The sequence below is a fragment of the Macrosteles quadrilineatus genome, unplaced genomic scaffold, assembly GCF_028750875.1.
Source record: "Macrosteles quadrilineatus isolate MER2022 unplaced genomic scaffold, UCM_ALF_1.0 Scaffold_2__2_contigs__length_208266976, whole genome shotgun sequence".
NCBI lineage: Eukaryota > Metazoa > Arthropoda > Insecta > Hemiptera > Cicadellidae > Macrosteles > Macrosteles quadrilineatus.
This window is the reverse complement of record NW_026542595.1, coordinates 29836304-29897251: the sequence shown is the minus strand read 5'-3', so window position 1 is coordinate 29897251 and position 60948 is coordinate 29836304. Positions and strand designations below refer to the sequence as shown.

Sequence of the window (60948 nt, the reverse complement as noted above, 5' to 3'; positions counted from 1 at the left end):
GTAGTAGAGAGCACTTTGGCAATGAAGGTTTACTAATCGCAAAAATAGTCCTGTTCTTAAAATAACATTATAAATGCCTCAAATTCAATTTTATTATTTTTTAATTATAAAATTAAACTATCATAACCTAACCGAACTAACCAAACTTGCTGATAAAGAAATAATATAACAAAAGTTTAGTAATCGGAAAAATAATTCTGTTTATTAAATAAAACTAGAAATTGCTCGATTAAAATTTTATAATGACTTAATAATAAAATTAAACTGTAATAACCGAACCAAACCAACCAAACTTGATGATAATAAAAAAATCTTGGACAAAAATTTATTGCAATCAGTAGGATTCGAACCCGGGACGTTCAACTTATCAGCCCGGCACGCTAACCATTAGACCACCGAGGCCGATGGCTAATGGCTACTGTCAGTTTTGTTACGGTAAATGGGTAAAGGCGTTCCCTCAGCTAATAAGAAGCCCACAGCTGTCATCGTAGCCTCTTCTATACCTCCCCTGAGTAAATACCAGCCACAGTCGTACTTAATTAACGAACGACAACAATGTAAAAGTCAACTAGGCCTAGTGTTAAGTTAAACATCGGCAAATATTTATTTTAACTTATTACTTTGGTTATGATTTATTAGGACTAGGCCTAAGTACTTAAAAAATTTAAAACGAGTTATCTTTTTATCTCATGTCAATTGTTAGAATAGGAGATCCAGTAAATAATATTTTAAAGTATTAGCTTAGGTATAACATTATTTATTTCCCAATATGTTGATTGGTAAAGCTACTGGAGTGTGTGTTAGGAATCTAGGATGGAAAGCTGGAATATTGTCTCCAAGAATTGTAAGTATCCAATAGACGCTTATTATATATAGGGCCTAACTTGCATTTATTTGTGAATCAAGAGACTATTTATTATTTACTTGGTATTGTAAGTGACTTAGCCTATTGCATTTGCTTAGTGGCCAAATAAATCATTGAATCATAAGGCTTTTTAACACATTTTTGTTTGCCTATCTAGCCTAGATATTTGTTGTTTCATTGGGGTACAGTTTCTTAACTGGACTAAGTTAGGCTAATATAGATTGAAGCTCTATTATACCTGAAATGCAACTGTCATAACCAAACCTAACCTAACTAACTAAGTTAAACTTGTTGATGATGAAAAAATCGAATGAAGGTTTAAGTTTCCAATCGAAAAAGATAAGGGCCCGGACAATGAACCCTGTGGAACCCCAGAGGGGTGGACTTCCGTGTCTGTTGGCATAAGCAACCGAATGAAAATATCGATTGATAGCCTAAGTTAACTTATATCGAATGAAACAATCGAATAATCAATATTTTCATTCCATTGTTTGTGCCAACAGATACGGAAATCTACCCCCTCAAGAGTAAGTTAAGAGATAAACTCAGATGTGTTTGCAGATGCAAATTTTACATACACACTTCGGTTTTGGGAGGTAGCTGGTTTTACCACTTTACTTATTTCTCCGTTTCCGAATCCCTGGACAAGCAGCTTCCACAAGAGGAGAGTGTGATCCACCGTGTCAAACACCTTAGAGAAGTCTAAGTACCTATGACAGCATCCAACTGACTGTTCGTGACAAAGGCTTACTTAAATTGTTGACTGAAGGAGTGTTAAGTTGGTAACAGTACCTAGACCTTCCTGTTGTAAAACTATGCTGCTGTGGACAACTTATTCTAGCCAGTTTGAGCTTGATATGGTCAAGAAAGATGTCTTCTAACATTTTGGATATATGGCAGGCAGGATTGAGATAGGCCTATACAGTAGACCCCCTCTTAACCGACCTCGTATTAACCGATAATCAAATTATCCGCCTTCGATCGTAAAATAATACAGTTTGTTTTAACCGACCTTGCTGTGAGAGCAGCTCGGTTTAACCGCCGCTTTCTAGGAATCTGGGCATTTCCGCTCCCACGCTTTGCGATGATAACTGAACCATACGCTTATCTCCACAGGATATGACTAACAATAGGCTAAGTTATTTTGTGTTGATCACAAAAAATATAGCATAGCCTAGCCTATTTTTAGTTTGCCATCATCGTTCGTAGCTCGAGCACATCTGATCTGATTTGTTATCTGTGCGGAAAATGTATAACATCATAAAGTGCGTTACGATTTTGATAACTGATTACTGATTATCTTGTCGCCGGAGTAAACAAACAACGCAACTTGTAGGGAAGGCAGGGAAGGGGGGTTAACAACTCCAAGGTCAAGATAGTTTTTGTGCCTCGAGCCTCCAGTGAGAGGCTATAAATAAACGTCCTGTTTTGTAACAAAATGGTCGCTTATAGACAAAAGGTTCTGTACTGAATTACGATGTTTTTGGAAAGCATCCATTACAGTACTAAAGTTATTAAAATAGGAATTTTATTGACTCTTGTCTAGTATTATAATATATTCCACTGAAAGTAGGCATATTTGACTTACCGTAACCGTGTTTTGTGTTTATTTGTGACTTTTCTATCAATATGAAAAAGGAGATAAGAGTAGTTTATTTTATAAATAATGCAAGTATGACTTCAAAATAATGATTATACGAGGTGTTAGCCCGTCCTACGTACGGGTGTAGTCAGTTAAAACTGTGTATAAATCAGAACAGCTAGCTTACACGTATAAAGACAAATTGTAGGCTATAGCAGCCTACAGTAGAAAGAGTAATTATCAATTGAGAAAGTGTATAGGCCAAGTCAACGATATCACCTTCCAATTCCATCGCATACCTGCCTCTTCCATAATCAATATCAACACAATTCAATTACTCATACTATACACAATTTCCAGTAGGTCTGAATAGAAACTCCCTAAAATAAAACAAAAACATCCAATAAAATTCACAGTACACATAATTATAACGTTGGCGTCCTGACATCACTAAACGAATCGTCCACACATATCCTTTATATCAATTTCACTGCATCAATTGCTAAATAAATAAGTGTAAACAAAGAAAAGTAAAAACAACAACATATAGTTTGTTTTGGTAAACAGCTGAGTCAAAAATAAAATAATATTCATTTGAACAAAAGAACTGGTCACATGTTGATGGAATTTAAAACGTAAAACACGCTAGTAAAGCTAGTGACGTAATTAATTGTCTATGTTTATTATCCATTCCGTTATCAGTTCTAATATCCTTAATAATTAAACCACTCTCATTGAATCAATGTACACCGTAATTCCCCATATTCATTTATTATTATAACTATAAAATATTCAGCGCCTCCAAACGTAACCACAACTAAACACACGCCAAACAACCTTTTAGATTTCATAAAAGGATGGTTAGTCTAATTGCAGTATCCTAGGTCAATGATGACGTTGTGCTCAATCCATATCATTCATATATGTATATCTTTGGATAAAACCCGTCTGGATTGTGGTGGTAATTTAAAATTGTATTCCTGAGATTTCTTGATCTCCTTCTTTATGACATCAATATTTCCGGGCCTAATCCAAACAAAGTTTAATCATTCAAAACATTGATTGTAAACAAACCAAGATGAATTAAAACGTGTACAAAATGGATTTTCCTACCCTTCCTAAAAAAGTTGAGCAGTATAATAATTTGTAGCCTATATCTTTTTTTAAGACTCGTGTACAGAGCCTCGACTTGTATACATTGATGGCGTTACTTTTCTCGGTGGTCTACTAATCTTACTTATTATTGAATTAGTGTGTACGGAGGGACCTCAAAATCAAATCTTAATCAAATACTTCTGTTACAAAAGAAAGCTATTAGATTAATGCTAAGTTTAAATTGGATTGAAAGTGTAAAGTATCATTTTTCTAATTTGGAAATCCTAACAGTGTTTGGAATTTATATATACGAGACAATAAAATATACTAAGCAGCACCATTTACCAAAAATACAGTTAGAACTAAGTAGGCCTACCAGTAATAGATATAATACCAGAAATGCACAATATGTTATACAAAACAGACATAATTTAGAATTTTATAAAAAAAACACAGTGTATAGAGGCCTTAGATATATAAGTTTTTTACCAAAAGATATAAAAAATGAATGTAATAGTAGGAAATTTTACTTTAAACTAAAAAAATACCTAGTAGAAAAAGCAATTTACTCCTTTGAGGAATTTTACAATTTAAAATATTGTGAATAGACAATAAGTACTCACTGACTCTATTCTTTGTACTTGTACATTCATGAATAAAGGAGATTTTGATTTGATTTGATTTGATTCCTAAAAGTCAATGACAAATCAGAGTAAATAAAATAATCTCATAGTTCTACAGAGCATTTTTATATCTAACCAGTTGTTACTTAAAAGAAAATTATATTGCACTAAAACAAACCGAAGATTACAAAGATTTATTTAAAAAATCCTTTGAACATCCTAGTATTTTACCTATGTATATTTAAATAATCTGTCATCTTCTTATCGAAGGATTGAACCATATTGAACGTATCAATGATTAGCATTACACATAGTATAAATAAGTCAACCCTTAGTATGTCTTTTAATTTTATCCAAATGCTGAATTTGTATTACAAACTCTGAATGTTTACATCTGTTATGTTAAACAAATTATATTACACCAAAAGCTAGTTTATAATCTTAGCGTCGGCTGCTAGACTTTTTAAAAACTAAAACTTAATTTCTAGAAAACTGGGACCCTAAACTAAAATTATGGCTTCAACATTCCCTAGTTCTCAAAATTATCTTTCTTTCAACACAAAAATCATGAAAATCCGTCGAGTGGTTGATTCAGAATCGTGAAATAAAAAAACACTGTTTCGTTTTAATATTATAGATAATTCCAAATGAATAGCACTTCATTATGTTATGATTTTAGGGATTGCCCGTTTTATCCGACCTTTTGAGTTATCCGACCTAGGTCCGGTCCCATTATGGTCGGTTAAGAGGGGGTCTACTGTAGTTGGTAACATCATAAACAGGTCCTGATTTGTGGATAACTTAGGAACAACATAGGCCGATTTAAATGCTTCAGGGAAGATACCAGTTCCCAGTGAAGCATTAAATATGCCGCAGATTGGTTCATCCAACAAACTGTGACAAAACAATAGGGGGAATTTTGTCTGGACCTCAGCCTTTGGTCTCATCAATCTTCTTCAATTTGTTCGAAAATTCTAGTGGGGTGTGTCTTAGCATTGAAGAGTTTTCAAGACCAATGCTAGAGGCGTGAAGGCTGGGAATGTGATCTAGTAGGTAGGCCTATAAACTGAGGAGAAGAAGCTCCTAAACAGTTCACACATCCCTTGAGGTTTATTAGACACCTTGGCGTTGAAGAACATTAATAAGGTATTGAGGAAGTGTTTTTGATAGCATTTACGTGGCTCCAGAAGAATGGAAATTTGACTGGTACGCCTTGTTTTACTCTCCTCAAATGTTGGTGGTAGTCAATATTGGTAGAGATCTTGCATGGTTGCATTTTAGAAACGAAGGTAGTTAATGGTTGTTGGATTATCTTAGTATCCTTGTACTGTTTCTAGAGAACTTTTTAGTGATCACTACATTCTTTGAAGCCGGAGAGAGAACCATCTGGGAAAAGGTGATTTTCCAACTCTTCTCATTGGTGAGTTAAGTTTCACCGCAGCAGCCAATCGCTGAGAGAATATTATCACTTGCTTCATTGGGATTAGGAGTATTTAAGTTAGAATAGAAGAGAAGTCAACTGCTAAGAGAGAGCTATAAGTATTTTGTAGAATGTATCTCCTGAGATCAGGCCTTTATTGTTAGGAGCAACCTTCTAATACAGGGTGTGGCATAAAAACCAATATATTTTCTTCAGCGCACTGTAGGCTAAATTGACATGTCGTCTGAGGGTGGTGGGGGTAGGCTCGTTAGAAAGCCTTCACTCTGCCGTTTTGTGTAGTCAGAGAGCAGAGGTCACCCGAGCTATGTGGGTTTGTTATAGAGTTGTTTAAAAAAATTAAATCAGTAGCAGTTCCGTGCATTCTTTCAATTAAGTTGACATGGTGAGGTTCTGTCGCGATTATCTGTTTGAATAGTAAAAAAATTTAATTAGATTAATTAAAATTTATCTGTAGGGATGAAAATTAAGATCAAATCTCAAAATTTGTGTATCCGAGCGGTCAGACATGTTCAAACAGCCGCTTTTTTTTTGCACGGGCCTACGTGGACTGTTTTCTACAGCAGCACTAAACTCTATTGAATATTAGTTGTCTGGCGTCCAATCTGACTTTGGATGGCATATCAGCTTCTTTTTGAACGCAGAAACCGTTGTTCTAAAGCTAGTAGCACACCCCATGATTGTGCTATGCGATGGAACCTCTCCATGTCGACCTAATTGGAAGAGTTGCTGCTGAGTTGTAAAGACTGAATCATTACTTTTTAAATAGGCCTACAACATACTTTAACACACGCTTTTACAAAACTTTTTAAAAACAAACACGCGTTGATCAGGAGACCACTGTTCAATGACTACAGAAAATGGCAGTGTGTAGGCTTTCCAACGAGCCTAACCCCACCACCCTCAGACGACCAGTCATTGCAGAAAATATATCGGTTTTTTTGGTGCACTCTGTATTTTTCTATTGCAGGGTAAATATATAGAAACGGCGAGATGATGCCTCTCTTCTACGGTATCATATCCCTTAATCTGTCTTGACAACATGTGTCATTTCAAATAATGGTCAAGACGGATGTTTATTGTTTATGTTTACACTTTTACATTCTTCTAGTTAGTTGTTCGTTACAAATTATTATACAAGGCAGTTCACTTTTTAGTTATTCAATAAAAATAGTTTACATCTTATCCAGTGCGTGAAATACTAACAGGCTACCAGTTCGGGTCACAACATACGGGTAGAAAAGAAAATGATGGTTTGTAACAATCTGTCACATCGAAAAATTGTATACTTGCCAGAACATATTTCAGCATCATTTACATCACCTGAGAGATTGGTTTCAGTAATGATTATCACATCAAAGCTTGACAAGGTTAGATAGTTTAAGCTCATCCAGTTTGTTGTCAATGGCATTTTGGTAGTAGACTGAGAGATGTCCGTTGGTCGAAGCTAGTTTTTAGCGAATTTCCCATAAAGGGAATTTTTGAATAAGCTATTACCATAGGTCTCATTGTAAGACCTTGACCCGGGATGGATTTACTTTTTAATTTTGAGGTCTCCACAGGCCTAAAAAAACCATCCGTTCAAATTCATATACCCTATACAGAAAAAGGACACAAAGTTAGTTTTAACAATTTGTATGTGTTAAACTACTAAGTGTTACTGACAGAATAGCACCAGTTTAAGTTTCCATACCCTCAAAGGTAGGCGGTAACAGACAAAAAAGACTTAATCAAAATATTTGTATTTGATTAGATCAAATGTGCACTAAAGATTGCTTTTATTTCAACGTCATTGTCATTTTCAGAATCCTCATTTAACTTCCAATAATTATAGTACAATATAATTGAGATCAAAACTCCGTATAAGCCCTTGTTCTGCAATGAAGTTTGAATTTATGATTTTTCAGAAAACATCATTAACTTTCATGTAGGCATCTCTATGCCACTCTGAACTATAGAGAGTGTCAAATAGTACTAAAGGGGTTTGGGTTTTACGGGGTAAAAATTGGTTTTTCCCATTTTTTACCCTAAAACACAAAATTTCACAATTTCCTTTCCAACCATATTGTAGAGCTTAAACAAAGAAATAATTTTGTATATTGCAGCGTTTTTGTATGCCTAACGGTTACGGAGATAATTAAAAAAAATGTAAATTTAAAATTCCCATGTTATTCTTATGGAGAATAAATAAACTGTTGTAGTTTGCTTGTTTATGGATATATTTTAATCAAATTTTTTCCATTTTATTTATTTTACACTAAGCTATCAATAATTCAATAAAAAAACACACCTCATTACCTCAATACATTCCCTGTAGCAGCAAACCTAAGTACTCATTAAAATTAATGTTACCTATTTAAATAGGAAATAAATCTTACAATTTTAAGGGAATATTTTAGTAGAAATCCAGCCAGGTAAATGGAAATTCGCTTAGTCTGTAGTTTGCTGCGGCGGGGGTACTTTGTTCTTCAATCTAACAGTTTTTCTAAAAAAAAAACAAAAAAAACAGAACAATTAAAGTGGCATTTTCTTAAAAGTAACATGCATTTGATTAATTAATATGGCAATAAATAGCTGCATTTTTAAATGGGGTTTATTGTAATGTTTACGATCCTTGTGAAATTCCTCACAAGAATATTAACTATTAGGATTAACATCCATATAAATGTAGGTTCTGCGATAAAATCTTTAAAATCATGATTTACAAAAAAAAATTGGATATCGTTTACGGTGTTAGTTACATGGTCCATTCTTACAACTAATTACTTTTATCCAATCATAAACAAATATTTCCAATAGAATAACCTCTAAAATGATGTAGACATTATACCTTATTATTAATATCTTCACCGAAAACCCAAAACTAGCTTTAAGTAGAGTTTACCAACTGATTGTAGTGCTCAAACTCATGCTAATGAAAAATACTTCAGCCACGTGATCTTTCCTCACTAACATAATTTAACAATGAATAAATGAATGTATTGAATGAATGAATGAATGAATGAATTATGAATGAATGAATTATGAATTTATTCCCCCACATATATAAAATTACACAACCAAATGTACAAAAGAAAAAAGGGCTTTATGCAAAACTAAACTAATTAACTATAACTAATTAACTATATACATGTGTAAAAGGTTGTTCCTATCTAATTAGTCCTGGAAATAGCAGACATAGGCTGTGCCTGTGCGTCTGCTAAGTTGCTATAAAGGCACCAACAGTAGCATTAAAAGACAACGTCTTTCATACAAGCGCACATCTGATTATCCCCTTGTGAATTTTCTGTTCATTATCCCCTGGAGATGAATAGTCCAAGCTCTTTATATAGCCGATAAAACAGGTCCAGCGACCTGTCTGGCCAACAATCCACACCATTACGACTTATCCAAGTTGTCAAGTTGTGTATTTACCATCGTTATATACCGAGTTAATTTCATACATCGTTTGAATGAACCATAAAACTAACACCATTAACGATATTTAATTTTTTTCTAAAGATAAATAAAAAACAGTATTTTAAAGATTTTATCACAGAACATACGTTTATATAGCACGACGAATAAAACAATACAGTAGAGAGTCAAAAATCCGAACCAATTGTAGGTAGTTCAGTACCGATTTGTTCGGATTTTCAAACATAGCCTAGAAATGTCTATTGGACACAAAATTAGGTCTACAGTATTAAAAATACAGTTCTAGGATACAGTGAATGAAATAAAAATACCCCCGCCGCAGCAAACCTGCAGACTAAGCGAATTTCCACTTGTCTGATTACATTTTTACTAAAATATTTCCATAAATAACACATATTTATTCCCAATTTAAATAGAATTACATTTAACGAGTGCTTAGGTTTGCTGCTACGGGGAAGGTAAAAAGTGTTTTTTGACCAAACGTCAATAGTGTAGTATGAAATAAATAAATTTGCCAAATTTTATTAAAATCTGTAAAAACAGTTTTCATTTTCTCCTTAAGAATAACATGGGAATTTTAAATTACACTTTTTTTTAATTTTCTCCGTGACCGTTAGGCATACAACAATGCTTCAATATACTAAATTATTTCTTTTTTTAAGCTCTACAAAATGGTTGGGAAAGATATTCCAAAATTTTATGTTTTTAGGGTCAAAAATGGGAAAAACCCATTTTTACCCCGTAAAACCCCCCATAAACCCCCGTTCCCATGGTCCGATCATGCTGGTTTGCGAACTCGTTCAAATAAATGTAGGTTTTCACGTTTATACCAAATTTCATCAAAATCAGATTATTTTTGTTCGAGTTATCGTGCTAACGGACACATATATAAAAATATATATAAATAAGAATTTGAACGGATAGTGTTTTTGGCCTCTAAGTTAGGGACCTCAAAAGGAAAAAGTAAATCGGTCTCAGGTCCAAGTCTTACCATGAGACCTACGGTAATAGCTTATTCCCTATATGGGAAATTCGCTAATAATGATTTTTGTACCTACTTAGGTATTTTTGATACATAACTGTAATTCGTTTCTTGAAAAAAATATGTAGAGCTTATACATTGGAAACGAACAAAACACAGACTAGCTCGGCACGTTCACTCATTTCCCTGCCAGGCACCGACTGTTAGGCCCGCGAAATTGTAAAACATCCCTTGTCTCTGTGCTAATTCATTATTTTCAAACACTCAGGAGTCTTGAGCGGTTTGGATTTTTGACGTTCGGATTTTCGAGTCTCTACTGTATTACGCTATGGAAAGTTGTACGCATCATCCAATTTTTACAGCAGTCAGCCGCTAGGGCAAAGGCGAGCGCGACATTGAGGACGGGGAAACACAGGCATCAGCCATCATCAGTTGCACCAGTAGCCTATTACCATTAACTATATAAACACTAGTGAGTTTTTTGGTCAGTTGAGCACTTCTAGACATTAAAAATGGCTCTATAAAGTCACCAAAGGGCTTTTAAGAGACATGGCTTCGCATTTAGGCCTATGTTTTGAAATTCATGAATGAAAGTTTGTCTTAGTTTAATTTTTTAAATGTCTACTTGCTCATGACAAATAACAGGTGAAATGGGAGGTTTTTGGACAGTTGGACACATATATAGACATTAATAATGGCTTTAGAAAGTCACCAAACGGCTTTGGAAATTACAATTTTTTTCTGGGAGGGCCCCCGGACCCCCCTACTACATTGGGGGTGCTCCACACCCCCCAAGCCCCCCGGTAGCCCCCTCCTTGACAAGGTCCTAGAACCGCCACTGATTATCAGTGTCTAGCCGACTAGTGTTAAATGTTGTTTTTTACAGTTTCCAATTAAAATTTCTTGCAAACTCAACCATTGAACATGTGCTCAATTTTTTGCAGCCTGAAACAGATGTAGGCCTAGTAACGATCCTATCATAAATTATGATTGTAACAGCCTAGTTGAATATATAATAGCAGATTTTTTACGGCAACACTGTAAGTCAACATAAACTTTTATTTGTCAATTCTGACAGTACGCCCCATAAACAGAAATTGAATGAAATTTATCATGAAACCGTATAGGGACTTCATGTTTCTATCAATATTTTTTTTTAATTTCAGATACGTTCCGAAAGGTTTACAGATACTACACCTTTACCACTTTTCACTCTTCAACAGAGATACAAGACTACGAGTTCAAATGAAAATGATTCATGTAAAGATGAGCCTCAAAAGTAAGTTTCAGTAAAATAATGTATCCAATTAAAATCATTGGACCTAGTACTTGATGTGATATAATGTCAAGATTCGCTAAATCTATGTCTGATAAAAACCCAAAATAAAAGGCTTCAAACATGAGAAAGAATTTAATACCTCCACAACAAGATGTTACCTTTGTACACTGAAGTGGTAGAGTCATTAAGTTTAGCCGGTTGTCCATTGTCTGAAACTAAGTTTTGTTAGTTATAAAACTACCAAAACAATCGGTGTAAAAATTACTGAAAGTATTACTTACTTTCACAACATAAGTTATGGCATACTCTTGTCCTTAGGCTATACCCATTGAATGTATGGGTACAATGTTTTGAGGTAGAGATTTAGGAATTTGCATAGGGTAAATATTGATTGGTCAGAAAACAGGCAGAAAACCTGCAATGTGAACATTTCCACTGTTACCATTTAACTTTCCTTTGTTTAAACTTTGAGATTTAAATTTATTAACTTCATCTTATAACATAGTTGACTGAATTTCCTTCCCCAAAGTTTATAATTAAAACTAAGCTATTCTGTTACGTATTTCTTAAGTCTAGTCGCCAGTTGAAGCATCTAACTAAACTGTGTTTAAATGTAGAAAATGTGCGTAACTGGTGAAGGGAGATAGAAGATTGACGTAAAAAATTTATATCAAGTAAGCAATGTTTTGCATGGTGTAAGTGGCTTATACTGACTAAGTCCTTAACTTATACTATCAGTAAAATGTTGTGAATACTTCCTAAATCTACCTAGTATTAACATAATAATATTAGCCTAATTCATTTGTATTAAAAATATTTTTACAGGTCTAGAAAAATCAGGAAACTAGCAGCCATAGCTCTTTTTGGAACTACAGTTGCTATCGTAACTGCAAAGCATGACAATGACTTCCGAGATTGGTCTAAAGAGCATATTCCTGCTCTAGACAACATGGTCAAAATTATATTTCAAGAGGAACAAACATATTTAGAATCTCTTGATAAAGCTCATAAGGCTGTCAGTGCTAGGTAAGTATGCTATAGGTTTGGTATAAGTTTTAAATTTTCATGTTAATAGCAAAGGAACTGGTTTTTTTAGCGAATTTCCCATATAGGAAATTAAGCTATTACGGGGTGACCCAAAAAAACAGGGACAATTTTAAAATGTTATTACTCAGCTGTTATAAAGGCTGGAGAGTTCATTGATGCGGCAAAAGAAAGTTTATTTGATGCCATTTAGTGTATAGTTACTATGGATCATCAATGGTTACCGCAACATCGTGCCTTTGTCATAGAGACTTTTTTGAAGAATAATTTGACTTTCATTTCTACTCAACGTCAATTTCGTTTTCACTTCAACATTGGCCGTAATGGTCCAGCCCCAAACCGAATGAACTACTCAAAGATGGGTAAACAATGTCCTAAACACGGCTTTTGTACTCAAAATTAAACCTATGCAAATTTAAATTTCAATGCAATGTTTTGCAAACGGTTGGCTTTGGACGTTCGACGCAGGACACTCGCGCGAACCATTTCAATGTTTTCCGGCGTCCGAACAGTCCGAGGTATCCCACTAGGTTTGAGTTTGAGTGCAGAAGACGTGTTCTGGAAATTACTTACCCAACTTTAAATAGTTTTTGGCTTTGGGGTTGCACCATTACGGCCAATGTTGAAGTGAAAACGAAATTGACGTTGAGTAGAAATGAAAGTCAAATTATTCTTCAAAAAAGTCTCTATGACAAAGGCACGATGTTGCGGTAACCATTGATGATCCATAGTAACTATACACTAAATGGCATCAAATAAACTTTCTTTTGCCATATCAATGAACTCTCCAGCCTTTATAACAGCTGAATAATAACATTTTAAAATTGTCCCTGTTTTTTTGGTCCACCCTATATATAGTATGGTACCCAAATAATGCTCCTGCAGTTAACCATTTTAATGACACCATAGAACCTTGATTGCATAAGGGTGGCCGGGGGTGGGGTACGGAATAAACCCCAGTAAAAAGGGTGGCCTTAAGGTTAGTCCTGAAATATTATTAAAGTATTTGGTACATTCCACTTTTTTTAAGCTAAATTTGCCTTGTCAATTTATTTTTGTTGCATTGCTTTCAAAATTTGAATACATACTACTGTGGCCACTGACATAGTGTGAATTGTTCAACTTTTATGTTTTACTCCACTATCTGTATAAATACGGTTATTTTGGGCAGATCTTCTAGACAACATTCACTAATTTTTCCAAATTTACTGACAGAACAATCTGGTTTTCCCGATTCCAGAGCATTTGGGTGTGTTGCTTTCAAATTTTTTATGCAGTTTCAATTCAGCCTTTCAGCAGGTTGAATGAAAAAAGTACAGGTTTTCAGCGCTTTTATAACAACGGGCGACTTTTTATAACAAAAATACTACCTACTGATGTAATTGTCATGAAATTTTGATAGCTTTTAGAACATATACTTTTTAAGCATATTTATAAGTTTTAGAATTTTCCATCAATTAAAAAAATCTGTTATGGTTTTTGTAAAGGCATTTTATTTCAGCGACGGAACAAGTTAGAAACTACGATGGAAGCTTGAATTAAAGCTCATAAAAAGATACAAATGAACAGTTAAACCACACATTAGCTAAGTGGTCTTTAATAATTAAAATGTACGTATAATCAAAGCTGTACTGAAACGCTGTTCCTTTTATTTTATCAATAACCCCTGAGAAATTTATTTTCTCAAGATACATTATTGTAGCCTCTCTCTCTGTTCATATATTATTATTACAAATAAATAATGTATTTGAAATTTTGTTGGTTTGGTTTTGCCAAATAGCAACATATGCATTTCTTATAGATCTTATTGATTGCTCAAAGTTAATTTTACTGGCTGTGAATTTTATATAAAGTTAAACCTTAAATTAATATACTTTTTTCAGGATAAAAAATGCTTTATACTACCTTTTTAAGGAAAACAGTGGAAGTAAACATGACAACTCCAATTTTAGAACTCTCGGAGACCAGTCTGGGAAGTTGCCAGCTTTGGAGCCTTGTGATGCAAAACCTTACAAGCGTGAGTATTAAAAATGAGATTTTGCAAAATGTCGACAAGCAACATCCAATAGTAATCAACTGTTGTGTCCTACCTTTACACTAAGGGTCCTTTCACACAAGGCCACTAGACAGCCACCGGCTACTGGTCGGGCAACTGCAGTTGATGGTACAGGCAACTGGCAAGCCACTGTCCAACTAGTTGAGAAAATGCTGACTAATAATGAACATCTCCTTCTTTTTGCGTTACTAATCAAGAAAAGAAGGCAGAGACACAGGCGTATATGTTCCATGTTTATCCCATGGCCGTCCATCTATATTTCATCAAGGGGGGGCTGGGGAGTACGGAATAACTCCTAGAGTAAAGAGGGCGGGGATCCAGGAAATGTTTAAAATTGAGGTAAAATATTTATGATTTTATTGTAAAGCATTTGTAGTTAATTTATATATTTTGTCCCCAGTACAAAATCAAATATGTTAAAACAGTTTAAAAACCGATAAATACGATATTCCTGGATTCAAGCGTGAACTGATGACTGTTTGCCCCGAAACAGTTGGTGCTTACTCTTCCACAGTTGAGGCTACTAGTGGCCCCCAAAGCAGAATGGTTCCTACGTGTCTGCAACGGCCTGTGAAAACCTCAAAATGTGTCCGCAAGCGCTAAAACTAAAAAGCTAAATAATGACTTATATACCGATATATATATATATATATTCACTCTTTAGGGCTACTAGTAATATAGTTAAATAAAATAAGTAAATTTCAATAACTTGTATAGCCTACTTTTAAAACAAAAAACTAAAAAACTATTAAGGGGTAGGCATAATCAGGTTATTTAAATTTACTTTTTTTTAAATACGTATACACATACCTTAACAAGTGTTAACAAGGTCTTCAGAAGTAAAACTTTAACTATAGTTTCTTTATATAAACACACTAGGGATGGACGGGATTGAAATTTTAGTTCGGGACGGGATTTTTATTTCCTTCCCGATTTTCGGGACGGGATGGGACAGGATTTTTTTTTGTGCATAAAAAAATGTACTGTATTGCAGTTACCAAAAAAGACATACGAAATCAATTTTTACCATTTGTGGCACTGATCTATAAAAACCAAAAAATGGGTAACAATTTACAGGTACCTATAGAAACTTGTGACTCGCGGGTCACGGGGTGATCGTCTGTAGAACTCACGGTCACAGCGCGATCGTCGTCATGACTCGCGGTCACGGCGCGATCGTCGGTATGACTCCGCGGTCACGGGGTTATCGTCGGTATGACTCCACGGTCACGGCGCGATCGTCGGTATGACTCCGCGGTCACGGGGTTATCGTCGGTATGACTCGCGGTCACGGCTTGATCGTCAGTATGACTCCGCGGTCACGGCGCGATCGTCGGTAGGACTCTGCGGTCACGGCGCGATCGTCGGTATGACTCCACGGTCACGGTGCGATCGTCGTCATGACTCGCGGTCACGGCGCGATCGTCGGTATGACTCGCGGTCACGGCTCGATCGTCAGCATGACTCCGCCATCACGGCATGATCGTCAGTATGACTCCGCGGTCACGGCGCGATCGTCGGTAGGACTCTGCGGTCACGGCGCGATCGTCGGTAGGACTCCGCGGTCACGGGGTTATCGTCGGTATGACTCCACGGTCACGGTGCGATCGTCGTCATGACTCGCGGTCACGGCGCGATCGTCGGTATGACTCGCGGTCACGGCTCGATCGTCGGCATGACTCCGCCATCACGGCATGATCGTCAGTATGACTCCGCGGTCACGGCACGATCGTCGGTAGGACTCTGCGGTCACGGCGCGATCGTCGGTAGGACTCCGCGGTCACGGCGCGATCGTCGGTATGACTCGCGGTCACGGCGCGATCGTCGGTAGGACTCCGCGATCGTCGTTATGACTCCGCGGTCACGGCGTGACTGTCGGGGTCGGTATGACTCCGCGGTCACGGTGCGATCGTCGGTCCAATAATCGCGGCCACGGCGCGATCGTCGTTATGACTCCGTAAATGTGTCCGCAGGCCCGCGTTTCTCGGCGTTTCGTGTCCGCGACAATGTCGCAGCGTCGTTCGTTGTTCTGCTTTGGGGCTAGTGGCTTGGTCTTAAGACTTGATTTTCTCTCTTTTGAGCTCCAGCCTGTATCTCTTGGGGTGCGCCGAGACATGGCTGACTACATGCTTCTGCTCTAAATGATCAGAGGTCTTCTATTTTGTCCGGACATCCTGTCAAAAATAGATTTTAAGGTACCGTCTGGCACTAAGAATAGGGAACTCTTCGTCCGAAGACTGTTGCTCCAGACTATCACCTGTTCTGTGACACATTCTCTCACATCAGAAGATGTGTATCAAAAATCTTCACCCATTGAACCTGCACCTGAACTTGAAGGCCTACCACCTGACGCTAGATTTTCACCAATATTTATTTATGTTGTCTCTGATGTATGCAAAATTTGTAGAACTGTATTATTAATGTTTGTTCCTGCATCCATCTTATGTTCTTATTTCTCTTTTTTATTCTCTTATTTAAATTATTCTCTTATTTATTGTATAATAATTTCACACTGTATTTTTTTATCTCACTCATGCACTTTATACCTGTTGCCATCTATAACTTTCTATTAATAGTTTGTAAATATTTATATTGTTACTACTTATTTGTTACTGTTCACTACAACTCATTACAATTTATTTCTGTTTATTTCAAGTTGTAAATGTATTTTCATTGTAAAGTGGCTATGCCGTTGGGAAATAAATAAATAAAAGGCTTCCATTAAATTCAGTGACGAGTTGCCTCCACTGCATTTGCCTAAAATAAAAAATGTTTTTCGAAACACAAATACAAAAATGTTAGAATATGACTTTTTATTATTTTCACGACTTTAAGCATCTCTACTAGCGTAAGAAATGTTTAAAAAATTTATAAAATATGTAACAATGATCCAGTAATTCAGGTCCAAAGTTTGCAATTTTCAACATTTAAAAACTGGGTAACAATTTATTTTGGAATTTTCGAACCGTGTATTACCACACTTGAAGCAATATCTGACTCAATTTCGGTAAAAAACGTAAAAGCCCAAGCAACATTTATAAGCTGTGGCGGCCCTCCAGGAAAAAACTTAAAAGCAGTTGCTATCCTGAATGTTTCCTAGTGAAACTTTGTACAGTAGTTCATAGTTACTTATTGTTTTTATCACTTGACTGTAAATGGTGGATGGATGCATTAAAATTTTAACCTAGTTGATAACTAAGATTTTGTTGTTATTTTTAATTTATACATTGTAGAATGTTTGTGTACTTTCTAAATATATCTGGCAGGACTTTCTTGTTCCTAACAACCATACAAATCTGATCTAAATCATGATAATTTCTACTGTAGTATGTGAGAATGCCTTAGGTTATTCAATATAATTTGTTTGCTTGTTTTGTTTCAGCCCCTGAATCTGCATTTCTCCCAAAAATTGAAAATGAAAAAACAGGTTAGTCATTACATATGAATACTTATTCTTGAAAAATGGTTTCTTTTTACTTCCTCCGATACAGTCAGTGTATATCAAAATAACCCCGCCGCAGCAAACCTGCAGACTAAGCGAATTTCCATTTGCCTGAATGGATTTACATTAAAATGTCTCCTTAAAATATCACATTATTATTCACTATCTAAATAGCACTAGTTTAACGAGTACTTAGGTTTGCTGCAACAGGGAGGGTAAAGAAGTTTTTTTTTTTTTTTTTTTTTTTTTTTTTTAATGTTAATAGTTTAGTATGAAATAAATGCATTTTCCAAATTTGATCAAAATATGTTCATAAACAAGCAAACTACAACAGTTTATTTATTTTCCATAAGAATAACATGGGAATTTAAAATTAACAATATTTTGGAATTTTCTCCGTAACCATTAGGTGCATAATAACGCTTCAATATACTAAATTATTTGTTTTTTTTAAGCTATACAAATTATTTTGGAAAGAAATTGCTAAATTTTATAAAGTTTTTTGGGTCTAAAATAGCAAAAACCAATTTTTACCCCATAAAACCCCCGTTCCCATAGTCTGATCATGCTGGTTTGTGAACTCATTTGAATAAATGTAGGTTTACACGTGTATACCAAACTTCATCAAAATCGGATCAATTTTGCTCGAGTTATCGTGCTAACGGACACATATATAAATGTGAAATAAAAACCAGAGTACCCTGAAATTCATTGTTATTAAAATTAATATGATAAATATGAATTTCAGGGTACTCTGGTTTTTATTTCGCTTGAGTTATGTATTGAAAAAGTAGCCCTAAAAAAAGTGAACAGAACCATAAAATATATATATATATATGTATATGTAGATGAATTTGAACAAATGGTATTTTTGGCCACTAGGGACCTTTAAAACAAAAAAGTAAATTTATCCCGGGTCCAGGTCTTACCATGAGTACTACAGTAATAGCTTATTCCCTCTACGGGAAATTCGCTAAAAGTATTGTTTTTGTCAAGATTTTTTATTTCGAGTTTTGGGTGAAAATTTGGCTGACAACGAACTACACTCACGGTCAAAGGAATTTACAAGGGTTAGAAGGGTAGCCTGCCTAAGCCATATGGAATTGCACTCACGGTCAAAAATCGGTCTTTCACGGCTGAACGCTTTGCTAGCCCCTTAGTAATCTGTTTATTCCGTTCTCTGTCTTACTTTATCCAATACTTTATTTAATACACGTTTTAGTGTCTGTCCCAATAAATACAACAATAAATAACCTAACCTAACCTAACCTTTACAAAAGAAGCTTCGTTATAATAAGAATATAGCCTATCATGTTATCGTAAATACTATGCTAGAATTTTCTGTGCGCATATATATGTGTATTTTTTACAATGTCAGTAGTAAGTTTATTTTTTGACGTTTAGATTCATTTAATCAAAACTTTTTAATATATTTCAACTAATTTAATAAGTTTTAATCAATTCAATCATGGTGTTGCACAATGTGATAAAGGCTAATTAAAAACTGACCGTGAGTGCAGTTCTGGTACCCCCAGAAAGGCTCAAAGTGACCGTGAGTGCAGTTCCGTAGTTGGATTAGGACCAGGGACTGACCTTGAGTGCAGTTCCAGCCCTCCCGAAAATTTAAGTACCAGTTCTCATAATTAGATTTTTCTCTTGTAACTTTTGATACAAAACTCATTTCCCCAAAGTACAACTAAATAAATTAGCTGAGTAAACTAGAGGTTTATTAATTATTACCATAAATTTGAAAAAAAAATATGTTAGCCTATAACTCTATTGGAATTTGAGACGGCTTGTTATCTGCAATTTTGTTCTGGGTTTTAAAGTCTAATGTAACTCAATCCAGCCAGTACAAAATAGACCTATAGCTTGTGTTTGTTTTTTGTGTTTTTTTTTTTCAAAAATATAAAACTTAGTTGATGGGCTGCTTAGTTAGCTTCAGGTCACCAATTTTGTCCAAAAAAGGTAAAACTGATATTTTGCTCGCAAGTTTTTTGAAATACAGGGAGGTCCAAAGAGAACTGACTCATTTTAACATACATTTTTATTTACAAAATTGTAACTAGGCCTACATGGTAATATTTTCATATAATCTATATGTTGGATATTTTAAGTTTCTTGATTTTAAAACCAAACAATTCCTTATTTATATTTTTCTGTTTCAAACAAAACCTAGCCCAAGTAATTTTCCGCTATTCAGCCGCTCTTCGCGATAACGAAGGTATGCAGCCTTTGCCCTCAACGCTGATATCCTTCAAACGAGGCAGTCCACTGTCGTCTGCCGCTGAATTATCATCATATTTTCTATTGTCTATCCGCATCATCTTTTCATCATCCCGCAATTTTTACCTTTTTACTTTTTAAATTAATCAGTCTGTACAGTGCTAAGCTAATAGAAGTGACAATAGTTTTGTTTTTATCCCAAAAAGAAATTATTTTTTGTTCATTTAACGGATAATTGTAATAGTGCAAGTAGTTCAACGTGTACATGGACTGTCCTCGTCGACGCCGCCATTGCCCAGTGCTTCAAGTCAGGTGGGGTACCCCAAACCAAACATCTCTTCAGCTTCACTAAGGTCTGTGACAGTAATTCAACATTATTTAGCACTTTAAAAATTAGCCTAATTAAGACTGATTAATTTCATTCTAAGTACATATATTTTTCTTATTATACCAAACACTATACATATGAAAATATTACCATGTAGTTAAAATTTTAGATAAAATGTTTTAGATAAAAATTTTGTTAGATAAAATCAAAAGTTGTTGGTGATATTCAATAAATCTCAATATGACCACTGTTTAAGGCTTTGCAAATCAAAATTCAACCTCAAATTTAAAAATGTATGTTTAATAAATCTGATGAATTGTTACGAATCAATCTAAACAACAATAAACTACCAAGGAACAACCGTTTTATCCCTATTTTAAAAACAGCAGATTGAACAATTTAATTTAAGTGAAAATAACAGCCGGCACTAAAAAAAATACCCCCGCCGCAGCAAACCTGCAGACTAAGCGAATTTCCATTTGCCTGATTGGATTTACACTAAAATGTCTCCTTAAAAATATCAACATTTATTCCCTATTTAAATAGAATCAGTTTAACACATACTTAGGTTTGCTGCAACAGGGAGGGTAAAAGTGTTTTTTATGTAAAATGTTAATAGATAGTAAGAAATAAAAACATTTTCCAAATTTGGGCAAAAAATGTTAATAAACAAGCAAACTACAACACTTTACTTATTCTCCATAAGAATAACATGGGAATTTTAAATTTACAATTTTTTGGAATTTTCTCCGTAACCATTAGGTGCATTATAACGCTTCAATATACTAAATTATTTGTTTTTTTAAGCTCTACAAAATAGTTTGGAAAGAAATTGCAAAATTTTATGTTTTTTGAGTCAAAAGTGGGAAAAACCCATTTTTACCCCATAAAACCCCCCATAAACCCCTGTTCCCATGGTCCGATCATGCTGGTTCGCGAATTCGTTCGAATAAACGTAGGTTTACACGTTTGTACCAAATTTCATCAAAATCGGATCGTTTTTGCTCGAGTTATCGCGCTAACGGACACATATATAAATATATATATATATATACCAGCTGACCCGGCGAACTTCGTATCGCCTAAGTTATAGGTTTCCCCTAAGACAGACCGATGGAAAGAAAGTACCGTTACGTTTAATTTTCAAGATGATCTCGTTCGCATCGCTCAATCACGTCCTGGTTGAAGTTCGTTCGCTACGCTCACTCACCTTTGGGTTGGAGCTCGTTCGCTACGCTCACTCACCTTTAGGTTGGAGCTCGTTCGCTGCGCTCACTTGCCTTCAGGTTAGCTCGTTCGCTACGCTAACTCGCCTCCAGGTTGAAGTTCGTTCGCTACGCTCACTCACCTTTGGGTTGGAGCTCGTTCGCTACGCTCACTCACCTTTAGGTTGGAGCTCGTTCGCTGCGCTCACTTGCCTTCAGGTTAGCTCGTTCGCTACGCTAACTCGCCTCCAGGTTGAAGTTCGTTCGCTACGCTCACTCACCTTTTGGTTGCAAATTAGCTGTTGTCATAAATGTAAAAGAAATAATAGTGCTGAACCCTGTTGGTAATCCTTGTAACTTTAATGCTATTGAACATCATAGAACAGAACCAACTTGTTTAATTGAAACAGCTGTTAAGATTCATTAATTCCGTTTCTCATAAGGTTAACATGGGAAACTCCAGAGCCACTGGGGCGGAGCCCTTTTAAGAATTTCGAAACGGGAAATAGTTTACGTCCGATTCGCATACCTACAGAATTTACACACCAAATTTCATAACGATCGGTGAAGTCGTTCCGGAGGAGTTTGCAGACAAACACTGTGACACGAGAATTTTATATATTAGATATGAATTTGAACGGATGGTGTTTTTGGCCTCTAGGGACCTCAAAGCGAAAAAAAAAATCGGTCCTGGGTCCAGGTCTTACCATGAGTACTACGGTAATAGCTTATTCCCTATATGGGAAATTCGCTAAAAACCCATGCAATGTTAATTCCATCCCCGAGAAATTCAGCAAAGATGTGCAATGTGCTAAATTTTGATTTAACACCGGCAAAGCCTCTAACAGTGGCCATATTGATATTTATTGAATATCACCAAAAACATTTAGACTTTTCCTATCTGTACATAATATGTAAATGTTACCATGTAGTTAAAATTTTGTAAATAGAAATTTATGTTACAATGTGTCAGTTATTTTTGAACCACCCTGTATATTTAAGGTGTCTTACTATTATGAACAGAGCTGAGCCAGCTCTACTGTGATTGATTCTAAACACTATTTTGAACTGTCATTGAATTTTTTTGCCACTAGGCCTTTGTTTATATATTATGTTTTCAGAAGACATTACCAAGTCAGCCCAGGTGCCTAAAGAGCTTCAGGAAATGCAGCTGCTTGAAGATAAATTGAGTAAAACTGCTCAGGACACGATTCAAAGTTTAGAAACTACAGTTTGTGCTTTAAGAGGCAAGTTTTAACTTCAACTTCACCTTAAAAGTTTGCAAGGATTGTTAATCATTATTAAGTTAGATACAGTACTTACGAAATTGTCCACTTTTGAAATGGTAAATAGATGCTGTTTTTAATGGTAGGCCTATACAAGGCTACTTTCTTTTAACTAGGTCGTGTGAATACTACTATTTCCTTTCAAATTGAATACTGACCCTTAAATAGTAAACATTTTAAAGTTCAATTCAATTTAAAATCTTTATTTCATACAACATCATGCTGAGAGTCCCAAGAGCTACCTTAAATAATGGAAAAGGGGAGGACTAATAATTTTAATTTCATTTTAAGACCCTAAAATTACAATACACGATGGATGTAAGACAAAAAGTAGGCTTTTGTAGATCTTTGTAATAATTATTTAACCAGCCTAGTGAAAAATATCTTCATCTTCATTTACATTAACAGTGCAAGGTAATAGGGATGTAGGCCTACAACTTACTGTTAGCCCTATGTCTGCCCCCTTTATAAAGGACATAAACTTAAATATCATCAAGCTTGTTGTACTTAACATAACTTCATGTCTTGGACATAGGCTACTGGACAACTAGGTTTGAAGGCACAAGAACCTAGGCCTTGAACGTTGGTAAGAACCTAGGTTATTACCATGTAAACTAGTTTAAATTTTCAATTAAAATATTAAAACCCCTTTTAGCCTAAATATAATTATTTTTAGCCTGAGTTAACACATAAATAAATGCCTAAATTGTTAGCTTTTAACCTACGATTACTAATGCTGAAAAATAATAATAAACAATGTGGCCAAGTAAGTAAACAATGCATTAAAGTGAATATTTTCAATTCTAAAAATTAAATTGAAAAGGCTAGTGAAAAACGGCTAGTGAAAAACGGCCATGTAGGTAAAGTATTTTAATGTACAGTAGACTCTCAGTAATCTGGTAGATATAGGACCGTGATACTGTCGTATTAGTGAAAATGCCGGATTACTGGAATGTTATCAATAAAAACACTTAAAATGCACTTAAAACATGTCTCTGGAGATTGCGCGATCGGAAACAACTATTGCCGCAATCGGACATGACGACGATGACGTTTCCGTAATCTTGGGAGGCGGTGATAATATATAAACAGCCGCGGGAGAACAATGACGTTTTTGTTACCGCGAAAGGTGACGTAAACGTCTAAACAAACGCGAGAGATGTTCATGATTTTTCCATGATCGTGCAAGACGATGGCATTTCCATGACTGCGGGAGGGGATGATAATGTATAACGGCCGTGGGAGATGTTCCTTTAAAAAATATAATTTTGTTATGAGTGATCATTAATATATTTACAGATTATTCAAAGATGGTTGAATACTTGGATCAAATAATTAGTTCGAGCAGCACTACAACATGGGACAAAATTAGGAGGCTACAGTCCGATGCGGTGAAGGGAATGGAGAAATCTCGATCTCAACTCCTTAATTTCAAGTAAGACTTATCATATGAACCACATATTATTAGGTTGGAGGTTTTATTAACCCTCGGTTATATGTATATTTCATGTTTAGTAAGTCCCTACTGGCTTAAAAGTTTAAATCAGCTACTTAGCCAATATTGGTTAGTTTGGTGGAATGTTGTACCATTTACAACATTTATTTTAAACCTGTAAAACTTCCTAGATTGATATATTGCATTTTTATGATGCATGCTCATGTTAAAGAACCTCAAATACATTAACAGCCTTAATAGTGATTTGTGATAGAGCAGAGTCACTGTCTAGATGAAAATTGAGTCCTAGCAGAAAATTATGTTAAAATATTAAACCAACCTAATTGTTTTATTTTAAAATGATTTTTCCTCAGTGTTATTTAGAAAATTAGGGATATTAATGAAAATTTTCTTTGTATTTTCTTTTCTTTGAATAGTTCCTGTCAAATCAAATTAATACATTCTAAAAATAAAATTAAACCACTATGGTATTTTGATTCAATAGGTTTGCTGCTAAGAGCTTTTTGTTGTTATTTGTTGTAATTAATATATTACAGAGCACTTGAAAAACAATTGACAGCAAGGTTAAAAGATGATACATACATATCTGATGACATTAAAGCAAAGGCGCAAAATAATGTAAATACAGTTTCAAAGGATGTTAAGGATGCAATCGCAAAGTTGGAAAAGACAAAAGAAAACACAGTGCTAGCGAGACGTTCATGGGATAAAGTCAAAAGAGCAAGGCTCCATTTCTCGGTAAATATATCTTTTTTTTATTTATTTGAAAACAAGCTTTTTACATTTTTTTACAACAGGAAAATCCTAAATAGAAGATTGTAGTTCAAGATAATATGTTTATTGCAATATAAACACTTTACTTTACATTACTTTTTTTTGTGTTTACTTTTTTTTCATACTTTTACCTTAAATATGTTATACAGTAGAACTCCAACTATCCAAACTCCAACTAATCCGAATTGCTTGCAGAAATTATAAAAAAAATAAACTTTAAACCCCAGTAATAAGAATCATTTTAAAGAAAGCAGAAGACTTGATCGCTGCATAATCTAAAACCTCTCTCCCGGTTGTGTTGAAATCATCATCGTCTCCCGCGGTCAGGGAAACATTGTCATCGTTTTCCACAACTGCGGCAAAATAATTAATATATCCCACGGTTGTGTAGACATCATCTTTGTCTCCCGCGGTCACGGAAACATTGCCATCATTTTCCATGATCAAGGCAAAATCTTGAACATTTTCTGCGGTCTTGTGCCGTCACGTAAAGCCATACTTGTACTCTGCAATCGTGGTTGAAAGCGTAAATGTTCTGATGGCGAAATTTTCAAAGCTGCCTGCTGCGATCGCAATAATAAAAGATTGAGCATGACTCAGCCTATTTTTTTTTTAAATACCCTGAATTTGGTAAAAATCCAATTATCCTAATTTTTTAACATCCGAATGTGGTTCGGTCCCAATTGATTCGGATAGTTGGAGTTTAATACTTCTCTAGCATGGGTGTCCATCATAATGTGGGAGGAGGGGGTTAAAAATAACCTTTAAAATGAGGGATGACCAAGGGGTCCTGCCTGCCCCAGAAAATGTTTAAAATTTAGTTACAAAAAGGTTGGTTAACACATTTTTGAATCTGAATTTGCTTTGGCATTTAATCTTTTTTTTATTTACTGCACAAGCTGAAATTGAAGTTAACATTGAATCTCATCTGAGGAGCTCAAGCACCCTAGCTTATATCGGAGTAAATGATCTGCAGTATCCTCGTACTGCCCACATTTCCTACATGCAGTATCTCCATTATAGATTCTCGGGGAGCAAACTGGTCTAGTGGTTAGAGCGCAGGCTTCGGTCCCTGAGGTCCCGGGCTCAAATCCTGCCAAATCACCAATGGATTTCATTTAAGTAATAATGTTGTAACCCCTAGGTCTAGCCTGAAGTAATGTGAAAAACAATCCCAGGCTCGTGCCTAGCGTCCTAGGACAAAAAATAAATAAATTAATAAATTAAAAAAATTATAGACTCTCAATCAATTTAGGTGCAGTTTCAGGAAGCCATGGTCCATGGCCATTCTTGTGATCTGTCTTAGTTGCCTCCTGTCTAATCTAAGAGATTTGGAGTAAAAAATCTGGAAAAGGGAGAAGAGGAAAACCTTGCTTACCCTATGGTTTTGAGGCCTAACCCATCTTTTCCTGTGGAGTTCCGCTGAAAGACTGTGATCCTACAAAGTCTGAGGCTGACACCTTGTTTGCCAACTTTTCAGCCACCTCGTTCCCTTCAGGAACCCAACAGATTATTACCGTCAACCTGACCAGGGCACATACTGCGGCAGACCCAGACCACCTTAGTTTTGAACCCGCAGGAGTCGAGCACCTTGAGCGCAGCCTGGCTGTCTGTGAAAATGGAAATTTTCATGTCCCCGAGGCCCTGCCCCAGATTCTCCCTGGCCCACTCCAATGTTCGCAGTTATCTCAGCCTGGAACACAGTGGGATGTGTTCCCGTGGGAAGACATAAGTCCACCCCATTCTTCACTCTGTGAATTCTAGACCTTGTCACACTTCTTATCTTAGAACCATGAGTACCATTCAAGGTCGCTCTGTGAAAAAAGATTCCCTCCCGAACTCCACTCATCCCTGGATAGAAGAAGGATTGTGAATGGCCTGGCAAAGAAGAATGGAATCGGCATTATGGTCCGAGGGCATGTCCAGTATTTCCCCTCTTATCGTCTGAGTGATCCGAGAGTGACCTCGGGATCCTACTACGTTCAACCAAAGGTTTTCACACTGGAGTCTGTAGGTAGTCTTCCTCGCAGTGACCTTGACATGCAGGTCAATTGGAGTGAGGTTGAGAAGGCAGTCCAGTGAAGCTTCCGGACAGCTTCTCATCAGGCCAGTGATGATGAAACAGGTGAGTCTTTGGACGTCAGCCAAATCTCTCACCATCAACACCGAGTCCCTTTTGGGCCACCACACAAGTGATCCGTGTGTCATGGCAGGCTTTACCACAGAGACGAACAGCCAGAGCACAAGGTCTTGAGCCCCCAGGTCCCTCCCACCATTCGCCTGCATGCCATGAGTGACCACTTACCTCGGTCAATGACCTTTTGGAGTTGTGGGCATTGCAGCTTTCGGTCTAGTAGCACTCCAGGTACTTAACATGATGCTGCAGTGCAAACACTGAGCCTTGCCGTCTCAAAGGTCCGATGCCGTTAAGATCCCACATCCTGGTGAAGGGGATCACCGCCGCTTTCAAGGGTTTAATTGAAAGGCCTACCCCTGTGCTTCACTGGCCAACTGACCTCAAAGCCGTATTAATGGGATCGGAGACTGTTTTTTTGAATACACCCACTACCAGAATCGCAATGTCGTCAGCATGTTCTTGAACAAATTACCACTCAGTTTTCAAAATAAAAATTAAAAAACCCACATTTAAATTGTTTTTACTAAAACATGTCATTACAATCTAAATCACATGTTTACAATTAATTAATTATTGAGTTAATAATTTGTTATTGTTGTTAAATCATATTCTTAGGTTTATTCATCTATATCTTTAATATAAAATTATCAATTAAATGTCATTTTGCTTTCAGGAAGAACTTGAAATACTTTTTCCGAATATTTGGTTGAATGATGAAAAACTGAATGTACCTGCTGATCAATTCGACTCTTTTATTGAATATGTCATAAGTATGATGGCTTTTTGGGGTAAACAGAGTTTGATTTGCACTAATGAAGAGGTAGATATACAATTGATTATAATTATTCTAATTAAAAAAATGTTTTATGTATGGCAAGTGGCTTGCATGCATACACTGCTGCTGTTATACTCCTGGCTGAGTAAATGTTTTATTTGTAAATTTAATTTGCTCAACAAGTTAAATAGTTTGTATTACATATTTGGTCCTGAGAATTAATTGTTTCTCACTTTATATTATGCTGCATGTATAAAATTGAGCTGGTAGCATATTGAACATCTTAAGAATTATAAAAGAAAAATCAAATGCAACAGTATAGTATCTTTGTTAGATTAAGAAACCATATTTGACTTAACATTCAATAGTCAATGTCAACCAATCAGTTACTGCTAAAAAATGCAATAAAAATAATAGTTTTATGATGACTGTTAAATTTTATCTCTAACTCAGGCAGTATTTTTGTGAATAATCAATTTGCGCTGTCCATTGCCTACTGCCATAAAACTGTTTATGGCTTTATGTTCATAGGCTTCATGTTCATAGTAAACTTGTAACTAATCTATAATCTTATTTTATAAGTTAAAATATTTTTTATAGAATCTATAACATAGATCTAAAATAGATTTCTAAGCCTATTTATTACCCACTAAACAATGATAAATGCTCAAAATTTGTATGATTTCACTTTATTTATCGCAGTTAGGTAAAGCCTTGAAAGTTACCATCGATTTCGGCGGGTTTCACCTAGTTTATAATATTAGTGTGATTTATACTCAAATAATCAACAATATAAATTTTTATCTCTATCTGGTAATATTATTTTAACATATGTATAAAACTGAATCTCAGGTCATATTATCCACGTTAAGTATATTCTCTGATTTTTAGCCAGAGAGTAAAGAAAATTTCAATTCCCTGATTGAGGACTACAAAAACAATAATCCTGAAGCTATACAAAAAATTGCAGATGATCTCGCCACCCATATGCTAAGATTTGAGAAGGCAAAATATGGAGCAGAATTGCAGAAAAATGTGGGTATTTTAATTTATGCATTTTGATTTATTCATAGTTTCATAGTAAAATGAATTGGTTAATGTTAGCTAGGTTAATAATTAGCTATCTATATTAAGTTAACGATGATTGTTTGGCAAACTTCTAACACCAGCCAAGAGAATAATGTTAAGTCTCAAAGAGAATGTAGCTGATCGTCTCTTTGATAAAGTATGGATACACATTTGTCTTATAACAAATCTATCTATATCTGTAATACGTGAAGCCTTTTTTGTGAACACTACTCCTCACTTATTTGTGGACCAATTTAAACGTTTAAGATGTCAACAAATTATTCTCAATTTAATGTTTTGCAATAAGGTTTTAGAATTTTAAAATTCTCACCTTTAAGGGCGCCAGAGGCTCTCAAAGGTTTTTCCTCATAATAATTACATAGAACAAGTAAAAAAATAGCTGTTTATAAAAAGAAACTCAAAGAAAGCTTTTTTTGGGAGTAAATATTGATGTTTGTGATACTTATTCAGGAGGTTATAGACCAATGTAAACAGTTAATCAGTTTCGTTGGAAGAACAAAAAATGCCTTTAGTTCAAAGAATAAATATTGAAAACAGGACGAGGAGACAATTAATAAGATGTCTTATGTGTAAAAATAGATAGGCCTGGTCTAACAGTAAGGAATCTACAGTATGGTCCACAAGAGTCTGCAGTTGAGGGAGGAGCCTATTTACCACGTGACTTCGAAAGAGCCAATGAGGACAGTGCGGTGTTGCCAAATCTAATAATACCAGCTGATTTGAAATAATTGTTTAGTTTGTTTTAATTAGTGTCGAAAAGTAGTGAATGGGTGATATTGCAACGTCACGCTAATCCAGTCTTGGTATTGGCTGCCACCAACTATACTTGCCAGTTCTGTTATTCAACTTACTTAAGAAGGGAAACAAATACATGAAGAATGTACACATCGTGTTATCACAGTGGTAAAGTAAACTTGCCTAATTTCAGATCAAATAAATACAAGAAATGTTTACTGGTAACAGCTATGAGCCAGTCGGAAAACATTTAAAAAAAGGCCAGCTTCTGAAAAATTATGAAATATTTACAAGACGTGTTTGTTATATCTATATCAAACTGTTTCTAACAGCAATGAGTATTTCCATAATATAAGCTTTTAGTTGAGTCTTTTAAGCTCATCAACAATTATGAATGTTATTAGTTTGAAAATAACTCTTGTATAATACTGGGAGGTACCTGACAATGGCTCAATTTCGAGCAACAGGTGCACTAGTTTGTAGTTTAATCTGTGTGTGTTTCAACCGGTAGTTATGCTTATATTTCTGATGATGAGACTAGTTCAGTTAGTAGAGGTGAAAGTTATCTGTCATAATAGGATAAATTATATTACCACTGATGGGTCACCAGAGAATACTGAGCATACTGAGAATACCCTATTATTTTTGATACATTGTGTTAACTGTTTGTTTGAACGAGGAAATGAAATAACTGTCCCCTTGATCATGCTTCCTACTAACAGCGAGCATCACGAATTAATAGTATTTTGCTAAAAGATTACTAATAATACCATTTTATTTTTGTAATCTAGTCTGAACAGTTGGATCGAGCGAGTGAAATAACGTTGAATTTGTCTTCCCATTAACAGCGATTGGCTGAAACGTACTGGCCGAGGAAGTCTTATGCAACAAAAACAATAGTACCTATTATTTATTTCACTTGTTACCAAAAAACTAAGGAACATTCCTAATTTTATTTGTAGGTACTGGCACACCAGGCCAAGTGTGACCATGCAGCCAAGACTTTGATGAAGCAGACCAAGGAAGTGTATGCAGATCTCACAGCTGAGGCTCTCAGCATTAAAGAAAAGGTATTTACTCTACAAGTAACAGAACAACTCTGATAGTGTTTGAAGAAATATTTGATTTATTAGTGTTTTTCAACAATTTTTATCAGTAAAGCAAGCCTGCTGTTCTACCTACCTACCAGAAAATCTTTAAAACAAATGTTATTTTGGTGAATTTATAAAAACATGTTGATAACGATGAAACATTAGTTTTATCAATCGAGACAATTTTTTCCACAAAATCAGTAGAGAAATTCTAAAATCGCACCTGATGCCCATGACTTCAGCTGATTCTTTTTCACTCTAGGGTGTAAACATACTTCAGCAGCCATTATAGCAGCCATTTTGGCAGCAGTTAAAAAACAACTCCTTTTTTATGTGTATGTTTCAGCCTGTGTATCAGTGGCCACAATCGACAGCAGTAAAGATTACTCCAGTTTTGGATTTTAACTTATATTAAGTGAAATCTTTACTTTAGTCTACTCTTAGAAAAAATCCTATGTGAGGACGTCTTCAGTGTTGTTTTGTGACCTTTAATTGCATATGTATAAGAACATGGGATCTTAATTTCTAAAGTAAGCTTATTCTACTCTTAACATTTTCTGACTTTAAAGGAGGTCGAACGCAAAATACAACAACAGCTGGAGGAGCGTCTAGCTCAGGCAAGAGCAGAACACAAGATGGAGGTGGCCAAGATGGTGGGGCGAATGCAAGGAGCTAATGAGGCAATTGCAAGTATGTAGCATTGCATAATCAATTAGATAACTAATAATGGCATTGGTTCTCTTAGTTTAGTCAAGAAAGTTTTTGAGCCTACAACTAATTTTCAAAACAACAATTCTCAACAATGTTTAACCTACTAAACTGTATAAAAATATTAAGGGAATCTGTACCGTTAGAGCCCTATTACACTTGGTCAGCAGACGACATCACCGGTGGCGTCACCGGTTACTGTACTGGCAGCCAGCCAAGACACTGTAGTCACCAGAAGTGAGGCAAACCTTAGATCCCCCAGTCCAGTGCCTACGGCCTACACATTCAGCGCGCTGTCACCTTGTCCTAGCTCCACATGCACTGTTATCCGTGTCTTACCTCTTCAGTTTGAAAAATGTCTGGTGAATAAACGTGGAAGAGATGCAGGAAGGAAGAAGATTCAGTGAAGGAAGCCAGTCTAGTGCAGATAAATGTAGGGATGAAAAATATAACAAGAAATGGAAAAACAAGAGGGTTGTGTTAAAGAGTTCCAGTGGAAGTGATATTACCGGGAAAGGAAACTAGGGGTCTGGGGTACAGAAAATTTAAGGTCGGTACGGTTCAGTACGGTACAACATTTTGTACCTCGGTTCTCGGTACAAAATCGGTACGGTACGTGGCTACCATTATTTTTTCTACTCTCTTCTCAGAATTGTATTTAAACCAATATTTTAAATTTAACACATTGACATTACTATGAAAATGGATAGTATCGTACATTCATGGTTTTCTAACAACAATAATTACAGTCCATACATTATTAAAACCTTTATTCCTAACAGTATTGTGTTAAGAAACACAGTTAATCATTAAGCGTGCGCGCTTGTTTTTTTACACTGGAAGATGATTTCTGAACTATAACCTTCTTTTGACTGTGCGTTACGAACATTAAATAGTTGAGTTTTATTTAAGTTTTAGCCCATTAGCTTCAAACCAGCTTGCCAGTTCATAGAAAGTTTGATTAATTTTATGCTCCAATTCAAAATAGGACTTAGCTTTAATAATTGCTGTTGTATCATCTGCATATAGAATAATTTTTTTTACATTCCTTGGTAAATCATTTATATATAGTAAAAAGAGCAAAGGTCCTAAGATTTGATATTAACAAATTTTTCATAGCCTAATATCATTTCTTTGAAACCGCTATTCTAGGTATGATTTAAGGGTGCGCTCTACCTCAGCTTGGAAATCTCAGCTCGGGCTTCAGTAGCTAAGTTGGACCATTGAACATCGCCGCGAGAAGCGCTTGCAGAGGTTTCCAAGATTCCTGTTTTTGAATTAACCAATAATGGATACCTACGCACTCTAACGGCTTATAGTAGTACAAAGACCAATCTATAATTTTTCGTTTTTCAAATAAAGTTTTTTTAATAAGTTAGGACTATTTAAAAAAAGACATTTTTTCTTGTCCTACAACTCTGGTTTATAAGGTGTGTATTAAAAATAATTGAAATAATGAAACCACAAACTATAGAAAATTTCATCCTCTTTAATATGAGACCTTAACTTTGATTCTACCTTCAATGTAGTAGGTGAAAACAGATATCTTGCAAACCCTTACATTCGGTGGCACGTCAGGGGTAAGGCGCTTAATGTAATTGATTGCTAAGAAAATTTGTACACATCAAGCTTTTGTATACTGTGGTTAACACAATCAAAGGCCTTGGAAAAGTCACAGAAGACCCCTATGGTCGCTCCCTTTCCACAAGACATTCAAGAATTTTATAAGAGTCTAGAAGTCTTCATTCACTTGCATGGACAGGGAATGCATCCTACAGATAAGGTAGGTTATACACATTACTTCATTCTTTAACTCCTAGCTTACATCAGAAGGTTTATGATTTATGTGCTCCTTAAGTACCTTTGGATAAATCATATACAGAATTGGTGAGAATGTTGACAGATTATGTTGATCCACAGCCAAGTACTTGGGCTTTACAGCATAAATTCATGTCTAGAGTACAGGGACCAAATGAGACAGTTAAGATTTATTATGTGGAATTGCAAAAATTTACATCTAATTGTGAGTTAAACTTTTAGTTTTGCCAGCAATCAATCGCTAATACACTTTTGCGAATGCATTTCATAAGGGGGTTAGTTAATAAAGATATTAGAGCCAAATTACTTCAGGATAACTCATTTGGATGGTTTCAAGATTTTGTCAAAGTAGCGACAGCAAATTGCAAATCATGAAAGTGATCTATCTGAATACTATGAAACTAAAACAAATAGATCTAATACAGTACATCAGATTGAGGATAAATACAAAAATGTATAAACTAAATCGAAGATATCGAAGCAGAAAACACCTTCACCTCTTTTTGAGAGCCTTAAAGGAAAATGTTACAGATGTGGTTCTCAAAACCACTAGTCACAATCTTCAACCCAGAAAAAGTCTTCCATCCACGTCTGCAACTCGATTGTTTAATTATTCTCATTATTTATCAGGTTTCGATTACAATATTGAGTTCAGAAGATCAAATGATCATGGAAACGAAGACTTTCTCTCTAGATTTCCGACTGAGACCCAAAACAGTACCTGCATTAACCAGATTGATGTTTTCCTAACAAGTCAGATCATTAAAATGAGTTTGGATCATAAGCTGGTAGCAAAAGAAACTTCCCATGACACGGAAATGAATAAGATAGTACATGCTTCACAATATGGGCAGATTTCACGATGGTGAGCTGAGTCTTCATGAAGTTTGTTACCCTCAAGGGATGGGGGGTAATGATTCTAAAATCTCTGACTAAAATCATTATGAAAGAATTACACTTTGGACACATGGGTGTATTGAAAACTAAAGGCATTAGCCAGAAGTTTTGGTTATTGGAAATGACAAGACAAAGACATCGAGGAGATGATTGCATCATGCAGAGCATGTCGAGAAAAACAAAACACACCACAAAAAGAAGTGAACCATCCTTGGATACCAGCTACTAGACCTTGGGAAAGGATTCACATTGATTTTTCTCAGGGCCGGACTTACCTATGGGCGGAGGGGGCGAGCGCCCGGGGCCCCCGGGCACAGTAGTTTTTATTAATAACTTCGAAAATTGATCAGACACTTACCAAATGGCCTTCTTTTGTAACAGCTTTATTTTTATTTTCATTATCCTATATTTAAGGTTATTGTTGGGTGCATTTTAAGGCATTACTAGGAACGAAATTCTTGACCCTAAGGGACTTTTCCTCAGAGTTACACTGGGCCCCACGCTTAGGCCTGGTTTACACGAGCATATGTGCTAGGCTGTGACGGACAAGTTTCAGTTTCAATGAAGCCGCTCGCCCGAACGTACGGCCGCGGCGAATGAGTTTAAGGGGGCCCCGCGCTTGGGGCAAAAATACAATAAATATAAAAACTCTTGTCCCAACGTAGAACGTAACTTGTAAAATTGTGTTGTGTTAAAAGGAGATTCACTGGAGCTCAAATACTTTTAGAAATAAAAACATTGCTCCGTTTATGTTTTATTAAATGTTATTCTTTTCTTTTACCTCTAAGTATATACCAATCAGGATTTTAAGGGGTAGAAGTATATTATCCGTTCAATTTAAAGGTTTTGTAAATTAGTAATTAATTAAGTTATGTGTCGAAATTCTGATCTCCAATTTAGTCTTTGGAGTCAAAATCATACAGCGCCAGTAAGATTTTTTAAATCTATATAGACACTTTAAAACAACTAGAGTCGTCTGATGTTAACAAAAAATTACATTTATTGGGAGTTGGCGAGCATTGTCGACTGAAATCGTAAACAAGCGATAAGCAGAAGCAGCTGCAACAATAAATGATAATGAGCTGATAAGGGATCCTGTCTAGTCCTGTCTGTCTCACGCACGCGCATACACACTCATAAAATGCCTTATCACCTATCCAAAACAATTTAAATCACTTTACTCCCATAGTTTGTCCTTTGAGACTAGTGGTCACGTCAAGTTGGTTGAAATTGTCTTACTTTTGTGTTATTTTATTGTAATTCTGCAAACTAACAGTACAAAAACAAAGCTGAAGTGAGTAATGTTGTATTCAATGCTATGTTTGTGTTGTATTAATCGATATTGGATCCATTTAAACATCTTTCAGTTACTCATATAAATAGTTAGCTTGTGAGTGTTTATTAGACATTGCAAGATTTTGCTCGTCAATAAAAAACTCAAACTTGAAAGTCCTCAATGGTACTTTTCATGCTAGGACTTAAACATATTATAAAAACGAGAATGCCTTATGTACCAAAACCATTATGAAAATAAAATAATCACACCTATATTGTAGTAATATTGTAAAATCATACAAATTGACGGCAATAATCGATAATTTAAATACGTAATAAACAAAAATATATCAATACTTCTAATCCAAATATATTATGGTAGCCTACCATGCTACCATACCAAATACTGTATGCCGTCACTGGTACTACAAAGCAATTGAAACATTTGGTCAGAGTTCGTTTAAATAGTGAATGCAAGAGATTAGGTTTCAAACATTTTTATTTTTTGTGTATAAAATTAAAAGATGCTGTATATAAAAATAGTTATATTTTAAGAACAATTTTTGATATAGAACTTATTGCTTACTAGTGTACATGTTGCTCGAATTCGAGCAATTGCAAAGTATTCTAGGAGTTATTTCAAAACGAATAACAGTCATATTTAAAATAAGTTTAAAAGAGTCAACTCAAAGATTACCGGTGTGTAACTCAGACCATGTTTATCTTCGTTATTGATAAACCTTAAGCATTCCGGCCGGTTTTCTCCTTCTCTAAATGCCTCGCTGTACAGGACACACAGGTCATTGATAGAGGGCCAATTGAGAACGAAAAGTCGTTTTGGGGTAGTGTTAGGGCGCATTTGTAACCTAATAGTTCTTAGTTGAGATTGTCCAGGGTCAGGTGCTGACTGTGATGAGTTAAGCCTATTACGCGCCACTGTTCTGCTGCGGTCGTTATCACGATTACGCCTCCTGTCTATGTTTCGTTTTCGTCGCGTTTGAGGCATTTTAAAAAAAAACAACCAATAAACAAATTATAGGTACACAAAACAACAATAAATGCACAAATTTAAGTTAGAATCATGCTAACACGATCCGTCATAGCGACACAAAACAACGATAAATACACCAAATTTGGATACAACCATACTAACACGATCCGTCTTGGGGTTATGTTTACACAAACTCGAATAGTAAATAAATGTACTTAATGCGTTTCATTGAATTGAAAAATAAATAACGGCAATTAAATTATACAGCTGATCAAAATGTAAACAATTATGTTCTCCATAAGGATAACATGGGAACTTTCAAACCCACTGGGGCAAAGCCCAAGGGACTTTTTCAAAAATGTAAGGCCAGTTTGCAAATCTACACGACACGCTCTTTCCAATGAGACGTCAATGGATAAAATCGGTTAAGAAATGGCGGAGGAGTTCAACCGACAAAGTTTCATGTAGCGTATTAATTATATAGATTTGGCCTTAAATTGCTCTATTTGAAGCCAAAATTTAGAAAATTTTCCCGGAGGAGGACCCCCCCAAACTGAAATCCTAGGGCCCATTGGAAAATTTGCCCGGGGCCCCTGAAGTCCTAAGTCCGGCCCTGATTTTGCTGGCCCTACAAATGGACTTTACTTCCTGTTAGTCATTGGCACGTTTAGCAAATGGGTAGAAGTGTTACCTACGAAATACAGCTACTTGGACAGTCAAGGAGTTGCGAAAAATGTTTTCTACTTTTGGATTACCATATGTTCTTGTGTCAGACAATGGACGATTAGAATTTAATTAGAACTTAATTGGAATTTACTAGTTTCCTTGGACAGTCTGGAATCACATATAAAACAACTGTGCCATATCACCCTTCATCTAATGAGCAGGCTGAACGTTTTGTTCAAACTGTAAAAAAATCACTTAAATGTTTAGAAAATGAACCTGGGCCCCCAATGAAAAAATACATAGATTTCTAATGCAGATCCAGCTAGCACCTAATTCAACGGGAACCTGTTTTTACTTTCTCATGTTTAATAGGAAGATCCGCACTTATCTAAGTCTACTAAAGCCTCTGGGAAAACACGAACGTACCAGTCAAAAAGGCTTAATGCGAAGAATCAATCCTGGGGACCGCGTACAAGTCAGAAATTAAGAACAGTTAAGATTAAAGATAGTAATCTTCATTACTGCGTTAGAATGGATGATGGTCAAACTTGGAGACGGCCAGAGGTTGACCAGAGGCTGCACACAAAACTTGAAAGGGTGGCCACTGTTACATAATTATGTTATTAGGATTCACAGATGTTCTGAATTAATTGTTTTTACGTTTTTTTAATTCAATGTTTTTGTTTAGTTCTATGTTTACATTATGAAATGATTAAATTGAGTCTTCTACAGTTCTTGTTAATAACTGTATTTAATAATTACACTATTTAATATATTTAATAATAATAAAATGTTACTTTTAGATATCAATCCGCACAGTGCTATAGTGACAACATTGTTTTGTTTGTTACATGCGTTTCTCAAAGGTCTAAAGCTCATATCGATTTTATCTGTAAGTCCATAGTTTGTTGAATTTGCACATTGCATTATTTTGTGTATTTGTGTTGTGAGTTACTTGAAACCACAGATTTAAAGTTGGTTTTGATACTACTAATTTGAGTAAACATTTTGTACTTGATTAAGATATTTTGAGTAGCATGCCTTCAGTTTCTTGCAATTCTGCATGGTGCTAAGTGTTTTATTAGTTTAATAGTCTTAAATTCGATGAAGTTTTTGCTTAACATTGTTTCTGATGGATTTTTTGGGTTGTTCATTTTATTTTTAGTGAATTTAAGCTTGCTATATCATTTTACATGTATCCGTCTCATTTCTACCCTTGTTCTTGTCACATGTGATTGCTTATTTAACCCTTAAATCATCATTAAATTTACGGAATCATGCCTATTTTTACAAAGTTTTCCCAATCTTATGAACACAAAAATCTTAGCTAAATGCTTGAACCCTAGAACGGCCATAAAATAACCGATCTAGGTCCTTGGTGTAGGGCAATCGGTCACAAAAGCACTGATCCAGTATTTTCTCCAGTAAAGCTCAGAATTAACTGATTGACTTATATTAATTGCATCCATGCAAAGTGTAAGCCCTCTTTCACACCAGTGCGGTGTGGGCCCGTCCTGTAACGTTGATGCGGGACTCCTGGAAGGGACACTAGCTACCCGAATCTGGACATTTCTAGACTGAAACTTTGTGATTTTTGGGTGTATTTGATTGAAAAGAATAAAATGAAGGTGTTTATGCTAGGTACTTGTTGTTTCTGAAAATAAAGTACAGTAGACTCCCTCTTATCTGGACACCTTTTAACCAGAAAATTTTTATCAGCACATCGGTTTAACCGGAATAGATCGGCAAGAAGTGGGCGGTACTGAAACGACTGTTCTCGGGGGAAAGATTTGATACCAGTGATCACGTGTCTAAATACAATGCTCTCCTAAATTTAAGTCAAATACTGTATACAGTATGCATTTAAACGGTTCGTTTTAACGAGTTTTTGGGAAGTCAATTTAACCGGAAAATCTGTTATCCGGACTGTCCTTGGTCCCGAGGAGTCCGGATAAGAGGGATTCAACTGTGCAGTGCTACCTCGCTAAATATACAAGCTAAATATATAAGTTTGTGTGTGCAAAAATGACTGTTCACTGTATTTGAAAAAGTTATGGAGACAGCTGCAGAGTAACAAAAGGAAGATCTTAAACTTCTGTAGAAAGTCCATGGCATAGTTATATTTGTATATTTTTTAGTACTAAATGGACAGCTCGTCATGCTTCCTTTACTACTGTACAGCATAGTTATGGCATGCTTTCACAGTTTTAGCTAATCTATACTATATTATATATAAAGAAGATGTGGGGCCTGTCTGTGTGTTTGTATGAGTTAAACTTAAAAACTACTGAACCGACTGGGCTCAAATTGAACAAAAATAAAGCTACAGCTCCAAGGATACATATAGAACCATTCCTTCTTCTATGTTGACCTAAGACTTTGCCCTGCGGGCTTTCCAAGTTCTGAGGTGGGAGTTTTAAAAGTAAAAATATTGATTGGTCTCCATGGTAACAAAGAACAAACCCACAAAGTGTAACTGCAAACAAGCAGAAATGTCAGTTGAATTTTGATTTCACATTTCCACACAGCTGGTTCAAACCAGTTTAAACATTTAAATACTGCACAAATATTACAACAGAACAGGTATGTATCATACGAAAAATCATGCGAAAAAACGAGCAGCAAGGATGTTCCCGTTGTCACACCTGGATGCTGACTGAGTTGGGAAAATGTACGAGATTGGCGTTTTATTTCTGTTGAGTGCAATTTAATATTTGCCACATGTCTGTTTTTAATGTTATACTTCAATGATGAATACCAGATGGTTAAATTGTTAAATGTGTTGTTAAAAACAATAATAGTTTTTAATCTATGTCTTCTTTAGTTGGTTCAATTAAAAGTGTTGAGTTTAATAATTCAGTTTGCCCTTTTATTTTATTGAGCTAGGTATTTTAATTTAGTGTCCAGGGAAACCACATATTTACAGGTTATGGGCCCAGGGCTGTTTAAATACGGAATTTGTTAATATTTTTTTACCTGGCTAATGAAATTGAATTAATATGGCAACTGAACATGAAAAGTATCGAATACCATTGTTGGATGGAACCAATTTCAGCAATTGGAAATTTAGAATTGAAACTCTGCTGGAGGAATTAGAATTATTATCTTTTGTAAAGGAATCTTATGTTACCAAAGTTGAATTTCTGGATAAAGACACAGATGAACAACGAGAGAGGAAGGAAGCAAGGTTGTTGGAATTAGCGAAACAAGATCGAAAGTGCAAGTCGCAGATTATACAGCGTATTGCCGACAGCCATTTGGAATATGCAAAAGACAAGGCAACTGCTTTTGAACTATGGCAATCTCTCTGCAACACATTTGAAAGGAAAGGAATAGCTAGCCAACTTCTACTAAGGAAGCAGTTACTAACAATGAAGTTTGATGCGAAGAATGATGTTTTAAATCGTCACTTTCTGAAATTTGACAAAGTCATAAGAGAGTTACGTTCTACAGGAGCAACTGTCGAGGAATCTGACATTGTTTGTCATCTACTACTGACCATGCCCAAAGAATATGACGTCGTTGTCACGGCCATAGAGACTCTATCAATGAAGGACTTATCTCTAAGCTTTGTGAAGGTCAGACTGCTGGAAGAGGAGACAAAGAGGAGGGGCGTTGGAAAAATTGAATTTGATTGTACATCACCTCCTACTGCCTTCCAGTCTCAACCAGGGAAAAAGAAAAATTTTCCAGGAAATCAAGGAACTTCTGGCAACTCGTTCAATTTCACTTGTCACAGATGCGGAAAGCTTGGACACAAACGAGCTAACTGCAGAGTCAAATTACCATAGAACCCATCAAAGAAAAATAATTCTGCGAACGTGGTCGACACCAAAAAGGAAGATGCCGCATTTTGTTTTGGAGCATCAAGTGAAGACTGTTCAGCAGATACCATAAATTGGATATTAGACTCTGGAGCAACAGAACATCTGGTTAACAGTAATGAGGTATGTCTCTCTAACTTTAAGAAATTAGAACAGCCTATTAAAATCAAAGTAGCCAAGTCTGGAACTTATCTTGAAGCAAAATGTAAAGGGGAATTGTATGTCACTAGTGTTGTTGAAGGGAAGGAAATTAAAATAACAATCAAAGATGTTTTGTCTGTACCTGGAATTAGTTACAATTTACTTTCAGTAAGAAAATTGGAAATGAATGGTTTTTGTGTTATCTTTCAAAATTCATGTGGCTTGATTAAGAAAGATAATCAAACTGTTGCGGTTGCAAAAAGAAACAATTCTCAGTTATATATGTTAAATTTTTTGCAACAAAAAGCTTTGTCAGCTTCTTCAACTGAAACAGAAATGAAACTGTGGCATGACAGGCTTGGTCATTTGAGCTATGGTTGTATTAAAAGTCTCAGGTCGCAGGTAGATGGGATGGAGTTGAATACTTCAACATTACCCTTAGAAAAGTGTTCAAAGTGTGTTGAAGGGAAACAATCACAATTTCCTTACAATCAGAACAGGAGACGTGCCACCAGACCTCTTGAGTTGATTCACAGTGATTTGTGTGGTCCAATCTCACCAGTTTCATTTGACGGTAAGAAATATATCATCACTTTTATTGACGACTTTACTCATTTCACGGTGGCCTATGCTCTAGAATCGAAGGCGGAAGTCACACGATACGTCAAGATGTATCATGCTTTGGCTACATCTCATTTCAATCTAAAGATTAGCAGATTTCGTTGTGACAATGGTCGTGAATACAAGTCAAATGAGTTGAAGCAGTTTTTTGAGGAGCAAGGAATTCAGTTTGAGTTCACAATCAGATATACTCCTCAACAGAACGGTGTCTCAGAACGAATGAACAGGACTATTGTTGAAAGGGCTCGTTGTTTAATACTTAATTGTGAATTAGGTAAGACATTTTGGTCAGAAGCTGTTCGAACTGCCGTATATCTAATCAACCGAAGTCCGACATCAGCTTTAGGAGGAAAAATCCCTGCTGCTTTATGGTACAATGAGAAGCCTAATCTTAGTAAGTTAAGAGTTTTTGGCTGTGCAGCATATTTGCTGTTACCTAAGGAATTAATATCGAGTAAATTTGACAGCAAGTGCTTGAAGTGTTACTTTACTGGATATTGTCCTAATGGTTATCGACTGTGGTGTCCTGAAGAAGGAAAAATAATCACTGGAAGAAATGTTGTGTTTTATGAGGAAAAATTTAACTTTGAGAGCACACCAATTGAAGACTGGATTCCCGATCATGTACATGAATCCAGATCGAGTAAAAAGGAAGACAAGAACAAAGAAGAACCCAGATCATTGTCTGATGAAAATCAAAGAATTTCTATACCAGATCTTGAAGAAGAGGAAGAAGAAATTGAAGATCATGTAAGTGAAGAAGAAACAATAAGACACTCTACCAGAAAGAGGAATGTGCCAAGACACTTACAGGATTATGCAGTTCTTGCTCTGAATGCTGAATCTTTTGTCGATGATGTACCGCAAAGTTACAAGGATATTGCAGCACGTGATGATAAGGATCATTGGTATCAAGCTGTTAAGGAAGAACTTAACTCTATAAAGGAAAACAAAACTTGGACTTACACTGAACTACCACCTGGAAGGAAAGCTATCTCCAGTAAATGGGTTTTCAAATTGAAGAAAGACATAAACGGAAATATTGAACGATACAAGGCAAGACTTGTTATCAAAGGATGTTCACAGAGAAAGGGTTTTGACTATGAAGAAACATATGCTCCAGTGGTTCGTCTTGCAACAGTTAGGGTGTTGCTGGCTGTAGCAAACGAACGTGGATTAATTCTTGAACAATTAGACGTCAACAATGCTTTTCTTCATGGTGAACTGAAGGAGGAAATATATATGTCCATTCCTGAAGGAGTTGAAGGAACACCCGGCTCCGTTTGCAAATTGCAAAAGGCGCTATATGGCTTGAAACAGGCACCATTAGCATGGAATCAAGCTATTCATTCATTTCTCATTTCAGTTGGTTTCACCCAATCAGAATCCGACAAATGTCTTTACGTTATGATACAAAATGATATTGTCGTGTATCTTGTGCTCTATGTTGATGATATTCTCATGGCAGGAAATAATAGGGAGAAAATCAAGGAAATTAAAGTAAAGTTGAATGAGAAGTTTAAAATCAAGGAATTGGGAGAACCAAAAACATTTTTGGGAATCGAAATCTCCAGGAGTGAGGGGGAAATGTACTTAAGTCAGACTGCCTACCTAAAGAGTCTTCTTAAACGATTTAACATGCAAGATTGTTGCCCAGTCAAAACGCCAATGGAAGTAAAACTAGAAATCAAAGGCGGAAAAAGGACTGATAAGCCGTGCAGAGAAGTAATCGGATGCTTAATGTATGCAATGCTAGGTACAAGGCCAGATTTGAGTGCTATAGTAAATTTCCTAAGCAGGCATCAAAGTGACCCAACAGAAGAACTCTGGAAATGTTTGAAGAGAGTCCTAAGATATATAAAAGGAACAATCGACTTAAAATTATGTTATCGAAAGAGCAAACAAGATGACATTATTCTGGCTTACGCTGATGCAAACTGGAATAAAAGTGGAGATTCAAGATCGACCTCAGGTTATCTCATACAAGTGTTTGGAAGTACTGTAAGTTGGGCAACAAAGAAGCAATCTAGTGTTGCGTTATCATCTACAGAGGCGGAATATGTAGCTTTGGCAACAGCAGCAGCCGAATTACTCTGGATGAAGTATCTGATAGAAGATTTTCAAATTTTGCTTAAGTTACCAATCCGCATCCTGGAAGATAATCAATCTTGCATACGACTTCTACAGAAGTGGGAGCATCGCCGATTGAGACATGTGAATGTTAAATACAATTTTGTGCGGGAACTTCACCAGCGGAGAATCATGTCTGCAGAATATATATGTTCGGAAAATCAGATTGCAGACATTTTTACAAAAAGTCTGCCTGCACCTCGGTTTGGCAATTTGAGAAAGATGTTAGGATTGTTTGTTTGTTAATTGTGTCAAATGTAAAATTATTAAATTGAGGAGGGGTGTTGAGTGCAATTTAATATTTGCCACATGTCTGTTTTTAATGTTATACTTCAATGATGAATACCAGATGGTTAAATTGTTAAATGTGTTGTTAAAAACAATAATAGTTTTTAATCTATGTCTTCTTTAGTTGGTTCAATTAAAAGTGTTGAGTTTAATAATTCAGTTTGCCCTTTTATTTTATTGAGCTAGGTATTTTAATTTAGTGTCCAGGGAAACCACATATTTACAATTTCTTAATGCAATTTTACTCATACCTGGAAAATCCAAATATTTGTTAATCCAAACAAGGTCCGAATTTTGATTAGTGGGACTCTGGTGTATTTTGAATGTTCCTGATTTTGAATGTTTTGTTACTACAATAGAGAGAGGTGAGAAAGACAAGAGCCAGCAGGATAAGCAGCAGTTCTGGAGCGCAGCCCAGAGGCTAATGTCAGCTGTGAAGCCTATTGGAGCTGCAGCTCAAGGACAGGAGCCAAAACCTCTCAAGAATGAAATCACCAACCTCAACAAGGCCAAATGTAAGCCATCCGCAACATTACCATCATAAAGCTTTATTGTTGAGTACACTCTTATTCAAATGTGTTCAAATTCATGATAAAAGAGTATATGTTTTTCACTTTTTATTTCAAAATTCAAAGTCCTGTCAAAGTCTTTGAGGCTTAAAACAATAACGTTTTTGACATTCAATCCCTATGTTAAATTTGTAGCCAGATACTTCATGATAATCGTTGTAGTTGATGTGAGCCCCCGACAGATTGCGCTGATCTAAATTACTAAATTCTGTTGAATACAAAAACTGTTTTACTAAGTCAAACTTTTGGAATGACTTACGGTGAGCTATAGCAACTGTCATGACTCATCAACCTGGTCAGCTACAAAAAAAAAAGGTATAAAATAGAGTATTAGACACTAGCGCATTTTGTGACTCGTTCACACAACTGCGCCCTTTTTCAATAAACAAATGGTGACAGCTGGTCCATATTGATGGGATGTCTACTTCAGTATCCAAAAGTTTTAGCTCTTACTATCTTACATAAGCCTAGTTAAAAAAACAACAGCACTTCTCCCTGTGTACGATTTTTATCCAGACCAAGTGTGTTTGCCAATTTATTTATATTCTAGTGGACGGTGACGAGCTGGTAGAGAGTGTGTTGAGCTCCATCCCCCCTGATGCAATCGAGCGAGGAGTGCCATCCGAAGCACTACTCAGAGAAAGGTTTTTTAAGGTAAAGTATTGTGATTGTAGTTCCAAATATATCAAAGATACAAAGAACGTAATTAACATGTGACACGTGATCAACTTGGATCTTGTAAATTGAAGAAGCTTGCCAGAGCATTAGCTAGTGTATTCCCAGCATATGCCATCAGAGAACCATCAGAAAAGTGACACTGCTTCAGATGCTACTAGCCAAACTTTAAGGTGCTGTATCTGAACGCTGACATTCCTTAGGCTAAGCTTGACAATGAAGGTAATCTTGTTAATAAATGTTCTGGGTTGAAGGTGATTAAGTGTGCAAGAGCATGGACTAGTGTGCCTTTATAAGAAGTATTACTGCTTTAGGTGCTGCTGGATTTCAGGGTGATCTATCTGAATGTTGACATTCCTCAGGCATAGCTGGGTAATGAAGGTATCTTGTTAATGTAATGTTCCGTGTTGAAGGGGATACATTTTCAAGATCGTGGACTGTTGTGCCTTTATGAGAAGTATCACTGCTTTAGGTGCTGCTGGCAAGACATCAGTGTGTTCTATTAAAATGTTGACATTCCTCAGGCGTAGCTGGACAATGAAGGTACTAAACCAAGGTAGGCTATCTTGTTGATATCATGTTCTTTCTCTGTTGAAGGTGATGAGGTGTAAAAGTAGTATCAGAAGAAGTATCACTGCTTCAGGTATCACTATTTCAGAGTGTTTTGTACCTGAACATTGACATTACTAAGGCTGAGCTTGACAGTGAAGGTTTCTTGTTGTGTCAAATGTTTTTTTCTGTGTTGAAATTGATGAAGTGGGCAAGGGCGTGGGCAGGTGTGCCTTCAGGAGAAGTGACACTGCTTCAGGTGCTACTAGCCAGATTCACAGGGCTCTCTCATTGATTTTCCTCAGACTGAGCTCTACAGTGAAGGTTTCTTATTGTGTCAAATGTTTCTGTCAATGTTTCTGTGTTAAAGGTGATGAAAAGTGCAAGGGCGTGGGCATGTGTGCCTCCAGGAGAAGTGACACTAATTCAGGTGCTACTAGCCAGATTCACAGGGCTCTCTATTAATTTGAACATTGACTTTCCTCAGACTGAGCTTTACAGTGAAGGTTTCTTATTGTGTCACATGTTTCTGTCAATGTTTCTGTGTTAAAGGTGATGAAAAGTGCAAGGGCGTGGGCAGGTGTGCCTCCAGGAGAAGTGACACTAATTCAGGTGCTACTAGCCAACGTAAAAGCCTAGCATGAACTCTTATGCTTGTAAAAAACAATTTAAAAATTTGCACATGTATCATAAATTAATGTTTCTATAAGCACTTTATAAGTCTCTCTCAGTTATGTTTTTCACTTAGGTAACATACATGTAAATTATGTTTGTACAATAATTTGAGTTTATTGTGATTTTTAAGTGTCAAAAAATCTTAAATTCACAGTGCTCTCTATCTGAACATTGACTTTCCTCAGGCTGAGCTTGACAGTGAAGGTTTCTTATTGTGTCACATGTTTCTGTCAATGTTTCTGTGTTAAAGGTGATGAAAAGTGCAAGGGGGTGGGCAGATGTGCCTTCAGGAGAAGTGACACTGATTCAGGTGCTACTAGCCAGATTTACAGGGCTCTCTATCTGAACATTGACTTTCCTCAGGCTGAGCTTGACAGTGAAGGTTTCTTATTGTGTCACATGTTTATTTTTTGTGTTAAAGGTGATGAAAAGTGCAAGGGGGTGGGCAGATGTGCCTTCAGGAGAAGTGACACTGATTCAGGTGCTACTAGCCAGATTTACAGGGCTCTCTATCTGAACATTGACTTTCCTCAGGCTGAGCTTGACAGTGAAGGTTTCTTATTGTGTCACATGTTTATTTTTTGTGTTAAAGGTGATGAAAAGTGCAAGGGTGTGTGCAGGTGTGCCTTCAGGAGAAGTGACACTGATTCAGGTGCTACTAGCCAGATTCACAGTGCTCTCTATCTGAACATTGACTTTCCTCAGGCTGAGCTTGACAGTGAAGGTTTCTTATTGTGTCACATGTTTATTTTTTGTGTTAAAGGTGATGAAAAGTGCAAGGGTGTGTGCAGGTGTGCCTTCAGGAGAAGTGACACTGATTCAGGTGCTACTAGCCAGATTCACAGGGCTCTCTATCTGAACATTGACTTTCCTCAGGCTGAGCTTTACAGTGAAGGTTTCTTATTGTGTCACATGTTTCTGTCAATGTTTCTGTGTTAAAGGTGACGAAAAGTGCAAGGGCATGGGCAGGTGTGCCTCCAGGAGAAGTGACACTGATTCAGGTGCTACTAGCCAGATTTCAGAGTGCTCTCTATCTGAACATTGACATTCCTCAGGCTGAGCTTGATAATGAACCTGCTATTGATCCTCAAGAACTTAACAACTATGACATCCTTTCTAGAGCTAAGTATGTAAATTGTGTGTTTTACTGCTATGCTTACTGTACCTTAATACCTTAATACCTTAATACAATTGAATCAATTGTTAACATCTTCTTGACAATCGCCTACAATATTTAAATTATTAACCACAGAACTTAACTTATTTTTATAATTTATCTCATCGTTATCAGTCCATTTAAGCCTTGGTAATAATAGAAGCACAGTGCCAGCATTATTTACATTTACAGTGAAATTAATTTTAAGATGCAATGTTACCGGCATGTGATCAGAACCTATTTGTTTTAGTAGGTACACTAAAATCCCTTATCACATCCAGACAATCTAATGAGACCAAAGCGTAATCTATAACAGATGTCCCTTTTGCACTAATCAAAAAAGTATACTCCCGTTGACTGTCATTTTTTGTCCTACCATTAATTATAACAAACCCATAATTTTCGCACATTTCTAAAATCAGTTTACCTTTACTGCTTACTTCAAAATCACTTTGACTTTCTGACCTTTAGAACAGTATCCTTCAATATATCTAACTGATTAGGAATTTGTTGTAATAATGTACACAATGTAATAATGGCAAGAAGAACTCCGTGATTTTATGTCCACTCATACAAATCCGATATCCACTACTATGCGAAATAAACTATCAATGTCTAGTGCCTCAACTTAACTGACCCCTGTTCGATTGGGACTACTGATAACAAACCCATGAACCTATGAACCGCCATTAAAACTTCACGTAGACGATCATCCTCGGCAAGCACGACGTTATCACAATTAATTTGTTGCTGTCCTATCACATTCCTGGCTGCATCTTCTATATAATTATATGTTAAAGATCTCCAAGAAATCTCTCTGATATAAAGTTAAACACTTTACTAGAATAACTACTACACTTTACTCAAATACTAGATTTTTTTATTTATTAGAATAACTGGTAAAAACGTAGGAGCTAACTAAACGGCCGTGTGCTTGAAATGCAGTCAGTACTGCCAACCTTCCGTTAAAACTAATGTTTAAATGGATCTAAGTGGAAATCCATTCAGGCACATTGAAATTCGCTTAGTATGCGGGTTTGCTGCAGTGGGGATATTTATTTAATAATAACAAATGCAAACAAAACTAATGACACCCAAATGACAACCTGTGTGTTTGAGGTCATGTTCAACAATGTTAACATCCCGCTAAAAATATCAGCTGCTGCTCAGAAGCAGTCAGTGTTGCTAAAGCCAAAAATATAAATAGCCAACCTCGTATCACATGATTTTTCACAGTCTACTTTATCCATTCTACACAATGTTTTCATTTATACTCTGATAAAATTTATGTTAGTGACATTTTTGTTGTCATTGGTTTTGTTTGTAAATAAAGCCATAATTTTAAATCCTGGAATAACACAATTGGTTATTGACCGAGTCTTGTATGTACAGATACTATGTAGACAGAGGAGAGTTTGACCAAGCCATCCGCTACCTGAACCTGCTACAAGGACCTGCAGGTCTGGTAGCCTCAGACTGGGTCAGGGATGCTCTCATGTATCTAGAGACTAGACAAGCTGCCGAGTTGCTTCTAGCTCACGCCACCACACAGCTCTAATCACACTGCATCTGTGTTCACATTGTTAAATTTGAAGTTTAATTTATTCAATTGTTTTATAACATTTAAAAAATAAATATTAAGTCTTGAAACTTTTACTTGCATTTTTTGTGGAAATGCACTATAACTCATATTATTACATTTTTATGCTAAAACTGTACTAAAACTGGTTACTAAAACTGTTCAGCAAAACTGTAAATCTTTCATTACAACTCTTTTGTCTGAAGTATGACATACCTGCCGAGCAGCACTCCAGGCAAAAATGTCTTTCCCTAGCAAGTAAACTTCCTCTAGAAAAGTCACATCTTCCTGCAGCAGCCTGTAGAGATGATACTGACGTCGTAGTTGTAAACACTATACAAGGAATGAACTCGTAAAACACTAGAGGGCTCCACATCTTTGAATTTCATTGACTTAACATTTTTTAAACAATAAAACATACTGTGACCTAATGCGGTTTGAGTTGGGAGGATTTGATACCAAGAAATATTTGACCTAACAGAGAGGTTAAATGATGTTGGTGTAACACTTAATTTTCATCAAGTGAGAGATTTTTCTGGGTTTTTTGTTAAGTTGGGATCATATTTTATAGTGAGACCCTAAACATTACTGGGAGTTTTTCTGAATAACACCGTGGTCAATCATTTTCTGAGTAGCAGCTTTAAGTCTGGACTGTATCCGGATGTAATCAGTTCCCATTTATCATTAATTGAATTAACTAATTATATTTTGTAACACCTGTTAAACATTATGGATACAGAAGACTCCCTTTTATCCAGAAACCTCTTATCCAGATATTGGATTAACTACACTCGGCAGAAGTGACATCTCTTTACCAGACATTTTTTTCAGCACATCGGTTTAACTTGACTGGACTGACAGGAAGTGAGCAGTCTTTTCTAATAAGAAAGATTTGAGACTAGTGACCATGTAGGAGGTACTGTAGTCTACTGAAGAGTGAAACTACATATGTTTGGACTGTTTTCTGACAATTGTTCTACCAGCAAAGGGTTACACTGAAAGTACCTGAACCTGATCAGTATATATTAGTACTGTTTTAGAATTCGGCTGAAGGTACTGCAATCAGTCTTCTTGTCCTATGTCTGAATCAAGTGCTTGTCTTACTTGGTCTTTAAAGTTCAGTCATGTATGAGTTTCTTGATTTTTGTTTATTAACTGTTTCCCAAGCATTTCAAGACTAACTTTTATAGCCCAGGCAAATTAGACATATGCTCCCCAAAAAATCGTCTAAAGCTGGAAAGTGTTTTAATACCTTTTGGGGGTCCCAAATAAGACTCCTGTGAGTTTGCGACGGATTCTGACGTCTGCTTAAGTTTTGGGAGTCGAAAAACTATGAAAATTTTGCACTTTTTTCAGTTTTTCGCTTATAACTCCTAAATAACGAATCCTAAGGAAAATGTTGTTCGAAGGTGTCTTTTAGTGCATTAAATTCCGCGTCGATTGATGTTAAATACGTCAAAATCGGCCGAGCCGTTTAGCCGCTGTAGCTTTTCAAAGTTGGGATATTTTCATCAACATGGCCAAAAGGTTGATTATTTGGCCAGTTTTCGACTTACAACTCCTAAACAACGCATGCTATACAAAAATGCGCCTGTAGTTAGTTTGGAAAACACAAAATTTGGCGTAGAATTATGATTATGAATGACTAGATAGTGGTTTATTTCATGGTTATCATCCAGAGGTTTATCCAAGAATGTGTGAAGGGAAGGGTAGCAAGACCCCCTATGCAATTTTAAATCTAATATTGTCGAGGGGGTTACAAAAATTCTAGGATTCGTCCTAAGCTCCCATTTATACGATCCCATCTCTGGACACTCCCGAATGATGTTAAGCGATTCTAATATATAATAAGATACTACAACGAGAAAGATTTTATTAAATATGGCAAAAATGTTATTTTTTAGCTTAATAAACGAAAGATGATAATGTGACGGATGTACATAGTTTTACTATGTATTTAGCCTATTAAAAAAAAAAGATTGGGACTTTTCGTAGATTTTACCATATAATCTTTCTACTTCTCATCATTGGAATCTTAAGAATAAGGATTCATTCTTTGCTCTTATAGGTCTTGCCACAAATGGTGACATTCGGTACCATCTTTTTCGTCAGATATCGAATTGAGATAATCGTGCCCCTTGCAAGTCTTTCAGGCAGTAGTGCATTATATCCCCGCATTTCATATGGAGCGAGAAAATGTAAACCTTTTTAACACGTACACGATTGTCGAGATAGGTAGACGGAGTTGAGAAATTCTTGTCGAACCGGTGGATTAGCCGTAGTGATGGGAGTTAACCCATTGACGTTAATTTTCCATACCTATCTCTCTGAATTAAGTACAATTTTAAATTAGCTCTAAAGGATTGGTGGATGAGCAGCCCCTTTTGTTAGAATCAAAGTCAAAATTAGTTGAAAGTGTCCTCTAGAAGAGACCAACCCTCACTTGATTTGGATATTTTCTGCTCCCAACCATGTATAGGGCCTACCTGCTTCTGCAACTTCGCCAAGCGTTGTAACCCGTCAGAACACAGTGAGATTCACATTGATTGGAGTAAACAGCATGAGTAGTTTTAGGCTACATGAATAGTTAGATTTTCGACTCTTCTACATCACGCATTCTTCATCAAATTGCGCTAGTGGGTACGGACCTATTTTTAATCCAAAGTATGATTCAAATTGAGGCTTGGATTTAATGTGAAATATCACATGTTGACTGAGGGGGCAGATTCTTCTTTGACCTTTGCTGTTGCCATCACAGCTCGCGATTAATGTCACCACTTACTTTTATTCTGCACAGTTTATGGTCATTATAGGCTTGCCTATTTACGATTTTCTTGCAAGCTGTGCCTTTCCATTATGCTTTATACATATCTCGCGTTGATGCTATCATATGTGATAACTGCTGATCTGATTGACATGAGCGAACTATTTTCAGTAAATGGGTCGTGACACTGGAACCATTTGATGAATTTCTTACTGGTATACTTGTATACTTGTGTTGATCCCACTAGTAGCTTTCCAGCCGTGGTCGTCAAAGTTGTTTAATTTTCAGGTAGGGCCTATCTTCTCTTAATCCTCCAAAAATTCTTCCAACTTGTAATAGGCCTTTTCTATTAAATAATTTTTGAGGTTTTTCTTGAATAAATTTTTGTCTTGGCAGCTTCTTATTTCTTCTGGCAATTTATTATATATCTTACTTGCAGTATGATGTGGTCCAGCTGTCACTAATGATGTTCGGTGACAATTCAGGTGTATATGGTTTTGTTGCCTGGTGTTGTAATTATGTACTTCGTGGTTGCGTTTGAAGACTTCCGGAAATTTCCATATCATCATAGCTGATTCCAATATATAAACGGAGGTAAGGGTGGGAACTTTAATATTAATAAAAAGTGGTCTGCAATGTTCTAAAAAATGGGTTTTACAAATTATTCTAATAATTCTCTTCTGTAGTAGAAAGACTCTGTTTGCTTCACTGCTGTTGCCCCAAAGTACGATGCCATAACTCAATACGCTATGAAAGCAGCCATAATAAACTTTCATCAGGATATGATGATCCACTATGTTTTGTAGTCTGCGCATAAGACAACATAACAAGTCTTGAGGTTACATGATCAATGTGGATATTCCATCTAAGGTTATTGCTTATTTTGATTCCAAGATAGTTTACGTTATAATTTATTTTTAAGCTTTGATTTTTTAATTTTTCTTTTTGATCCCACCGTATCCGTGGAGTTTATATTGTCAACTTGCTGATAATATGTTGAAGAGGTGATCCCACGATATACCTTAACTTGATGGGTAGCATTCACTGCGATGGGCCTGCCAGCGAACCATCGGGCTAGATCCACATCATTGATTCCCCTATCTCGGAAAAAGCTCTTCACAGTAAGATGTTGCTCTCATGAGCACTTACTTGTTCATAGGCCATGCTGCAGGATCCATGACGTCACACTAGTGGATAGATTCACTGCCATATCCCCTATGTTTTTGGTAATTAGGCTGGTTGTTTGCCAGATTTCAATGGTAAGATTTTAAACTATTGACAAGCATCTGATCTAGTGTTAACAATCAATAGCGGTTAAATGGTGAAGCCGATCTTAATGAATTGGAAAACATTCTACGTAAACCTCTAGATGACCATCATGGAATAAATAATTAATAATTATAATGAATATAATAAATAATTCATTCAGAATATCTAATAATTCATAATCCATTTAAGGACAGGATCTATGTTGTTATCAATTTTATTAAAATTTCCCAACTTTAACTTTAATACTTTTTTTCAATGAAATGGCGTCCATACAAAGTAGGTAATTGCCGTTATTGATTAATAAAAAAAAACATTATACGCAGAATTTTGTGTTTTTCAAACTAACTAAAGGTGCATTTTTGTATAGCATGCGTCGTTTAGGAGTTTTAAGCCGAAAACTGGTCAAATAATCAACCTTTTGGCCATGTTGATGAAAATATCCCAACTTTGAAAAGCTACAGCGGCTAAACGGCTCGGCCGATTTTGACGTATTTAACATCAATCGATGCGGAATTTATTGCACTAAAAGACACTTTTGAACAACATTTTCCTTAGGATTCGTTATTTAGGAGTTATAACCGAAAAACTGAAAAAAGTGCAAATTTTCATAGTTTTTCGACTCCCAAAACTTAAGCAGACGTCAGAATCCGTCGCAAACTCACAGGAGTCTTTTTTGGGACCCCCAAAAGGTATTAAAACACTTTCCAGCTTTAGACGATTTTTTGGGGAGCACACCCTATATTTGATCTAATTTGCCTGGACTATTAGTATGTGCTTTACTCTTCCCTTACAAACTAGATGATGAGCAGTATTTTACAACTAGAATGTTCTTATTGGTTATTATAATTTGAAAGTTGGTAAGATAACACAAATCAAACATGAATTGAACCAATGCACGCAAGCGATACAAAACATATTCATGCCTCGAAATTGACTTCAGCCACTCCCTTGGTAGATTTCTCATCCTTATGGAACAGCTGAAGCCAATTTTATTGTTAGTTCTGTGCGGTGCACTGTAGAGCTAATGTTTTGTTAACAATTTGTTTATTGTTATTTCAGTCATTTAAAACCTCGTTCAACCAAATAAAGTGAGCTTATCATAAACAATAACTCGTCTCCTAGTTATATAACCAAAAAGTAAAGGACAAATCATGAAAATAACACTAAAATAATATAAACAAAATCTCGTTGACACTAGCTATCAGTATCACCATACACGAACTAGACACGAAAAACAAGCTTCAAAATTTACAATGGGATGAGAAGTCAACTGGTGTTTGTTAGTCTATGCATAAGCTGATCCAAAAGGATAATAAATTGAAAAGGGAGTTTAATTGGGGGTTCAGGGTGTAGTCTAAAACTATCCAGTTCAGGAAAGCTCACAACGGGGTCTCAGAAAAAATATGAGTCACATGGGTACTGGATATAATAGATTATATACAGTATAGGTAGGATTTTTGCATAAGATGAGTGGGGCCACTGCCGTTCCCAGTTCCCACCCATTCCTGCTCCCCTACACCACTGAGTTTAACCGATGTTATTGGAAAATGATGGTTCACAATGTTCTACCATGCAAATGTCATTACATGATTTAAGACCATCGGTTGCTCATAATGTTTTGATTTATTTGCTGTGTTTTATAAAATGGTGTGCTGTACACTGGAAGATGTAGATATCTTGGCACAGTGGAGGTGGAAGACACAGAGAGGTCAATGACTCAATGACCTACTAAGCTCATCTCTACAGCCTCTGACACTCTACTGCCCACCATCAGATTATTACCATTAAAACGTACCATTTATTATGATAAATTTGTTCTAATAAAAATGTTCGGGGTTTCAATTATTACCACAGATAAAGTTCCTAAGTTGAAAACCTCGTTAATTTTGTGTATGTATTCTGTTAATTTTTTATCTCGTTGATACTTTGTAGTTGGAATAAGGCCCATTGAAATTGGTGTACAATAAGTGTATTTTTTGGGATTTTTCAATTTTATACTGTTTAAGCGTACATTTTTTATTAATAATAAAATTTAACATTCAATAACGATGTCGAATAAGTTATATCTTATTAATTTACCTTAATAAAAACAAGTTTTTAGGCTATTGCTATTGGAATGTCTATAATTGTAGCAATAAACTTTAATCTTTGACCAATTTCTTATATTTTTAACCAGGATGCGTCCCATTGTGGGCCCTAGTAAGATTATCTATGCTTAAGCTATGGTATTTCAGGGATTTAAATCCTGAAACTAATAATACCATAACCGAAAATGAAGTTAACTCTTAACTTAAAGTAACTCTTTAATTTTTTTCAAATCAACCTTACCTTTTTAACAAAATCAAACAGAATATATATCTATCAAAGTTATACATGTTTGTGCCAAATTTTATGGAAATGAGCAGTAGTTATGGATAAAATCTATTCATATTATTGTTATTCGCCTAAGCTAATTAAACATATCTACTCAGTTGCTGGATTTGTAAAAAATGAGGTACCGGAACTGTAACCTATTTAATATGATTAGTTAGTTATGCCAATATTTTAATCTTTCTAAAAGAGAGGTACTGGAACTCCATACCACCAAAGCTTTGAACTACTCTCTCTGGAACAACATACATAATGATTTTTTTGCTAAATTATGAGTTGATATTGTCACTAAATCTTTTGACTTTTATTTGCTGAAAAGCCTGAGACAAATCAAGTTTGCTAAATTTCCTACCACCCCTTAATGCTACAATCAGATCATCTACCCTGGCTATAGGGTGTCTGTCAATTTACAGCATTTTATTTATGGTATAACATTATAATCTCCACAGAGCCTTATCAACCCATCTGGTTTAATCACGGGCTCAATAGGTGTTCCATAACCACTCGATTCAACCAGTGAAAAAATGTTGTCTTTGACTAACCTATCTATTGTTCTACTTTACCCTTAGCATAGGGAATTTGTCTAGGCTCAACAATATTGGTTGTGCCCCTTCATTGAGATGCAGCTCAAATTTACGTTTGTTGTTAAGACATAACTTATCGGAAAAAACACTAGGATAATCGTTTAAAACGTTGCAAATCACTTTGACTGACATTTCCATTAGGCCTATTGATAACATTTTGACCCAATTAACATATTCCTGAATTATTGCCCTTACTTATTATGGGACACCCTTTATATTGTATGTTTAACGGGAGGTTTTTTGGCCTATGGGGACCTCAAAACGAAAAACTAAATCGGTCCTGGGTCCAGGTCTTACTTTGGTAATAAGGATATTCCCTATATGAGGAATTCGCAAAAACTTACAAATTTGAGCACCGGCCTCCATATGTATTTTACTGTGAAAAGCACCGGATCACCGGAACCTGAATAGTTTTTCTGTGGTTTTATAATTTCCTAATGCCAGATTATTAGTCTTAATAATGAATATAACAAATTTTGTCATGCACTTTCCTTGTTTCTTGTCATTAAAAACACAACCAATTATTTTTGCTTAAATGTTTCAAATTTTACAAGTAGATCAAAGATGTATTCTTTGGTTAGGACTACCCAGCTTGGTTTTGCCCCTTCAAATATGAGTAGACAAAACGGCTACTGCTGTAGCGTTGCATACCTCCTGAATGTAGGCCGCCCCCACTCGTCTCTAATAAATGACCGCTATTTATAATAAGAGTATTGTATGAAAACATTAATATCGTTATAAGTAAATAACAAGGCTTAGGAATGGTTTAAGACATCTGTGCCAAATGTCATCAAAATCGTACAAAAATTACTCAAGTTATCGCGTTTACGGACGTATATACAGTATTGAGTAATTTTTATCTGATTTTGACGAAATTTGGCTTGGAAGATGTATAGGGTCTGATAAACTTGGATTAGTTTGTCAACCAGCATAATCGGACCATGGGAACGGGGTTTTGTAGAGTGAAAATAGTTTTTTTTAATATTTTTGATACCAAAAACATAAAATTTTTCAGTTTCTCTTTAAACTAATGCAAAGAGCTTAAAATTTAATAATTTAGTATAATTGAAGTGGTTTTTACGGCTATTGGTTACGGAAAAAAACTGTAAATTTAAAATTCCCATTTCATTTTTATAGAGAATGAGTAAACTGTTGTAGTTTGATTGTTTATTGATATATTTTGATCAAACTTGGGAAATTTATTTATTATCAAAGCACACATTGATCTGTGTGTAGTAGCAAACCTAGGTACTTGTTAAACATATAATGTTATTAAAATAAATTTAATTGAAAATCCAATTTAGGCAAATGGAAATTCGCTTAGTCCGCAGGTTTGCTGCGGCGGGGGCTTAATTGAAATGCTAATAGCTTAGTAATGAAATAAATAAATTTACCAAATTTGATCAAAATATATCCATAAACCGTTGTCGTTTGCTTGTTTGTTTTTTATACAATTTCATCATAAAACATTTCATTATAAACGTAAAACGACTGTTCGAAATGTTATCTTTAGTTATAATATAAATCTTTCTGGTGGTTCTAATAGATTTCCTTTTCATATCTATATATATATATATATATATAACGAAATCACGCAATTGCAATTTTGATTGTGCAAAACAAATTCAAAATAAATAAAAAAATATCGAAAAAGTTCCATTTTTCATGCCTGGATTTTTTATGAGTCGAAGTGGGGTTCAATTATAAAAATGCTACTGGCTATATCCTTCTTTAATAATACATATACGATATACGCTCGGCTCTACCCCGGAACAGTTTTACACATATCTTTAGTATAGTTTGTATCGAGAGCCGCGGCTTATCACACAGCTAGAGTCATTAGTGATTGGCGGGATGTCAGTTTCTTATGTTTTTATTTATTCTCTTTACACGACAGTCAGGGACTGAAGCATCGTGCTCGACAAAGGACCGTCCTACTCCCAACAACTTAGACGATTCTTCCATCCTCGCGAGGCAAAGCCGTTTAGGTAATGAAATGAAATGAAATGAAATGAAATGCTTTATTGTCGTTAAAACTGAGTACAAAGTTCATGACAATCGTCAAAAGAAAAAGAAAACAATCAAGATGGCAACTAAAACTAAAACTCTAAACCAAAGTACTCTTCATGTTTATACAGGCAAGCCTGGGTTAGAGTAGTTTTTAAAACATGTTTAAATTTTGAAACACACAGGTTTTTGATGGATGCAGGCAAGAAATTGTACATTTTAACACCTTGGTACTCAAAACTATTTTGAGTGGCTGTATACTTATGCCTTAGTGTAGACAGATTATCTTTAGATCTAGTACAATAGTTGTGAACATCAGATATCTTTTCAAAGTGAGAAATGTTTTCTTTTACATACATCAAACTTGCCAAAACATACAAGGATGGAAATGAGAGAATGTTAAGACTCACGAAAAGGGGCTTACAATGTGTTCTTCTATTCACACTACAAATTAACCTCACCGCCTTCTTTTGTAAAGTAAAAAGCAACCTGTTAGCATAAAACTGTTGGCCCACAGTGAGGTACCATAGGACAAATAGCTATGAATGTGGCCATAATATATACAAATAAGGACATCATCTGAAACAGTGGACCTAAGTGCTCTTATCATAAATATGCCTTTTACAATTTTAGATGCTACAAAATCTACATGTGAAAACCACTTCAAGTTTGACTGCAAATGAAAACCCAAAAACTTCAGAGTGTTTACATCATTACCGTTACTGCTAAGACTAATAGTCAGGTCCTGAGTCTTATCAGCATTAAGACATAACTTGTTTGCATTACACCAGTCGTTAATAACAGCAGATTTTGTGTCCAATGTGTCTGTAACATCATTCAAAGAGTTACCCCGTACACACAAGGCCAAGTCATCAGCAAAAAGAAAGCTTTTTACAGATAAGTCATTAATATTACAAGGTAAGTCATTTATATACAGTATAAACAGGGTAGGGCCCAATATAGAGCCTTGGGGCACTCCGTGGGGCACTCGAACAGGGCTAGAATAAGTGCCATTTAGATAGACTTTTTGCCATCTGTCACTAAGATAAGATTGAAAAAACCTAACCAAAACAGCATCAAGGTTATAGCAAGAAAGCTTATTCACAAGGAGATCATGAGCCACTGTGTCAAAGGCCTTAGACATGTCGTATGATCTGAACACTATACCACTTTTGGCCTCTAAACTTTGAAAGCAATTTGATATCAGTGCTTGGGTTGCTTGGACAGTGCTGTGTTTGGGCCTAAAGCCAAACTGACTACTTGCTAAAAGGTTACTATCCTCAAGATACTGAGAAAATCTACGATGTACGAGATGTTCCAAGACCTTCGACACTGCAGGGATAATAGATATAGGCCTATAGTTAGCAATGACATTTTTAGGCCCTTTTTTATGGACTGGTATAACCTTAGAAATCTTGAACTTGTTTGGGTAGCAGCCTTGTGTTATACAAAGATTAAATAGGTAAGTCAAAACTTCACTTATGTAACTAGAAGCTAACTTCAAGATGGGGACATTAATTCCGTAAATATCTAAACAAGAGCTATTGTTAAGACTGTTGATGGCTGCATACACCTTTTCTACAGTAAATAGTCCAATCCTAAAAGCATTGTTGTCCTCAATAGTCGGAAGAGCGTTGCAAGAGGTCAAATTTCTTAGATATTGCTCAGGACCATTTGAAGAGGCGGGAACATTACTTCTCAGGTTTTCAACACAGTCGACAAAGTAGGAGTTCAGTCCATCGGCAGTTAGGCAGTCAGGAATAGACAAAGGCTTACTATTACAGTTGCTTATTTCATTAATGATTGACCAGGATGTTTTAGAAATATTACTAGAGTTTAGCAGTAAACTGTTGTTATGGTCAAGTTTGGCTTTCTTGATTTCTTTGCGGTACTGCAACTTTAATGAGTTGTACTTAGTTTTAACTTCAGCAGTCCCTGCATTACAAAACAAAAAATATAGCCGGTCCAGCTCTTTTTTCATATTTACAAGTCCTTGATGATACCACCTTTTGTTAGGTTTGTTGTTAAAACCGACAGTAGTTTTCAAGGGAATCGAACCATTTAAGGCCCACAACAGTTTGTCAAAAAACACTTTGAATTTAGCATTTAAGTCTAGGCTATGGTCATATAATTCAAACCAATTCAACTGACTAAGATTGGATAAGAATTTTAAGGAATTCTGAGGATTTAATTTCCTATTAACTTTTCTCGGTAAAGAAATTGGATTAGATTTAGAATATGACTCGATGTTCATTGACAGAAAGGCCGCATTATGATCTGAGACAGGAGTGTGTATAACTGAGGCTTCCCATCTATCTGGGTGTACTGAGGTCACAATAATTGTCCAAGCAGGTACCTTTGTTTACACTTCCAGCTGCGACATTAGGCCTAGTGATTTCATTAATTGCAGTGTGAAGACCAAAACTAGATATTAGGTTTTTAAGTTCCCGGACTTCAATGCTGTCAG

The 60948-nt window shown here is 35.8% G+C and overlaps 1 protein-coding gene across 2 annotated transcripts; it reads left to right on the top strand.

Annotated features, from left to right (window-relative positions):
• Positions 1–524: 524 nt before the first annotated feature.
• LOC128986222 (MICOS complex subunit Mic60-like) lies at positions 525–49562 on the top strand. Of its 2 annotated transcripts, none has more exons than XM_054406453.1 (16): positions 525–844; positions 11169–11281; positions 12107–12307; positions 14209–14342; positions 17764–17808; positions 22707–22829; positions 24168–24303; positions 24861–25062; positions 27909–28055; positions 28902–29045; positions 30797–30904; positions 31495–31615; positions 44644–44799; positions 45404–45507; positions 47694–47878; positions 49301–49562. In XM_054406453.1, exons 1-16 carry the CDS (start codon positions 770–772, stop codon positions 49464–49466), a joined length of 2160 nt encoding a protein of 719 aa, XP_054262428.1. In that variant the 5' UTR covers positions 525–769; the 3' UTR covers positions 49467–49562. The 2 variants fall into 2 exon arrangements, with proteins under 2 accessions (XP_054262428.1, XP_054262427.1); XM_054406452.1 differs by having other exon boundaries at positions 22704–22829.
• Positions 49563–60948: the final 11386 nt, after the last annotated feature.

What these genes read in the sequence shown, in the direction of transcription:
- LOC128986222 (XM_054406452.1), top strand. Translation starts at nt 770, where the DNA reads ATGTTGATTGGTAAAGCTACTGGAGTGTGTGTTAGGAATCTAGGATGG. An exon ending in TCTCAACTCCTTAATTTCAA is followed by an intron (nt 24,304 to 24,860) that starts GTAAGACTTATC and finishes AATATATTACAG; the next exon opens with AGCACTTGAAAAACAATTGA. An exon ending in AGCTAATGAGGCAATTGCAA is followed by an intron (nt 31,616 to 44,643) that starts GTATGTAGCATT and finishes TTACTACAATAG; the next exon opens with AGAGAGGTGAGAAAGACAAG.